At 41.8% G+C, this 72,089-nt stretch overlaps 3 protein-coding genes across 4 annotated transcripts in view; 2 read left to right on the top strand and 1 right to left on the bottom strand.

The window, feature by feature from the left end:
- Positions 1 to 5,194, bottom strand: part of itm2bb (integral membrane protein 2Bb) — a 24,430-nt gene extending 19,236 nt beyond the window's left edge. For both annotated transcript variants that reach the window (XM_083997390.1, XM_083997391.1), the window contains exon 1: positions 4,948 to 5,194. In XM_083997390.1, coding sequence (XP_083853516.1) covers positions 4,948 to 5,031 — 84 coding nt within the window. In that variant the 5' untranslated portion in view covers positions 5,032 to 5,194. The remainder of the gene's footprint in view (positions 1 to 4,947) is intronic.
- A 10,516-nt stretch (positions 5,195 to 15,710) lies between these two features.
- On the top strand, positions 15,711 to 21,001 carry med4 (mediator complex subunit 4; the record flags this gene model as incomplete). Its single annotated transcript, XM_083996504.1, has 6 exons — positions 15,711 to 15,798; positions 16,972 to 17,209; positions 19,049 to 19,106; positions 19,271 to 19,357; positions 19,512 to 19,643; positions 20,829 to 21,001. Exons 2-6 carry the CDS (start codon positions 16,985 to 16,987, stop codon positions 20,999 to 21,001), a joined length of 675 nt encoding a protein of 224 aa, XP_083852630.1. The 5' UTR covers positions 15,711 to 15,798; positions 16,972 to 16,984.
- A 2,917-nt stretch (positions 21,002 to 23,918) lies between these two features.
- Positions 23,919 to 39,045, top strand: sucla2 (succinate-CoA ligase ADP-forming subunit beta). Its single transcript, XM_083997225.1, has 11 exons — positions 23,919 to 24,025; positions 28,266 to 28,458; positions 30,514 to 30,613; positions 31,525 to 31,687; positions 32,829 to 32,957; positions 34,311 to 34,449; positions 34,684 to 34,845; positions 35,527 to 35,669; positions 35,768 to 35,888; positions 37,708 to 37,796; positions 38,763 to 39,045. The coding sequence occupies exons 1-11, from the start codon at positions 23,942 to 23,944 to the stop codon at positions 38,835 to 38,837; spliced, it is 1,398 nt and encodes a 465-aa protein (XP_083853351.1). The 5' UTR covers positions 23,919 to 23,941; the 3' UTR covers positions 38,838 to 39,045.
- The last annotated feature ends 33,044 nt before the right edge of the window (positions 39,046 to 72,089 follow it).

The following is a 72,089-nucleotide window of genomic DNA, read 5'->3' as shown; positions in this document are numbered from 1 at the left end:
CTATGTAGTTAGTTAAATTAGTGAAGATTCAGACCTGAAGAACACAACAACTTGTTCTGTTTCAATGCAAACAAAAGAGCCTCATCGTCGTCTGTACAAAAGCAACAACAACTATTCTCTGTTCCCCTGAACACAACGCAGGTTTATAATCATCGGCATCATCAACCAGAGGAAGTTAGAGACTCTTATCGGGAGAATAAAGTCAGTTTAATGAACTCTGCAGCCCTGAGATCCTCCTGTAATGAGCAATAAACCACAGAGCGACCGACTGCAGCCGCTGGAGAGTTAAAAGACTAAAAACTAAAAGAGTTGTGTTGTTGTTGTTGCTTCAGGGCCGGAGTAGAGGAGGAGGAGGAGGAAGAAGCTCTGACTTCACTCCCTCCATGTGTCTGGATGAAAAACAAACCAATATCTGCTTCCTATTATCAGCACATCCATCATCTAAAAAGCTTAATAATAACTGATCAGCAGCTGCTCCACACACAGGCTACAGGGCTCCATGAATCACACAATAATAAAACACACTGACACGCATCAAAACACAACGTTTCACATCCACATCCATATTAATGTGCAAAAAAAAAAAAGATGTTTGGCTCCTGTTCATGATTCAACAAGTCATAAATCCTCGCGACTAAAACCAGGAAGCATCAAATGCAGCAACAAGTGTGTGTGTGTACATATGTGTGTGTGTGTAAAAGCAGCTCTTGATCCGGATGTGTGTATAAATAAGGTGACAGAGCGACGCCCTCACACAGCGGGGTCGGTCGGAGCCGCAGCGACTTAATAAAGCATCTCTAGCATCTCGGCCCAGCGCCCCTGAACGCATCGCAGCTCCTAAAAAACTCACATCTACATTTATAGTTCAACAACAGACACACACACACACTTTTACAGTTACACAGTACACACAAACACACTGGGTGTAACAGTATTACAACACAGTGTGAGCAAAGGTGAAGCTGCTGTGAGGCGTTCAGGTGCTCAGGTGTTCCTACGTCCTCACCTGACTCTCTGTTTATTTGACGTGTGTTTTCTTTTTATATCCCGTCTTTAAACCGCTGTGTGTCTCCTAGGCAACAACAGATATCAACCATCAATCTGTTAATAATCAGCAAAAAAAATCAACCATGAAACTCAAAACTTCCTGTTTCTGCTGCTGCTGCGACGCAGTGAGTCTGGACTCTAGGTTGGTTTAGCCGACAGACACATAATGAAACCATTAGACTCCCGTACATGTCAGAGATAAGGTTTAACATGACTCACAGGTTACATAATAAGTCAGTGAACACATCACAAAACAGCTGACGGGTCAGTGAAGGCGACATGAGGAGTTGAGATCAGCTGAGTCGAGCTCGTTAAAGTCTGGATCTGTAGGAAACTGTTCATCTGGTCGGAGCAATAAACTGTGTTTAATAAAGATAAAATGCTGATTAACTCTATTAATATTATCAGTCTGCACAGACCGACCACCTGACCGACCGACCTCGCCTTACAGCTGGAAAAACGTGCAACAACTTAAAAAGTCTCAAGTTTTGGGAAACAGCCAGGAAGGAAAAAGTAATATAATACCCCAAGTTTTATCAATTTGCAGCTTATTTTTTTGTAATAATTCAAATATTTCCTGGTTCCAGTTTCTTAAAATGTGAGGATTTGATGATTTTGTGACAATAAAGAGAATAAATTTGGACTGAAAACTTGTCTGCAACATTTGAAGACATCGCCTGGAGCCATTTGACTATTTCTGCAGCTGCAAAGTTTATAAATAAAAATCATATTTGAATTGTTTTGGCAGTTTTTGCTTCAATTTCACAGACTTTTAAACCATAATTGTGTACTATGCTGTGTTTTGTACTAATCAATAATGTTAGACCAGTCACAGTGCATCTATGTACTTGTTTGCAGCCTCTATATTTGGACACCATTACCTTTGGTCAAGTTGTGACTTTTACAGATACATGTCCATTAATGAAGACTGTGCAGTTCTTATTATTCTAAGTTTATAAGAGATTGATGTAGAAACTACAGCAGCTTAATCAGATTAGTTTCCTGTGCAGCAGCAGCGGGAGGAGGAAACCTACGTGGTTAAACTCTGATACGACTCACTGGGATCAGCTAAATTGAGCATGTAGACTTCTTAGCCTAAATATTTAGCTCGTCTATTTTCTGTCTTAGGAACGGACACACGGGCTTATTTATTTAGCTGATTGGTTTCTTCTCTGTTTAACCTGTTAGAGACACAAACCTCCTGCAGAGAGTTTAAAAAAAAACACACCAAAAACAGGGAAGTTCATTAACGTCAAGCTGTGCATGAGGAGAAAAAAACATTTTAACGGCCTGATTGTTTAGTCGGTTGTTTCACACACAATGGCTTTAATGAAGCTGTTGTTTGGCCTTTTGTGGTTTGAGCTGCAACTGGACGAGGGGATTTCTCTACAAAATAAAACCAGACTGAACCGAAAGAGAAACTAAATATGATCACTGTGTGGTTTTTGTTATCTACTTAGTGCAGACGTACAGGCGACAATGATCTCAGATAAGTTGTTTTCGCTTCAGAGATGTCTGGAGGAAAGATTTTATTGTATTTTTTTCTCATTTAACTGTTGCCTCGTGTGACCTGCACGCTTTTATTTTGAATTTTGAAGTTTATTTTTTTATTAAAAGCAGCTCAGACTTGTTCTTTTTGCTCCAGAAACGCATCACACGCTTCTGCTTCTTTGCAACGGTGTCGACACAAACTGAACATTTCTACATCCTTCGTTGAAAGAGGAGTAGCTTCATCCAGCTGTTCCTAATAATCTGCCGGGGGAGTGTACACACACACACAGTAACACATACACACACACACAGAGTGACCTTGCTCTGGGTTCAGGGCTGCAGATGAAAAGCAGGAAAAAAATGAAACAAAAAAAATTAAATAATAATAAAAAATCCCCATCCTCTCTCCCCCAAAACAACACGAATAAGCGGAGAATCTGCTGCGTTTGAGCCGACTCCAATCCCTCCGAAGAAAAACATTAAGCTGCGATTATCAAGATAAGAGTCGGCTCAGAAGAGGAGGAGGAGGAGGAGGGAGGAGGGAAACCAGCCCAGATTACCTCTGCACAGCCACAATAACCACACAGGAAGACTGGGTTGAGCCTACACAGCAACAGCAGCAATGATATTGCTCATATCACAGATTGAGAGGAAAGATTAAAACAAAACAAAAAAGAAAACGCTGAGATGAGAAATTCCCACGAGGTTTAAGATAAAAAACAAAACAAAAAACCTGTTGACCCAGAATGTGACGTTCTGGTTTTTCTTTCTCACTCAGCCACAGAACAGAAAAGGAGTTAAGTGGAGTTGAGTCCTCTCTCTCTCTCTCTGCCGCCTGCGTAGCCTAAAAAACCTCCAGCTCAGCTCAAAAACCCGTCAGACAATCTGCAGACAGAGCTGAAACTTCCTCTGTGGGAAACGGCAGCGCAGCTTTCACAACAACAGGGTGGAGGCTCGACGAGCAGCAGCAGCAGGAGGAGGAGGAGGAGGAGGAGAGACTCGGGCTGCACCACGTTAACACCCCCGAGCTGCTGCTGCTGCTGGAAAACACTTATAATCGTTATAATAAAACTTTAAATGGAAAACTGCACCAATGCGTAGAAAATTACAGAAGAAAAGTGGCACCAAGATGCTTTACAACACGGCCGCAGCAGCAAAGCAGAGAAACGCTTCAGTCAGTGGGATTAAATAGAAGTGAAACCTATAATTACTGCTGGTGTCTAGTTTGTTTCAACCTAAACAAACTGAGAAACCTTCTCTGTCTGCTTTACAAAACCTCCACAGTGTCGGGTTAGAAGAAGTTTCAGGTCACAGCTAAAATGTGTATGGATTTTACATGTGGGTGATGATTATCTCCCCTACTCCTCCTACAGGTCTGCTTTCTCTTTCAGGGAGATCGAAATGAACAGTTTGTCCATTTTCTTATCAGATTAAATTAACAGTGCTGCATTTAATGACACTATAAACAAACTAAGGGCGAGGATTCAGAGCGAGACTCTTGTTTCCCAGCTAATTAACAGAGGTAATAAGATGTAAACTGATACCTGGTCATCAAATATGTAAGGATTTAAGTAAAACAGCATCAGATAATTAACTTACATCTTCACAAGTAGGTTTTATTTAAGCAAAAATTATATTTTTTTCTTCTTATATATTTTTTTACAGGTGTTTAAAGGAGATAATTTGATGACCAAGTCAAGAGCAAACTAATGCCTCTCACTTTTCCACTTCCTGGTCTTCAAATATGTAAATATTTAAGTAAAACAGCATCGGGTTTTTAACTGCCAACCTCACAAGTGGGTTTTATTCACGCAAAAATTATAATTTTAGCTTTTCCCCCCAAGGTACTACAGAAATAATAAGACGAACCAAGAGCAAACTGATAACTAGTCGTCAAATATGTAAATATTTAAGTAAAACAGCGTCAGAGGATTAACTTCCATCGACACAAGTTGGTTTAATTCACGCAAATATGAGCATTTTAGCTTCTTTTTTCCCCCTTAAACCCAATTAAAACCAGTTCAAGCAGGTTCGTATATGTTACTGCTGTTATTAACTCTGACTTTAAAAAAGCAGAAGTGACATAAAGACAAATATTTAACATGTTTCTGCTGTACAAACGCAGTAAATGTTGTGTTTATGAAACGACACCGCGGACCATGAACGCAACACGCGGAAGCAGCTAGACAAACTCACATATCGAGTAACCGTAACAACAACAACACAATACACAATAAAACCCGAACAAACGTCGAGTAATTACACATTTAAAGTGTGTTAAAGTGGCAGAAACGATAAAAAAACAGAAGAAAGTCCAAGTTAAAGCGGAATTGAACAAGAGTAATGTGTGTTTTTACTGCGTGTTTTTGCTTCCTGCACCAGTTTAATAGCGAGCCATTTTCTACTCACTTTGTCCTCCTCGGGAATGAGAGTTTCGGCGTCTTTCTTCACATCTTTCTGGGCCAAAGCCGAGTTAAAAGAGACTTTAACCATCCTGGATCAAGTCGGACGATGACAAACTCCAAACTTGGGGGGTAAAAAGCGACAAAAAACAGCGAAAAAAGGCAAGAGGAGAGGGGGGAAAAAAGCCACAGACAATTTGCTCCGAAGTGAAGTAGTCGCACTTCGCTCCGGCCAAGTCTGATCTGTTGTGATGATCAACGGCCGAGAAGAACCAGCGAAGCGGAAGTCAGACGGCGGCCACTTCCGGTGGTGGTTTCAAAATAAGAGCATAACCCTCAAACCTGGCAACGTTAATACATTAACATAAACCTATGACATAAACATTATATTAACACAAAGACACAACATTACATTAAAAAAAATGTTTTGGCAAGAATAAAAAATTCAAGAAAAAATAAAAGTGAAATGTTATTAATATTTATTAAATTTAAAGGTTATAGCTACAACTTTTTCATCAAAAGGATTCATTTAAAAAAAAATAATAATAATGCATCCACAGAATGTTAAGAGGGGTGCAGAATAAAAGTATTAATTTTATTGAATTTAAAAAAAAATAGTATATAAATAATTGTTTAATAAATTTTGGCGGGTCCGAAATATATGAATATTTACATCTGGTTACATTGGCAACTTCGGCATGGAATGATCTCTGTGGCAACAGCATTAAAACTTTAGCTACTGCTGTAACTGGCAACCAGTAAAACAGAAGGTTGGCGCGAGAGCAGGCAGTGTGAGTTCTACACCTACTGGCCAGGAGGAATTAAACTTGTAGCTATCACCTTTAATTACATTGAAAAAAAAGAAAGTTTGGCAAAAATAAAAATTTAATTCAAGAAAAATGAAAGTGAAATGTATTATTAAACTTAAAATTTGCCATTGTGGTGTTTTACCATTTATAGCAGAAATGTTTAAAGTACTGTTATGTTTCACTGTCTCGTGTATTTATCGTCTTGTGGCTGTTTTCCAAATCAAATTTCTCCCAAGGGAGACAAATAAAGAACCTTGACTTGACTTGATTTAGATAGCTTGGATGTTTTTATACTGAGATCTGCATTTCAAACTTGGATGTTTTTATACTGAAATGCCTACTTGCTACACTAATGAAATTATTTTCTAACCTTGTCTATATTTTAAGTTTATATTTACTTAATTTCTTTTAACATGTTTTTATTCGAGGGACAGCACAGTCTGGGGGGTGTAGTCAGGATTTCATTTCACTGCTTGTTGTAAATGTACACTTTAACTATGCATGTGACAAATAAAGAATCTTGAATCTTGTAGCTATACATTATTATCATGCAATTGACGGACATTGTTGATATTGGCATTGGTATCAGTTAACAAGGTCTGTTTATAAATAGCAGTGGCATTGCCAGCCTACTCACTGTAATTTGCACATGTTTAAAACAAAAACATGAATATATGAACCTGTGAATTACTTGCTTAGTATTGAATGCACAATAACAAGGTATATTTTTTACATGGCACTATAGGTCCAGTTTAATATAATACACAATATATATTAGTAGGGGGTCCCTGCTCCATCTCGCCATCACTTTGGGAGTCCTTGGCCTGAAAAACGTCACCTGATGTAGAGTAATGAGACTGGATGTATAGGAGAAACCAATCACTTAAACTGCCCTTTTAAAATAATTATTTGGAGACTTACATTATCATTTTAGAAGCCCCAAAAAAAGTTTGTTATTTTTTTCCCCCAAATCGTCTGCTTCTCCTTGGCAACTCTGGATGAAACAGGAAATCAGGCACAAGTGCCAGAAAAAACTTCCATTGTATTTGATTGGCTCATATTTCTATTATGGCTGTAAAACAATTGCCATCTAATTTTAGATTTTATTTGCTGGGTTCAGCAGAAGTGGGCCACTTTTTTTTTGGCAAATGCCCTAGTTGCATGTTATATCGTTTTTCTGAAACAATACAACATGCTGGTATTTTTTAACCATAAGATAACCGTCTTATTTACAATGATGATCTACATGACATCAACAAAAGCATATTTTATTCTGTTGACCCCAATATTTTTTCATCTGGTAAGAATGTACCCAAATTATTATCAGAAATGTACACAGATGACACCTGGTTCAAGGCAAACAAATTGTCACTTATTATAATATAAAGAAAAGCCCATACATATTATTTACTCAAGCAACAAACTCTCTTCCTAATGTCTATATTGAGGATAACATCTTGAAAGTGGCAGTTAAATCCAACATGCGCAATTACTTTATTAACCCCCAATGGGAAATTTATTTGTCTGGCAGCTCATCAACCGTTTGCAGAAGAATAAAAAAGTACATAAACAATAAAATGGTCTCATAAAAGACAAAATGTGGAAAAAGATAAGGCTTCGCTTCAATGTCCTTCTGCAATACAAACCCTACTCTTATTTTGAAGTTCAACACGCTCCACTTCCGGAACACCCGCAGATACCTGAATCCACCTTGATTGTGCCCGGCCGTCCTGCACGAGAACGACCGACAAACTGCGAGTGGTTGCCAGATCCACACTGTTATTATCCCCCACTCACTGTCCTTCACACTAAACATAATTAATAAGTCAGTGACAATAAAGATTAATTCAAAAATGTTTTTATTTAATCTATCCAGTGTAATTTATCTACTTTGATAATCTATTGTACAATGAGGTAAAAGATGTGATGACCATTGTTTATAATATCACAGTAAAAGGCATAAATGTGACATGAAAAGGCACAACTTCAGTCAGTGACAACAGCAATTATACAACTCAAATACTATGGAGATGATGTTAACAAATTCTCTTTGGGCTCCCAGGTGTTTTTCCACCGTTCTCCACTGAAACAGACAAAGACACAACAACATTAGTATCATACAGGGACATCTCCTTTTCAACACAGACTCTGCAGACTCATCCTTATGAATGAAAACAGTGACATCTGCTGTTTTCTCAGCATCAAATTCACATTTACATTTATATCTAATATGATTTTTCATGCTACAGAAACCTGCATTAGGTAGGTATCAATAATATCAGCAGTTATGAGGTGAATTATAGATACAATATTCAGCAGCACACTCACCATCCAGAGCAGGGATACCACTGCACCAGCACCTCAGCTTGGCCCTGAGTCCACACACAAACACACACATATGCTTTAGATATAATAATGCACACGTTTTGTTTTTAATCAATTTCTAAAATGAGCTGACAAAAGCTGAAGCTGAAGCCTGCAGCTTTTAGATCAATTTTTGGTATATTTGTTTTGGATTTCTATACTTGAGGGGGGAAAATGAATATGTTTTTTGTCTGTTTATCTTTAAATCATATGAACATATGAAGAGTTCATTTGCAAAAGCAGATAACTCCGTTTTTTTTAATTATTAATTACACCAGTTGATATCAGTCAAACCAAAGTTGAGTGGCTTTGACCAAGGAGATGAGATGTACAAAAACAGATGTAACTCAAAAAAATAAAGCTTTATTGAAAACAACACTATGTAAAGAATAATTCAAAAGCATCAGCTCATTTTTTTAAAAATGGCACTTATCTGCTTTTGCAAATGAACTCTTCATATATTGTTGTTTATCAAAGTGTGTATTTGATTCTACAAGTTGAAAAAGACTAAACTAAACTAAACTAAACTAAACTAAGATCTACAGCTTTACATCAGAGTGGAAACAAACAGTAACAGTGAAGTAGGACAAACTGAGTTAACACACAAAGTGTTGCAGGTGACAAATGTTAATAAAGTTTTGATATTATTATTATAAACCGATAAATTCTGTGTTTTTCTCTCCGGATCACAAACCTCTGTGATTCGCTCTCCCAGTATTGTTCTGTAGGGGAAGCTGGTGGAGCGCTGGTGAACGGGACACTCTGAACAACACAAACAGAAGCAACGTTAATGATTATTAGTGAAGTTAATTAGTTAATAATCAGCTGACGTGGTGTCTGAACCAACATGGAGCCTGAAGGTCAAAGGTCAAAGCAGCATCACAGACATGAACACAACAGGAACCTGCTCCTCTGATGTTACAGCAGTAGGTTTGTTACCTTTAATTGTCGGTGCAAGCTATTTTTAGAACGGCGGAGCAGAGCCGCGAGCTGCTCAGAGCTACGCTACGGAGGCTCATGGGATTAATCTTGGTTTCCCTCATCAAACTCATCAAATACACAATCCAACAACTCCACAACGCTCTGCTGGACAAGTTGTGACCTGCACATTCACCACACTATGAGATAATAACAGAACGTTACCAGACAGAGTTGTTTTAGAGGGAAATTCATGCAAAACCGCTGATGCGCGTTCCCGTCGGGGGCAGTTTTTCATCAAGCAGTCTCTGTATTTCCCTCTAAAACAACTCTGTCTGGTAACGTTCTGTTATTATCTCATAGCGTGGTGAATGTGCAGGTCACAACTTGTCCACCAGAGCGTTGTGGAGTTGTTGGATTGTGTATTTGATGAGTTTGATGAGGGAAACCAAGAAATCCCATGAGCCTCCGTAGCGTAGCTCTGAGCAGCTCACAGCTCTGCTCCTCCGTTCTAAAAATAGCTTGCACCGACAATTAAAGGTAACGAACCTACTGCTATGACTATAGGGATTATGACAATGGGCCAATTTGCCAAAATGTTGAACTATCCCTTTAAACAGCCAAACCTCAGTCTGGTCCTATTGATGCTGCAAGATGAGTCGATGTAAACACACAAACGTACCGGTGGGGTCTCGTCTCCGTGTGGGAGAGTCCGACGAGTCCGAGGGAGCGGGCGAAGGAGCCGGAGAGGAGAGGGTGGTGGGTGACGGGGGAGAAACCAGGGGGGAGGGAACTGGAGGGGTGAGACGGGAGGACGAGGAGGAGACAGGACGGGTTAATGGAGAGGAGGAGGAGTAGGAGGAGGAGGAGGAGGAGGAGGAGGAGGGAAGAGGAGGGATGTCAGAAGAGGAGGAGGAGGAGGAGGCTGGAGAGATGATGGAGGCAAAGTCAGAGCTGAGCTGTGGACGGATCAGAGGGGGGGCCATGGACCCAGATCCTGGGTCAGCGGTGATGGCAGCAGCAGCAGGAGGAGCAGCAGGAGCAGGAAGCGGAGGAGGAGGAGGAAGAGGAGCAGCAGGAGGAAGAGCAGCAGCAGCAGGAGGAGCAGCAGGAGGAGGAGGAGGAGCAGCAGCAGCAGGAGGAGCAGGAGGAGCAGGAGGCTCAACAGTGTCGGGTGGAGGTCTCTTTCTCTGTCCCGACTTCCCTACGGCTCCAGATGTCAGAGCCACTGGGAGAAGAGACAAAGAAACAGTTTAATCCATCAATCAAACTTTATTTGTAGGGCGCTTTTCAAACAGGAAGCAGCTTTACATGATCAAAAATAAGAAACATTTACACACACAGACACACACCAAAAAATTAAAACAGTTAGGAATTAAAAAACACTGAGGAAACGCTCTCTTACACTCAACAACCTGCAGTGGGGAAAACACCAGAGAGCGGATAAAAAACTAAGATAAAATAGGTGAATGGAATAGAATAAAGTAAATAATAAATAAATGAATAAAATAAAATAAATATATGTATAATTCAGGGGAATAAAAAAATACTGCATAAAAAATGGAAATAGGTGCATAAGTTACAGGCTGCTAATTGTGTCATAATGTCTAGAAATAGGCTGGAAATAACGGTCCATTGCAGAGGACTTGGTGGAGAAACATTCTGGCCTTTCCCAAAAAATGTAAAGAAAAGCATGTGTAATCTTTTGCCTTTATGAAAAACATGATATTACTGTGAAATTGACTGTTATTTCTAGACATTATGATGCAGTTACTTGTTATTTATTGGCTATTTCTTGACATTATCACGTAATTAGTGGCCTGTAAATTAAAGGGTTACCATAAAATTCATTATTAACAGACATCAGAGTGTCCATGATGCTGCGTCACGTCACGTTACCGTTGAGCAGACTCTCATAAATCCTCTGGATGGTGCTGATGGCTTCCTCTCTGCCCTCGCAGCTTATCTGCCACGGACAGAAACACTCGGCCGAGAAGCCCTTGGAGGTTCTCCGGGCCAGAAGCAGCATCGGGTGTCGCTCCAGGAGATCCCACTTGTGGATCTGGAAACGACATCGAGGAGAGAAAACGGATATTAGTGATACTAAATCAGACAGACAATGAAGTCTTTTTTATAAATAATTTATAAAATAAAATAAAATTGGAATTAAAAATGTAAAATATATGTGACGTCATCTTCTTATTCCTTATCGTTCAGTATTTTTATAACTGACACGTGACATAAACAAGGATGAAACATCAACAAACAGCAGCAGCAGCAGCAGCAACAACAGCAGCTCCCTCTAGCGGCTCAATGACGTCATGTCCTTCTTTTCAGAGAAATGTATCATTTATTATTTATCCTTCATATAATTTTATTTATATTGTTTTACTATATTAAAACAATATAACTGCGACTTTGAGGCCGACATGTAGGTGCACTGTGCATGTAACTTACAAATTGATTGATTTAAGAGGAATAAAACAGCAGAAAGTGCATTCAGAATGGCATGTATAACTGAATGTAACTGCGTGGGAGATGTGTTATGAGCTTTTATTTGTTAACATTATGTGAAATTATTCTTATTCAGGGTTCCTACAGCTTAAGCCAAGTTCAATTTAAGACTTTTTTAGACTTTTTTAAAGCCACTTGAAATTAAATTTAAGACCGACTTCATAATAAACACAAATGCAGAAAAAAGAAAAAAAAACACCACATCAATTACATAGGGTTAGGGACAATTTTACCCACTTTCCTATGTGATCCAAGGTAAAGTGACTGCTACATGAACATTGGATTGTGTCTCTTTCCAGCTGTTCTTTCAAAATAAATGCATAAAAAGTCTGAAAAAAACAAACACTGACTCGGGAGCGGGAGGCGGCCGCCACTAAAACTTTTCTATGTCAGATTGTTACCAATTATTTTGAGATTTGAGACTAATTACAACCATAAAATACCACTTACCATGTGTTAACATTTTTAAGACCTTTGAAAATTTGATTTAAGACATTTTAATGCCAATTAAGGCCTTGTTTTTAGATTAATGAATTCAATGCCTTTTAAGACTTTTTAAGGATCTGTAAGAACCCTGTTATTTAAAAGGGGATATGAACTAAACTTTTATTAAATCATCATCATCGCCCTGTTTGCTTTAAAAAACAAAAAACAAATGTCACATCATATTATTATCACCAGCAGCAGCAGACAGCGACCCACCAGTAGATCTGTGGCGTCGTACACTTTGCTGACGCTGCTGTACTTCTTCTGCCGCTCCTTCCAGCCGTGGGACAGTTTCCTCTTGGTGTCCTCCAGCCTCTGTTTGTACGGCTGCTTGGCGCCGCAGAGAGCGCACGTCTTACTGGCCACGCCGATTTTCCTCTTGCACACGAGGCATTCCTTCTGAGTCGACATCTACAGCAGCAGGAGGAGGAGGAGGAGGAGGAGGAGATGTGTTGTTATCACAGGAGGAAGGAGCTGGTTTTCTCAGCTGTGGAGGACGTCAGAGGTCAAACACTGTGGGAATCGGTGAATAATAATAATAAAACCTGCTGATAAAAACACGTGTTAGGTGTCGTATCAGTATCAGAACTGCCTGATTCACAATATGTGACCTCATGGGAAAACCACACAGGCTCTGTGTTTTGTATATTTAGCGTTCATCCTCCATCCTGAAGCTCAAAATGTTCAAGATTCAAGGTTACTTAGGTTACTTAGGTAAACTTTTCTTCATCTGCTTTACTTACTTGGTTCAGTGACATAAAACATGTTAAACAATTAAAAACAAGCAACACAATTACCACAACTAAATAAAAACAAAGAAAAAATAGAAATTAAAAGAGCTCCTTTGCTAAAATTAAAGCAGAAGTGAGTGATCCGGTCGTTTTCGCTAATGCTGCGTTCCAGGCAGGCTTTTGAAATCGTAAATTACAGCTTCAAGTCACAATTTACGACTTTGTAGCGTTCCAGGCAACCCACTCGTGTTTTTCCGACCTGTTTTACCGGTGAAAGTCACTATAACGGCCACTCGTAACTTCTGACCGGTGAACTCGTACCAGATCGAACTGGTACGAGTTCACGGTCGGAAATATACGAGTTTCCTTGAACGCACCATAACAGTCCTCGTCGCTACGTCACCACATTCACGGCGTTCCTTGGCTGCACACACAGCCCTGCATGCCGTTCTCTCTCCTCATTGGATAAAAACTGTAGGATACGATAAATGTTTTCTCTTCGGCTCAGAGCAGAGCAGAGGGACTGAGAGACCCGTGTTTCAGTCCAAACACTCTATGTAAGTGATTGCTGTCGGAAGATATAACTATTTAAGACTTAGCCTATATTAACACAAATATATCACTCACTTCTGCTTTAACACCCAATAAACACCAATAAGGAATAATTAAAAACAAAACAAAACAAAACAAAGGACAATCAATACATAAATGAGCCACAAATAATAAATACGTACTGAAAAGTTGTGCAGTGTTTGGTTTAAAATAGTTTGTGTTTCAGGAAGTGTTGATTCATCTGCATTATTTATAGGACTTTGTTTGCATTTGTATGGGTGTTATTTTTATGTTTGAGGCACCTGTTGTTTTTACACAATGACAATAAAGAGTCTATCTATCTATCTATCTATCTATCTATCTATCTATCTATCTATCTATCTATCTATCTATCTATCTATCTATCTATCTATCTATCTATCTATCTATCAACAAATACGTGGAAACCAAAGGTGTTTTAATTAAGTTGTAATCTGCTTACTTGCTCTTTGCAGAATTGATGAACTACTCCTGAAAAAAGCCTTTTAACAAAGATCCTCTGTTTCAGTATTATCATAATTGGTTGTAATAAAGTGAATAATAATGATGAAACAACATGTAACAGACACCATTGATAAAACCATCCTGTGTGTTTTTTCTATGACGGTGTTGATGTGTAACTTTAACTAATGCTAACTGTTAGCTCTGTTAGCTCCTCACTCCCTAAACAAGCCTCCTGAATGAAGACCAACGGGGAAATGCGTTAATGTTTAAGACTAACACAAGCCGACTGTAGATTATATTATTCCTCGAAGCGTTTCATCACTGTCTCATTATAATTTACCTTTTATATTGTCCAACTCTGTCAATAAATCCTCTTGTTTCTATGGTTTCCCCCTCCTCTTTTTTTAACCGCTTCTTCTTCTTTTTGGTTTACGTCACCTAACGTCCATTCACTCGCATTACTGCCTCCCCGTGGCTGCAGTTCATATTTGAGATTTTTATATTTCTAATATATACCGTATGTCAAATAAAATATTTATTTTATTTAAAAATATATATACTATGTTAACCTATGAACTGTGTATATTGACGGTATATTTTTCATTTTCTTTACATTTTGAAAATAAGGGGTTGTATTATTGTTATTATTCTATTTTATTTGTATAAATGAAAATGTGAAATAAACACTGTTATATAAAAAAAAATCCAGCAGGGTTCGGATTCTAAAAAGGAGGTTATTATATTATGTTTAGAAATAACAATACATGACAATGATAAAAAAAACTACTACAACTACTACTACTACTATAAAGCAAGTGAATAAAATAGAAAGAGATTTTTTCTTTTTCTTTTTTTTCTTTTACAAAAAATGAATAGTAATAATTTCATACAAATTATTTAAAAGAATTACTTTGTTAGCATGATAAAACCTTTTTATTACACATTACTTGAATAAAGAAAACCAACAGGTTGAGTCCATGATTTAGGAATTTAGCAAAAATTACATTTATTTATGTATTTAAAGGGATAGTTCACCCAAAATTCAAATTGTACTCATTATCTACTCACCCTCATGTCGACTAAGGCCTGACTCTTGGAGAAGTTTCAGAGTCCTCCGTGGCTTCTCTGAGTTACAGCGGGGCTCCGTGCAGCACTGCATGTCCATATGACGGTTGTGAACGGAGCTCACTTTTCTTTGTCAAAAAAGACACACCAAAAAACATCCAAATAGGCTACCTCCATAGTGCTCATCTGTAATGTCCCTCTTGTAGCCTATTGAAGCCCCAACATGAGAAATTGTTCCGAAAAAAAGTTGCCTATATGTTTTAAGCTTGTTTGTAGCGGAAGATCCCAGTGTTGCTCTGCCTGAATCTCGCGCGATTTTCGGAGCCGTGAACTGGGTGTCAATGCAAATCGTGTGAGATTTGGACGGACCAGGAAGAGCAACACTGGGAGCTTCCGCTACAAACAAGCTTAAAACATAACACTTATTTAATTTTTTTCGGAACAATTTCTCATGTCGGGGCTTCAATACAAGAGGGACATTACAGACGAGCACTATGGAGGTATTTGGATGTTTTTTGGTGTGTCTTTTCGTTACGAAGACAGTTGGTATCCATTTGCAACCGTTATATGGACATGCACTGCTACGCCGAGACCCCCTGTAACTCAGAGAAGACACGGAGGACTCTGAAACTTCTCCCAGCCCTTAGTCGACACGACATGAGGGTGAGTATAAATAATGAGTGAAATTTGAATTTTGGGTGAACTATCCCTTTAACTTATTAATCTACCTGCCGCTCCGATACAACAGGTGGCGCTGTGCCTTTTTTTTCCGTTAGTGACGCACAAGTCGTCACTTCCGGTCCTGCGCAGACGCGACACGACGCAGACAAACATGGCGACGGCGGCGGCAACAACGGCACCGACGACACCGACGGCGGAGAAATCAACGAAAGAGCGGCTGCTGTCGGCGCTGGACGACCTGGAGGTGTTATCCCGGTAAGGTCGCACTTCACTGCGGCTTCTCGTTGAGCTCTGAGCCGGTGAACCGCCTCTTCCTCCTCCGCCTCTCGGACCGGTCAGAGCCGCTGCCGGAGAACGGCTCTGTTTCCCGGCTGCTCGCTGACTGAACTCCCGCTGATTGTTGCTTCAGTGATGGAGAAACCGAAACTTTCTGAATCTGAACCACTGAATCAATATGAAGCAATTAAGTTATGTTGAAATGATTAAGTGTTTCGAAACATTTGATAAAATTAAACACGGCCAACCTTAAACACAGCATTTGCATGAAACAATAAATCACTCAGTAGGTTTAAGGTTTTTCTTGTGCATCTTCACTGTTTTTTGTGTTACACTCGCGTTATAATGTGATTGTGCCATCATAACATGCTGCATGTGATAAAGATGTGCTTTTGCAACATTGATAAAAGTACGAAAATTACATTTACAAAATACAAAAATGTGGAAGAAAATTGGGAAATGCTTGTTCAACTAGGAATGAATGAAACTATCGCAATAACGCCCATAAAAACCCCTCTCCTGTCAGAAACAAAATACTGAGTGCTTATGAGATGGACTAGTGTTTTGTTCTGGTTCTGTTCTTTTATTTTGTGGACTGTATTTCGATTATTTTGTTCTTGTGCTGCTGACCAAATGAGTTGAGTTCTTCATATTGACTGACATAGATAACATGGACTGATGGCTGTAAATTGAACTCTTATAACACTTTGTCATAGTGTGTAGCTACTTATTATGAAGTGTTACCAACTTTTATTTTCTATATGAGTACATATTCTTCTTACCCCTTTTGAACACGACAGGTATCTATAATGATTATTAACATGTGTTGATTATATGCTACAGAGGATGTTACTTTATTGTTTCTTTCTTTATATATTTCTTTTTATTTTAGCATCGCTTATATGCTTTTATTTATTTAATTTTTGAGTTTATGAACTGAACAAAGAATTGTGCCCACATAGCAAGAGTTTGAAAACTCAAATCCACTGCAATGCGCGTGTGACAATGTGATGCTTCATTTGGGGAGTCACCTGATTTTGGCGTGATGAAACATCTTACCGCGATACTTCTGCTTTGACAGATCAATACCGTGTCGAACCGTCTGCTTCGAGCACTAACGTCTCTACTGTTGTTGCTGTTGTTTGTTTCCAGGGAGCTGATCGAGATGCTGGCGCTGTCCCGGGGCCAGAAGCTGCCGGCTGCGGGCGAGGACGCTCAGATCCTGGAGCTGCTGGTGCAGAGGGACCGGGACTTTCAGGAGCTGATGGAGGTGGCGCAGCAGCAGGGGAAGGTCCACGAGGAGATGCAGCTGCTGGAGAAGGAGGTGGAGAAGAGAGACAGCGACATCCAGCAGCTCCAGAAGCAGCTGAAGGAGGCCGAGCACCTGCTGGTGGGTGACGCTGCTGCTGTTACAGTAGTCTGGAGGTCCTGGTGTTACGGCACAAAATTCAAATTTCACTCATTATCTACTCACCCTCATGTCAACTAAGAGCTGTGAGAAGTTTGAGAGTCCTCTGTGCCTTCTCGGAGTTACGGGGGGGGTCTCGGCGTAGCAGTGCATGTCCATATGACGGTTGTGAATGGATACCAACTTTCTTCGTCCAAAAAGACACACCAAAAAACATCCAAATACCTCCATGCTGCTCGTCTGTAATGTCCCTCTTGTATTGAAGCCCCAACATGAGAAATGGTTCTGAAAAAAATTAAATAAGTCTATATTTTAAGCTTGTTTGTAGCGGAAGCTCCCAGTGTCTCAGTTCACTGCTCTTCCTGTGTCAGTGCAAATCTTGCGTGATTTGCACTGACCGGCGGAACAATTTATCATTTTGGGGCTCCAATACAAGACGGACATTACAGACGAGCAGTATGGAGGTATTTGGATGTTTTTTGGTGTGTCTTTTTGGACGAAGAAAGTTGGTAATAATGAGTGAAATTTGAATTTTGGGTGAACTATCCCTTTAACTTGTTACCTCACCAAACATCTGCAGATTCGTCACAAATTCACAACATGATTATGCATGATTACCAACAATCTACTGCAGTGAATCTGCTCATTTACATATAGTTTAGTGTATTTTGAGAGTGTTTTTTCCGAGTTAGATCGTCACTTTTTCAACATGACAGTCTTTGTGATAATGTGCGCAGTGTTGTGCAGAGTGAAGCAGTGTAGCGTTGACTAATATATTCATAGACTGGAGGAAAAAGAACAGTAAACATTGATACATATGTTCGGGTAGTTTCAAGGCAAAGCGATGGTAACCAGTTGTCTCAGGTCAGTCCGTATTGAAACGTTACCTGGATACTGAGGTAGTTTCAGATTTCAGATTTATTTATTTAAAAAAAAATGGGAACAGTACATATTAACGGACATTGACATGTAAATATGTGGGATTGTAGCCAAGTGGCTAATTTCCATCCCCAGTCCCATTAGCAGGTTGATGTTAGACATAAAAAAACAATGACTATTAAAAAGTACAAGAGGCAGGACTAGGACAATAAAACACCTTGACATCTTACACGAAACATACCGTATATGAACGACATACATAAACCACCAGGTAACCGACCAAAGACGGTTAAAAGAGTGGGTAAGGGGACCAAAAGTGCTACAGTTCATTGATACACAAGGAAATCATCAGCATCATCTGTGAGTCTCAGTGGCTCACAGAGGTAGATGTGAACTATGACTTGAAAATCTCTGGTAATATGTTGTGTATGTTTGACCTTGAATTTGTGATGAATGTGCTGCTGTTCGGTGAGGTAACCAGTTAAATCAGAAACCAAATGGAGGTAAAGAAAGTGAGGCAAGAGAAGACCATGTTGCTCTCACTGATACCCGCCTCCTAGATGAACAGCAGAGAGAACATCCTGGGTCTACAGGGGGAAACCCGGGATAACTGCATCTGCTCACAAAGCAAAAAAATCCAGCTTTTAAAATGACAAAACCTTTTTCTATGCATTGGTTGATTGACAATGTATTGATAAAGACCTGGTCCCATTCTTCTGTCATTAATCACTGGTAATTAGGTGAAAAACCCAGAAACGACAGAAAACAACTTATATATTTATCTGTAACTTCACATGTTGCATTGTTTGTCTCCTCATAATATTTAGAAATGGTTTAAGTCAGTATCAGTGTTTTAAAGCAAAGCATTTTGGCATAAAGTTCATTAACATGTTCAATATATTGATGAGTCTTCATTAATAGTGTTAAAATTGTTTTTTCAAGGCCACTGCTGTTTATCAGGCCAAAGAGAAACTCAAGTCCATTGAGAAAGCCAGGAAAGGTGAGTTAACACACACACACACACACACACACACACACACACACACACACACACACACACACACACACACACACACACACACACACACACACACACACACACCTACACCTACCTGTGTCTGGTTGTTTCTTTACTGACTCCAGTCGTTGACTCTCTCTGTGCAGGAAGCATCTCGTCAGAGGAAATCATCAAATATGCTCACAGGATCAGTGCCAGTAACGCCGTGTGCGCTCCTCTCAACTGGCTACCAGGTACGACACCACACCGCCGCTGTTGTCCCTGCTGGACGCCGTCGTGCTGCTGCTGCTGCTGCTGCTGCTGCTGCTGCTGCTGCTGCTGCTGCTGCTGCTGCTGCTGCTGATGCTGATGCTCTTCACTAACTGTCGACCTTCCTGTGTGTCTCAGGTGACCCGCGCCGGCCCTACCCCACCGACCTGGAGATGCGCAGCGGGATGCTGGGCCACATGGCCAACCTGCCGACCAACGGCGTGAACGGACATCTGCCCGGAGACGCTCTGGCTGCTGGACGGTTGCCAGGTAACAGCTCCTCCTCCTCTTGGTTTTTATGTTCACAGTCCGCTCCACTTCTCTCTGTCCAAATGGAAACACCTGAAAACACACAACACAACACCATAGATAAAACCTGTTCAGCAGCGTTTCTGAAAGTCTCTTAGGGTCTAAAAACTAGTGATGTGATTCACCGATACGTAGTAAGTAAAACCAAAGGTGTTAATGTCGATGCCGATACATTTTACAAAAGCTTCATGTGTGAAGAGGGGGGAAACAAAAAAATTAGACTGTTTCAATTATAGTTAAGGCCCCCACACACGGCCCTGACGCGAGCCGAGGGGCGACTGCTTTTATCCGACAGCTCCGTCGCCTCTCATTGGACATAGTCAGCAGAAAGGAAGCAGTGAAACACCCCGCCCCGACTACACAGCAGCGTGTACGTTCTGCGCTAGCGCGAGATGCAACAAGTCTCATCGACATCGGGTGGTGCCAGTCTCGTCCTAGTAATCCAAAACATGAAAACAGGAGATGATAGAATGGAGAAACCATGGAGATTAAAAACGAAGCACACACAACATTAGCTTGTTGTTCATTTTGAGAAGACTTTTTGGAAAACAAACAAAACAAAAAAAGCCAATTAATAATATTAAAAAGTGATGCAAAGATGAAATGTAGTTTGTCTCTGCACCATCTCCGTTTATATGAGTGGTTTGTTTACTATCGTCACTTCCGCCCCCACAACACACCGCGCTGATTTGCTAGAGCACCGCCAATCAGAATGTTCATAGCAGCCAATCAGAATGTTCATAGCAGCCAATCAGAATGTTCATAGCAGCCAATCAGAATGTTCATAGCAGCCAATCAGAGTACCCGGCGGCTCCCCAGCAGCCGGAGGGAACAGGTCCTGTTAATAGCGAAATAAGTGTCTAATATGATGAAAATAGTTGTTAACCCCAAATTAGTGCCGACTGGTGATAGTATTTTTGATACTTTATTATGAGTATCGATTCTAACACAGACATATCTGGTATCGGGGGAATCGATACATGAGTATTTTCACCACTACTTGAAACTAGAGTACCGTGGACGACAGAAAGAAACACGATGAGAGATATTAAAACTATTTTTCTTTAGCATTAGTTAGTCTAATAATTAATGTTAATACAGCAGCTGATTGATGACTGTCCTCCTGCTCCTCCTCCTCTTCCTCAGACATCCTGACGCCTCACTACCCCTGGCAGTCCTCCGACGTCTCCGTGGGGATGCTGCCTCCTCACCACGGCAACGACTTCGGCCTGGAGCCTCCGGGCCACAACAAGGAGAACGAGGACGACGTGGAGGCCATGTCGACGGACTCGTCCAGCAGCAGCAGCGACTCGGACTGAAAGAACAGGGACGGTGTGTGTTTATGAGTGTGTGTGTGTATGTGTTTATGAGTGTGTGTGTGTGTGTGTGCGTGTGTTAATGTGTGTGTGTGTGTGTGTGTGTGTGTGTGTGTGTGTGTGTTTATTCCTTTGAAGTTGAGTGTAGCGGCTCCACTCTGTCATCATGTTCCTCTCCATCCTTCATCACCCAGAAGCGTCGTTTCTTTTAAACTGTGTTGACTCGGTTTTCCTCCTCGACTCGTCCTCATGGAAAAAGGTCAAAGGTCAGTTTCACCTGCTCTCTGATTGTTGCTTCATCACCATGGAAACGCTCAGTGAGTTCATTGTAGTTTCTTACATTTTGATTTTTTTGTTTTTTGCACAGATTAAACAAACGAGTCGTAATGTTAACGATCGAAACTTTAGGCCCGACAGAACCAGGCTAGCAGTTTCCCTTTGTTTCCAGTCTTTATGCTAAGCTAAGCTAATCAGCTGCTGGTTTCACTCATGTTTCCCAAAATGTTGAGACCTTTTTTTTTTTTTGAGGAATTCCTCCTGTGTTTGTTTCGAACCAACAAACTCGACAGATAACAGTTCAAACAAAAGAGGAAAAACTAACAAAGGTGAAGTCGTATTGTTGACGTCACCATGGAAACACAATGAGCCAATTAGTCTGATATCATTGAGAAACCGAACCCAACAAAACTCCTGTTCTGTGTGTGTGTGTGTGTGTGTGTGTCAGTGTGTCAGTTGGAGCCTGTATGTTGGTGCAGTGTAATGACATTATGGACAGATGCTGTTAATTTACCTCTGTGTAAATAAGCTTGTACATACTCACCCGTGTAAATAAAGACTTTTTTGAATACAAAGTGTGTGTGTGTGTGTGTGTGTGTGTGTGTGTGTGTGTGTGTGTGTGTGTGTGTGTGTGTGTGTGTGTGTGTGTGTGTGTGTGTGTGTGTGTTTGCTTTTGGCCTAAAACTACCAGGAACATTTTCAAGACATGAATATGCAGGTAAGTGTTGTTATAGCAACAGCAGGAAGGAGGAACATGAACAATAAAGTAATTCAACACCGACTTGAATCAGAGTGAGACAGGTGGGTGGAAAAGTTTTAAAAAACCTTGTGGGTGTATTCGAATATTATATTTCAACTGCTTTCGTTACTCTCATACTTTAAATAACACAAATGTATTTTAAAGTACATACAGGTGTTTATTATGCATAATCTTGCTTTGCTGTGTTGGTACTTTGACTCCAGGGAAGGAGCTGTGTGGCTCCTCCAACCTCTGACCATTGTGTTGATGTAGGTTAAAGGGCAGAGGGCGGCTATATTTACTGTGTCAAGGCACCCACAGTGCTGCGTTCAGGGTACGTTTGAAAACTCCCAATGTCAGTGACTGACATAGATGTATCATGTATTAAAAGAAAATATGACGTAATTCTAGCATTATGGTTTTGGTGTATGTTTTAATTTTAAATAATGTGACAGATTTGATAAAGACTCAGTCGTGTCGCATGTAGCACAGGTTTTAGATGATTAATGACCAATAATGGTCATGTTATTCTATAGCAAAAATCTGGGTATTTGGTCCCCATCATTGATAAATAACATTATATGTTCTCAATAGGTTATTATCAATATAAAACATCAAAGACTCGACAGCATTTCCCAGTTTTTAACTGCTTTATGTGGAGTTAAACAGTTTAGCCCAGTGGGTCCAAAACAATGAGTTTTACAGAGAAGATCTGAGTGGTCATGAAAGAATAAAAGAAAAAACAAGGAAAACAAACTTGGCATTTTTTCCCCTCCAATTGTGATTTACCAATATTAAATACTTTGGCATATTTACTCAGTTTCTATACTCTAGGATCATTCACCCCCAAGTGGGCACTGACCATAGACTGTATATAAAAAGGTACTGACTTTTGGAAGGTGCTTGTGTTTCATTCTAAAAGATTATCATGTTTCTTAAATTATTATTATTACTTTAAAAGTTACATTATTATTATTTTTTCTTTTAATAAAAGTAACTTGTAGCTAAATACATGTAGGCCTACTACTGTAATTAAAGCAGAAGTGAGTGATCCGGTCGTTTTCGCTAATGCTGCGTTCCAGGCAGGCTTTTGAAATCGTAAATTACAGCTTCAAGTCACAACTTACGACTTTGTAGCGTTCCAGGCAACCCACTCGTGTTTTTCCGACCTGTCACCTGAAGTCACTATAACGGCCACTCGTAACTTCCGACCGGTGAACTCGTACCAGATCGAACTGGTACCACTTCACGGTCGGAAAAATACGAGTTTCCTTGAACGCACCATAACAGTCCTCGTCCCTACGTCACCACATTCACGGCGTCCCTTGGCTGCACACACAGCCCTGCATGCCGTTCTCTCTCCTCATTGGATAAAAACTGTAGGATACGATAAATGTTTTCTCTTCGGCTCAGAGCAGAGCAGAGGGACTGAGAGAACCGTGTTTCAGTCCAAACACTCTATGTAAGTGATTGCTGTCGGAAGATATAACTATTTAAGACTTATATTAACACAAATATATCACTCACTTCTGCTTTAAATACTTTGGCATAGGATAATTCACCCCCAAGTGGGCACTGACTTTTGGAAGGTGCTTGTGTTTCATTCAAAAAGACTATCATGTTTCTTAAATTATTATTATTATTTTAAAAGTTACAATATTATAATTTTTTTTTCTTTTAATAAAAGTAACTTTTAGCTAAAAAAAAAAGAAAAAAAAAAGAGTTACAATATATATATATATATATAAGTAGAAGAAAATAGAAATACTCATGTAAAATAAAAAATATCTAAAAAAATTAAGATGAACTGGTCTGATTTTCACCGATTATCTAATGTCCTACGGCGCCTGAACGCAGCGCGGGAGTGGGGGACCTTTGCGGTTCACGGCGCATGCGCAATCAGTTGCTCCGCTGTATCGAGAGGAGACATGGCGTCGTCCCTGATCTGCGGCCGTCTGTCGGCCAGCCTGAGGACCTCAGGGGCCAGAAACACGATCAGCTCCGCCACCAAGGTGAGTGAGGGTCCGGGGGGCTGAGGCCGGGGTCTCCCCTCCCCTCCCGCTGCCGGGGCTGGGGTGTGTGTCCGCCCTACGCCCTCCCTGTCGGCCACGGCGGCGGAGAAAGCGACGGGGGTCACAACTTGACATTCATTGAGTTTCCGATTGTTTATGCTAACATGCTAACAGCTAGCGGGGAGTTAGCCGTTAGCGCGGCCGGCTGTCAGTGCTGCTGAGCCGGCGTGACGCAGCTCGAACAGCCGCTGGTTGGTCGGTTGGTTGTTTCCACACAGCGGCCCCAGGCTCAGTGTCTCTCCCCGGCCACACCGCTGTGTTGGGCGGGTAAAGGGTGTGTGTGTGAGGGCCCCGGGTGTGAGCGGCGGACTCGGGTACAGGTGACCTCCAACCATGAGCCCCCGGTGGCGCTACCGCATCTGTCCCACAATCGGGGCAAACCTCAGCAGCTCCCACAGGCCGTGAACGCAGCATGGGCACAGGGAGATGTTTCTGCAACCATGTCGTCCTGCTATGAGGGAAAACATGTTAATCACCACAAACACATGTATGAGCAAGTCACAGCAGGTGCAAAACTATGAGTCTGCTGCTGCTGCTAGATACACAAGCTAAAAAAACAAAAAGATAGATGGATATATAGTCTATGATGCACTGCTGCTGCTGCATTAGTGTAAATTCAGTGAACAAATATAATGGTTATTGTCTGTTGAGGGGCCACATGAGGGGTTAAATGTAAAGCTCCGCATCTTGGCATTTGATTAATACTAATTAATTCACTGCAATAAATACTTTTAAATAAGTAACGTAACTGTAGCTAAAATGTTGAGATTTTTTACTTGTATCATTTAAAATTTTATATTTTCTTCCTCTCAATCATTTCCCTCATGTAATCTGTGATGTCTGGCTTTATTTTTCCAAACCAATCAATTAGCCAATAGAGAAGATGATCAAGAGATTAATCCGTTATGAAAATTATCATAATTTGCAGTCTTATAATATATAATAAGTATTTAATAAGTCACTCATAAACCAACTTCATGCATTCATCAGTAATAACAACCATCCCAGGAGGCTTTTACTTTGAAGAGGTTTTCTTTAAACACATTTATTCTGACGCTTGTAGGACTTTTATTTTGTAATGCAGTATTTTTCCCACTGAGCAGCAGCAGCAGGTGATGCAGCAAATGTGGTCTGGGTTGTTTTCCTGCCCTGGGCTTCGCCTCTCAGGCAGCTGACAGACTTTACTCTGGGTTTAACGTAATAAAACACTATAATCTCTCTATTTTTAGTGACATTTAATGGCATTTAATATCCAGTTAGAGAAAATGATAATAATGAAACAGGTTTAAGTGATATGATGTGAATCCTGCACTGCAGCCCATAGATAATACACACAATCACTGGGATTTCATGTGCAAAATTATTGTTAATGTTATCTTTTTTATATCTTAATTGGATTTCAAAGCCAAATCAAAAACTCCTGTGATGTTTTCTCCTTCTTCCTTATGGGTTTTTCCTGCTCTGTCTTTCCAGCAGCCATGAAACATCGTGCCCGTTGTTTTGTCTTGTACCTTCACTCTCTCTGTGTGTGTGTGTGTGTGTGTGTAGTGTAGCTGCGTCACTCTGTGCTGTTCATTCATATCTGTTTGTTTTTCATTCAGCAAATAACTGATAAAACCTCAGATGTATTGATTATCTCAGATCAGATATTACCTGCTGCTGCACAGCTGTTGGACCAGATGTGGACACAATCTGAAATCTTATCTAAACTGTCTGAATACACACACACACACACACACACACAGACACACAATGTTTATCAACAACTAATCCTTAATTCGACTTAATCTGCTCGTAAAACCAGTTTGATCCTGACGAGGGCGCTGCAGCCACAGGGATTATTATTGTGAATATTGATCGATAAATTCAGTTTATTGTAATAGAACAACTTTCCGTCAGTAGCTCTTCTGATCATTGATCGATTCAAATAATCAAATAATTTCTGAAGTCATGTGTTTCACAGTTCTAACCCTAACCCTTTTGTTGTTGTTTATAATCCAGTGGTGAGTTGGTGTATATACAGCTCTGGAAAAAATGAAGAGACCACTCCCAAAATGATCAGTGTCTCTAGTTTTACTATTTATAGGTATGTGTTTGAGTAAAATTAAATTTTTTTTTTTTGTTTTATTCTATCAACTATCAACAACATTTCTCCCAAAATTGAAAATTGTCATTTAGAGCTTTTATTGGCTGAAAATGACTAAACTAGTCTAAATAACAAAAAATATCAAGTCTTGAATAATAATAATGCAAAGAAAACATGTTCATATCTATTCCTAAATAACACAGCAAGAATATTTTAACTCAGGAAGAGTTTATAAATCAGTTTTTGTGGGATAATGTTTAATGTTTAATCCCAGCAGTGGTTTTTATTTATAATCTTCCTATAAAACCAGATGTGGTTCAGGTGATCGATGACCTCATCAGTGTCTCATTAAGTAGAATGAGTCGTGTTTGTGTTGGTGTTTAAACAAGAAAAGAAAAGAATGACTGTCATACATGTAGAGATGCTTTTAAGAAACATTTGTGAAAGTGGTCTCTTAATTTTTTCCAGAGCTGTATATATAACGTAATATATAAATAATAAAACAAACAGAAAGTGACTAATAATAATAACTGATAGAAATGATCAGCAGAGTATTGATCAGTCAGATAAACAGCTGTCTGAAGGAGAAACCTGCAGCAGCCGTCTGTTGTATAAACAGCACACACACACACACACACACACACACACACACACACACACACACACACACACACACACACACACACACACACACACACACACACACACACACACACACCAGCATCACTGTAGTTTCTCCAGCTGAGTGTTGAGAAACTCTGGAGCTGCTTCGTCCTGGTTTCACATCCTGAGTCCAGTTTCCACCGCTGAGGGTGTGTGTGTTTATGTAGTATGTGTGTGTGTGTCATCATAACTGCTGATTATACAGATAACCATAATATTTAATAAATATGAGTTTAGTTTCACTGAGCTGCAGAGTTCAGGATCTTCTTCATCAGTATTAAACTCCAGTTTGTAGAAATCTGAGCTTTATATACTGTATTATTTGACATTAATGAGACTCATTCACACAAACTCACGTGGTAATCCAGTAGGGCTGGGACGATATGCTTTTCTCCCGATTCGATTCTTCTACGATTTTTTGGATGGCGATTCGATTTAAATTGCGATTCTATGATATTGCCGATTCTCTCGATTTTGAGACGCATTTTTAACATTTATCTGCACACAAATACTGTAGGAGCCTATAAATTAACATACTCCATTATAAAGTGAACTTAAACCCTTTTCAAAACCTGTACTCTCTGTATGTAAAAGAGGCTAACAAATACACATTGCACAATATTTAAAAAATTTCAACAAAAAAAAAAAAAATTCAAAAAAATATTTTTTTTTCAAAAAAAAAATCGATTTAAAAATCGTCAAAAAAGATATCGCGATATGTATGTGAATCAATTTTTTCTCCCACCCCTATAATCTTGTATTGATACACAGCTGCCAAGTATTGATCTTTTATTATTGCAAATATGAATTAGAAGTTTTTAACACTAGAAGACTAGAGGGCAGGAATAAAAACCAGTAGAAACTTTATCTTATTTCATCAAACAGAACAGACGAAGTTGAAGAAGTTTTATATTTCACACTGTGCCGTCGCCATGTTCACAACATGTCAGTGTGAAATGTTTAATAATATCATATCGTGGGGCCACAGCGATTCTCTGCAGGTGGAGTGAAGTTTTAACCCGATGTTGGTGATTTTACCTCTGAAATCATCTGATAGTTTATTAAAACACCAAGAGAAGAATAAAATTGGACTTAAAAATGTAAAATCACCCACCCTCAACAAAGCAATCAAACACCAATAATAAAACAAAATTAAAAGAAGGCCGATGGATTCAGTAAATTAAATATGCTGCTACTGCTGCTTAATTTGTAAATTAAATATGTCTAATTTTCTGTTCTTTTATCTCATTTTATATCTCTTAAGAACCTTCAACATTGTTTGTATATCATAATTGTGTTGATATTTTTATATTTATGTAAGCACTTGTAAAAGCGTGTTATAAATAAAATGTGTTATTATTAATATAAAAGTGAGTCTTTAGAAGAGATTTAACCCTCTGTCCTCTGTCCTCTGTGTCCTCTGTGTTCCAGGTGCTGGGTGGGTCTTCGGGCCTGTTCGGGGGCCATGCGGCAGCGTCGCAGCAGCAGCAGCTGCAGCAGCAGAGGAACTTGTCGCTGCACGAGTACATGAGCATCGGGCTGCTGAAGGAAGCCGGCATCTCGGTGCCGGCCGGCATGGTGGCCAGCTCCTCGGACGAGGCCTACGCCATCGCCAAGCAGATCGGTGAGCTGAGCTGCAGCCGTCGCCATGGTGACACCTTCACAGGACGGTGTTGTCCACGATTTAACACGTCAGAACTTTATTTTAAAATTTATTAATTGTAATTGTAAGATTAAATGCCTCATTTGATTTTGCAGCTTCTCAGATTTGCACTTTTGTTTCGTTGCGATACAACAAATAATCAAAAGTTGCTGCATGAGTCAGTTAGAGATGAGATGACAGAGTTAAACACAAAACTTCTGTAGTGAACAAAGTAAATCACATTTCAACTTCTAATCCTCCTGAAAGCGGAAGTGTATGAAGGAAGTGACTGTTAGTTTATTCATTTTTTTAATCATTAGTCGACAAATGCCTGACAGCAAATGATTAAAGGAAAAACTAAAAGTGATTATAAGTTTATTATTAGTCAGTGAAGAATTAAATCCAGGAAATAAAACCAGTGTTAATAACTCAGGTTCTGGTCAGAGCTGGAGGTTAAATCTTCAGGTTGTTTGAGCAGCGACAGAAACATTAAAGGAACTCGTTATCACAGAGAAATCCTTCACTGATTAAACTGAAGTTACACATTAAAATCCAAATGTTTTTCCATCATTGAATGTTACATATTTCATTTACAAGGTGGAAAATATGAAAATATTTCTCTAAAAGTTGTTTATAACAAAAACTTCATCTGAATAAAAGTTTTGATTTGAGTCAAAGACGACAAACCCAGTGTTCCTGACACAGTTCAGTTGTGTTCAAGGACGTGTGTGTTTGTGTGTTTTAAATAGCAGAAGTCAAGGAGGTCCAGTATGTACACACACACACACACACACACACACACACACACACACACACACAGAGTCTAAACATAGACTCCTCTGTCTCCGTGGTGTCCGGTGACTCTTCACTGACTTCGCACCAGGAGACGAAGGAGTCCTGTGACAGTTGACACCGCTGTGACCCTGAACGCATCTTCATCATCATCATCACACACTAGGGCTTTGACATTTGCCCAAAAAAATCATATTTGAATATATTTGAATATTCATTGATTATATATTGATCATTAAATGCCTCACTAAGACCTACTGTATATTGGTATCAAAAGAAAGTTGTTATGATTTTCTGTTGTTCTCTGTTCTGTCCACCAGAGGGCAGTGTGTCATATCAATAGACAGAAAAACAGTCAACACGTTTTTTTTTTTATTGAGTCAGACCCTTACACATCGGCTTAGACAGGTTGTATCCACTGTTCTTATCAAAAATAAATAAATAAGAAGTAAGCCAGTCAGGCTGAGTACTTATCCCTCCGTGGTTGTCGCACTCGCAGCCTTTTGCTCCGCCATTGTTTTCCAGCGAACAGGCGTCATGTTTTCAGGCAAACACATTTACCAAAAATAATGCTTATTACAGGTTTGAATATTTAGAGCTGCCCCATATTCGTTCAAATATCTTTTTTTTATTTTTTTTTTTATATTTCAATTATATTAGAAAAAACGAAGTTCAATGTCAAAGGCCCTATTGCACAGTAAAGAGCAGATACTCAACTGTTTGATCAGCACATCTGTTCACATCTGTCAGCTGAGCCTCAGAGCGATGTCGTAGTCTCTTTGTGTTCAGTCAGTTTCAAAGTTAAAGGGATAGTTCAACATTTTGGCAAATTGGCCCATTGCCATCATCCCTATCCAATAATCCAACAACCCCAAAATGCATGAATTTCCCTCTAAAACAACTCTGTCTGGTAACATTGTGTTATTATCTCATAGTGTGGTGAATGTGCAGGTCACAACTTGTCCACGAGAGCGTTGTGGAGTTGTTGGATTGTGTATTTGATGAGTTTGATGAGGGAAACCAAGAAATCCCTTGAGCCTCCGTAGCGTAGCTCTTAGCAGCTCACGGCTCTGCTCCGCCGTTCTAAAAATAGCTTGCACCGACAATTAAAGGTAACAAACCTACTGCTATGACTATAGGGATTATGGCAATGGGCCAATTTGCCAAAAATGTTGAACTATCCCTTTAATAGACTGTGTTTTACTGATGTGTGTGTGTGTCTCTCTCTGTGTGTGTGTGTGTCAGGCTCCAAGGACCTGGTGGTGAAAGCTCAGGTTCTGGCCGGCGGCCGAGGGAAGGGGACGTTCGAGGGCGGACTGAAGGGTGGAGTGAGGATCGTCTACTCGTGAGTCGTTTATTATGGACCAATAATCTGTAATATTCACTGGTTAATGAGTTTCCTGTGAATCTGAACCAACGAGCTACAGAAGCTCAGAAGGGACAATTTAAAAACGACCGTTAGATATAATTCATCATTTGTAACGTGTTGATCATCCTGATGATCAACGACGGTTCAGCAAAGTGCAGCTGAGACAAGTGGACTGAACTGGTGTTTACAAGTCTCTTCTCCCTCCTCTTCTTCTTTCTCCTCCTCCTTTTCTTCCTCCACTTATTTCTCTTCTTCCTCCTCTTCTTTCTCCTCCTCTTTTCCCTCTTCTTCCTCTTCTTTCTCATCTTCTTATTTTTCCTCCTCCTCCTTTTCTTCCTCTTCCTCCTCCTCTTCTTTCTCTTCCTCCTCTTCCTCCTCCTCCTTCTTCCTCGTCTCCCTCCTTTTCTTTCTCCTCCTCATCCTTTTCTTCCTCCTCCTTTCTCTTTTTATTCTTCTTTCTCCTCCTCCTTTTCTTACTCCTCCTTCTTCCTCCTCATCTTCTTTCTCCTCCTCCTCCTCTTCTCCCTCCTCCCCCTCCTCCTCCTCCTCTTTCTCCCGCCTCCTCCCCCTCCTCTTCTCCCTCCTCCTCCTCCTCCTCTTTCTCCCTCCTCTTTCTCCCTCCTCCTCCTCCTCCTCCTCCTCCTCTTCCTCCTCCTCTTTCTCCCTCCTCCTCCTCCTCCTCCTCTTCCTCCTCCTCTCCTCCTCTTCCCCCTCCTCTTCCTCCTCCTCCTCCTCCCCCTCCTCCTCCTCTCCTCCTCTTCCCCCTCCTCTTCCTCCTCCTCCTCCTCTTCCTCCTCCTCCTCCTCCTCCTCCTCCTCCTCCTCCTGCTCCTCCTCCTCCTCCTCCTCTTCCTCTCCCTCCTCCTCCTCCTCCTCCTCCTGCTCCAGACCAGAGGAGGCCCGTGACATCTCGTCCCAGATGATCGGTAGGAAGCTCTACACGAAGCAGACCGGGGAGGCCGGACGCATCTGCAACCAGGTGTTCATCTGCGAGCGCCGGTATCCACGCAGAGAGTATTACTTCGCCATCACCATGGAGAGGGCCTTCCAGGTGAGAACACACACACACACACACACACACACACACACACACACACACACACACACACACACACACACACACACACACACACACACACACACACACTGATTGAAGACAAAACTGTGAGGCGGATTAATAATTAGAAAATCAAACACTGTTGGAAATAATCAATAGTTTTCAGATTGTATTTGTGGTAACGCTGAACTCTACCACCAGGTGGCAGCACAGTATCAACAACAGATTCAACATCTAGGAAAGTTTGAGTCACTGGGGATTAAATTCAACTATATGTTCATGATTCAGCTCATAATTAGTGGTGTTATTTTTATATAATATTATATATTACATTGTGTTCAGTCTCCTCGTGTTTTTTAAATGTGGGAGAAACGCTGCTGCTCTTGAGTTGGATCAGATCCTGCTTCCTCCCACATAACAGTTTTGTTAAATATAAGTGAGATTTAAACTTAATGCGTTGATTTGTTCAGATTTAAATGAGGAGACTGATTATTACAGAGTGTTTCTTTAACTGTAAGACATTTTATTCCTACGTTTCATCCCTTTTTAATTATTTTTTTCAATAGAAAATCAAACAAAACCATTAGATCAAACATACAGACTTTACCTTGTGAGCAGATTAAATAATTTATTGAATGATTTTGGAAACGTGCTAATTTTTTTCTGATTTCAACGTAGAATATTTCTTAAACAGTCGAAGCTTTTAGGTAAAATCTGGTTTAATTTAACCAATAACCAAGGTTTTTCCTGACTAGTCTGAACTTTTCTCTTTCCTCTCATCAGTGATCTTGTGTCAGTCAGAGGTTTGATCCCACAGATCCAGAGAGTCCTGCTGACAAGTCTTTAATCATCTGAGGACAGAATAAAAAACATCCGATGTGACAGGAAGAACTTTAAACTGCATCTAACTTCTTTAAATCTGCATCTGACGTTCAAACAGCATTTCAGAGAAGGAAATTTCGAACTCTCTCAAACGTCTTTTTCTTTTTTAAAGTCAAAATCTGTCTGAACAAAATTCACTCACCACAGATAAAAATGACAGAACCAAAATCTGAGAGTCTGAAAAAACCTGAAGCTCAAACCAGCAGATCAAAGATTTTCAAGCGAAAACCGAGTGACTGTTTTCTTCCCTCAGGGCCCCGTCCTGATCGGCAGCTCACAGGGCGGCGTGAACATCGAAGACGTCGCCGCGGAAAATCCAGACGCCATCGTGAAGGAGCCCATCGACATCGTGGAGGGCATCAAGATGGAGCAGGCTGTCAAGGTACGATCAATAACACTGATCGGTAGAATAGATATGTAGAAGGAGGCTGCAGATGATCCAGATGTGTGGTTCTGATGTCAACAGAGGGAAATTCATCTTTCATTCATGTTTTTAATAAGTTTAAGATCAAAACCTCAGACTTTGTTTCAGATGTTAGATTTTCAGTTACAAACGTATTTGCTCTGATTGCTCAGTGAAACTAAAGACTTCCTGAGGTCCAGCTGGGTGTTTCTGGAAAATAAGAGATTGTTAAGACGGTCTGAAGGTCTGAGGGTTTGAAAGTCTGAGGGTTTGAAAGTCTGAAGGTTTGAGGGTCTGAAGGTCTGAGGGTTTGAAAGTCTGAAGGTTTGAGGGTCTGAAGGTCTCTAAAGGACTGAAAGTCTAAAGGATTGAAGGTCTGAAGGATTGAAGGTCTGAATGACTCTAGGTCTGAGGCCTGAGGGTCTGAAGGTTTGAGGGTCTTAAGGTCTGAGGGTCTGAAAGTCTGAATATTTGAGGGTCTGAAGGTCTCTAAAGGACTGAAGGTCTAAGGGACTGAAAGTCTGAAGGTCCGAGGCCTGAGGGTCTGAAGGTTTGAGGGTCTGAAGGTCTAAAGGACTGAAGGTCTTAAGGTTTGAGGGTCTGAAGGTCTAAATGTCTGAAGGTTTGAGGGTCTGAAGGTTTGAGGGTCTGAAGGTCTAAAGGACTGAAGGTCTTAAGGTTTGAGGGTCTGAAGGTCTAAATGTCTGAAGGTTTGAGGGTCTGAAGGTTTGAGGGTCTGAAGGTCTAAAGGACTGAAAGTCTTAAGGTTTGAGAGTCTGAAGGTCTAAAGGACTGAAGGACTGAAGGTTTGAGGGTCTGAAGGTTTGAGGGTCTGAAGGTCTAAAGGACTGAAGGTCTGAAGGTCTAAAGGACTGAAGGTTTGAGGGTCTGAAGGTTTGAGGGTCTGAAGGTCTAAAGGACTGAAGGTCTGAAGGTCTAAAGGACTGAAGGTTTGAGGGTCTGAAGGTCTAAAGGACTGAAGGACTGAAGGTTTGAGGGTCTGAAGGTTTGAGGGTCTGAAGGTCTAAAGGACTGAAGGTCTGAAGGTCTAAAGGACTGAAGGTTTGAGGGTCTGAAGGTCTAAAGGACTGAAGGTCTTAAGGTTTGAGAGTCTGAAGGTCTAAAGGACTGAAGGTCTGAGGATCTGGAAGTCTTGAGGTCTGAAGGTCTAAATGTCTGAAGGTTTGAGAGTCTGAAGGGTCAAAACGACTGAAGGTCTGAAGGGTCGAAAGGTCTAAAGGACTTCACTGAACAGTTTGATGACATGATATTTTGAATAAATCGTTGTTGTGTGTTGTTTACCTGTTGTTGTTGTTGTTGTTGTTGTGCTAGGTGGCTAAGAAGATGGGCTTCCCTGCTGCTCTGATCAACGAGGCGGCCGAGAGCATGATCAAACTGTACAACGTCTTCATCAAGTACGACGCCTCCATGTTGGAGATCAACCCCATGGTGGAGGACGCGTCTGGCATCGGTACACACACACACACACACACACACACACACACACACACACACACACACACACACACACACACACACACACACACACACACACACACACACACACCACACACACACACACACAGAAAGTTAAAACTTAAAATTATTTAAAATTAAACCTTAAACTGTTGTAAATGAGATCGAAACTCAATGATCTCGTTCATGTTTCTGACGATGAACCTCTCCTCTGTCTCCATGGCAACAGTGATGTGCATGGACGCCAAGATCAACTTTGACTCCAACGCTGAGTATCGTCAGAAGAAGGTGTTCGAGCTGCAGGACTGGACCCAGGAGGATCCCAGAGACCGGCAGGCGGCTAAGGCCGACCTCAACTACATCGGCCTGGACGGGACCATCGGCTGCCTGGGTGAGCGCACGCTCGGACTACGTGCACGCTGGTCTACGACGTGCACGCTCGCTGTCCGTGCACGCTCGCAGCATCGGCGCGGCATTGTTTTTAAGTTTCTGCCAGATCTGTTGAAACGTCCTCCTGACTTCTGACCAATGACGTCTTCTCTTCTCTTCTCTTCTCTTCTCTTCTCTTCTCTTCTCTTCTCTTCTCTTCTCTTCTCTTCTCTTCTCTCTTCATCTCTCTTCTCTCCTCTCTTTGTCTCTTCTCTTCTCTCCTCTCTTCATCTTATCTTATCTCCTCTCATCTTATCTCCTCTCCCCTCCCCTCCTCTCCTCTCCTCTCCTCTCCTCCCCTCCCCTCTCCCCTCCCCTCCCCTCCTCCTCCCCTCCCATCCCCTCCTCCTCTCCTCTCCTCTCCTCTCCTCTCCTCTCCTCTCCTCTCCTCTCCTCTCCTCTCCTCCCCTCCCCTCCCCTCCCCTCCTCCTCTCCTCTCCTCTCCTCCCCTCCCCTCCCCTCCCCTCCCCTCCCCTCCCCTCCCCTCCCCTCCTCCTCTCCTCCCCTCCTCTCCTCTCCTCTCCTCTCCTCTCTTCTCCTCCTCTCCTCTCCTCTCCTCTCCTCTCCTCTCCTCTCCTCTCCTCTCCTCTCCTCTCCTCTCCTCTCCTCTCCTCCCCTCCTCTCCTCTTCCTCTGCTCTCCAGTCAACGGCGCCGGTCTCGCCATGGCGACCATGGACATCATCAAGCTGCACGGCGGCACTCCGGCCAACTTCCTGGATGTGGGCGGCGGAGCCACGGCTCACCAGGTGACGGAGGCGTTCAAGCTCATCACCTCGGACAGGAAGGTAAGAAGAACTCTGCATCTCCGTGGAGACGAAGGTTTTGTTTGGTTCGGTGTCATGACGACGCCTGATGTCTGGTGTGGTGTCGTGTCGTCCCTCAGGTTCAGGCCATCCTGGTCAACATCTTCGGAGGCATCATGAGGTGTGATGTCATCGCCCAGGGCATCATCATGGCCGTCCTCGACCTGGACCTGAAGATCCCCATCGTAGTGAGGTTACAAGGTAAAGAACCGATGGACTGATGTTTGATTAGTGTCAGAGGCCATGAACACTCACATGCTCTTGTGGAGGAAAGAGGAGGAGGAAGAGGAGGAGAGGATGACAGAGAGAAAGGAGATTTTTTTTTTGATTTTTACAACCACACTTTATTTACCAATCACAGGACATTATCAGCTGTTCCTTCTACCCAACTACAGACTTATCTATTTATTTAAAACCCACACCATAAACACACATACATAAATACATACATAAACACAAACAACCCCAAATCAATCAATCAATCAATCAATAAATAAATAGATACTCCAGTCTAATCCTACAGCGGACGTTAGAGCGCCACACTGCGGACGCCTCTACACCTGCCTGGTCTTCCATTTTATTTCTCCTGGAGATGTAGATCGCCATTTTCGCCTCCCCCACAATAAAATTCAACAGCTGCCACATTGCCCTATTCTCTTTTCTATATCCCGCCCCATAAATAAACACTGCAGTTGTAAAAGTCTGACTAAAAAGACTAAAAGGAAGAAAGGAGAAGAGAAGCAGGTGAAGAAGAATGGAGAAGGAGGAGAAAAAGGAAGGAAGAAGGATGATGAAGATGAAAAAGAAGGAAGAGAGGATGAAGATGGAGAGGGACAAGACAAGAGATAGAAAAAACAGAGAAAAGGATGGTGAGGAAGAGGAGGAGAGGATGACAGAAGGAGAAGCAGAAGGAGGAGGAGGAGGACAAGGAGAAGAGAAGAAGGTGAAGAAGAATAAGGAGGAGAAAAAGGAAGGAAGAAGGATGATGAAGATGAAAAAGAAGGAAGAGAGGATGAAGATGGAGAGGGACAAGAGATAGAAAAAACAGAGAAAAGGATGACAGAGAGAAAGAAGGAGGAGGAGGACAAGGAGAAGAGAAGCAGGTGAAGAAGAATGAGGAGGAGAAAAGGGAAGGAAGAAGGATGATGAAGATGAAAAAGAAGGAAGAGAGAATGAAGATGGAGAGGGACAAGACAAGAGATAGAAAAAACAGAGAAAAGGATGGTGCAGAAGAGGAGGAGAGGATGACAGAGAGAAGAAGGACAAGGAGAAGAGAAGCAGGTGAAAAAGAATGAGGAGGAGAAAAAGGAAGGAAGAAGGATGATGAAGATGAAAAAGAAGGAAGAGAGGATGAAGATGGAGAGGGGCAAGAGATAGAAGAGACAGAGAAAAGGATGGCAAGAAGAAAGGATGAGAAAAAGATAAAAGAAGAAAAGGAGAAGACAGGAAAAGGAGGAGAAGAATAAGTAGGATATGGAGGATGACATGAAGATGAAAGAAGGATGAGAATAAAATGAAAAAGAAAAAGAAGACGAAGACAAAGACGATGAAGAGAAAAATCTCATGGATCCCTGTTTCCTGTTTCTACCTGTTGTTATGACGATCACCTGCTTCTGTTTCCTGCTTCCTGTTGATCTGAAGTCTTTGTAGAAATTCCTCCGTCTGTTTTTTTCCCTCATCTTTTATTCATTAATCCGTCGCTCTGGGAGACGACTCATGAGTGTAAACAGAGCTGACACTTCTCCGTCTCCTCGGGACTCAGAGTTAAACACGTTAAACATTTCTACTTTTTATTCCAAGATGTTCTTTACACATTTAATTATCATTTAAAATGCAGATTCTATTATAATTTTACTACAGACACTATGATGTAGTTGTTAAAACAGTTTGTTATAAAGTTTTTCTCTGCATAAAGAGTTGTGGATTTGATATGATGAGACAGAGGTGGATGATCAGCTGAGATCAATAATCAATCAATAATGTTGATGATGAGGCTGAAACTTTATTGTTTTGTCTCCAGGGACGAGAGTGGACGACGCTAAAGCTCTGATCGCTGCCAGTCCACTGAAGATCCTGGCCTGTGACGACCTGGACGAAGCTGCCAAAATGGTAAAAAACACACACTGAACACGTACACACACACACACTGAACACACACACACACACACACACACACACACACACACACACACACACACACACACTGAACAAACATGATGAAGTGTTGAACTAAAATAACACGAAGAATCAAACAAGTGGAGGAAGTTCAGTCATTAAAAGAATTACTGAGTAACGGTCTGGAGCTGTTAGGACCAGAATAAATGATGATCAGACTCTACTTTACCATACTCTAATGTACTCTACTCTCATCTACTCTACTCGACTCTACCCTGTTCTACTTTACTTTACTATACTCTAGTCTACCGTACTCTATTCTACTTTACCATACTCTACTACACTCTACCATACTCTACTGTACTCTACTCTACCCTGCTCCACTCTACCATACTCTATTTTACTCTACCATACTCTACTGTACTGTACTCTACCCTGCTCCACTCTACCATACTCTTCTGTACTGTACTCTATCATACTCTACTCTCATCTATTCTACTCCACCATACTCTGCTTTATTCTACTTTACCATACTGTACCTTGCTCGACTCTACTCTACCCTCCATCAATCCATCAATCAATCAATCAATCAATGTCTTTATTTGTCGTTAAGGGGGCGATTCATTTTGCAACAACCATACTCTACTCTCATCTATTTTACTCTACTGTACTCTACTCTATTTTACTCTACCATACTCTACTCTACTCTACCATACTCTACTGTACTCTACCCTGCCCTACTCTACCATACTCTACTCCCTCATCCTACTACTCTACTCCACTCTAAGGAATCTAATAATTAATATCATCAGAAAATAAAACAAATTCACAAAATGAATACAAAATAATAGAAAACAGAGAAATCTACAAACAAACCAGTAAAAGTCAAAGGTCAAAACATTAACAGGTTAAGTTAACTCTGTCTCTGTGTCTCTGTCTCTCTGTGTCTCTCGCCCTCAGGTTGTAAAGCTTTCTGAAATCGTGTCTCTGGCTAAAGAAGCTCAGGTGGACATCACCTTCCAGCTGCCCATCTAAGAAACTGGACAGAAAGAAACCTTCCACCTCCATGACCTCCTCACACCTACACCTCCTCCCCCTCTCCCTCTCCCCCTCTAAAGCACTTCCTCCCCCTTCCCCTCCCCCACCAGACACACACCCACACACAGCGGCCCCCCCCCACCACTCCTCCCTCCTCCTCCTCCTCCTCCTCCTCCTCCTCCTCCTCCTCAGAGCTGACAGCGAGATGAACCTCATGTAGTTTTTTGTGTCGATGGCTCTGTGGCGTGACGGCGTCTGTTCAGGTTCTTCTGTTCCTCTAACTCATGTTGCACTTCAGTCGATACGCACAAACCTCCTCCTCTTCCTCCTCCTCTTCCTCTTCCTCCTCCTCTTCCTCCTCCTCCTCTTCCTCCTCCTCCTCTTCTTCCACTCACTGCTCTGTTTACTCGGTACTCTTTGGGATGATCTCCACTGTGTTGCTGTTACATGAGGACGAGGCTGCTGCGGAGCCGACAGGTGTGTGTGTGTGTGTGTTATTGTAGCTGTTCGAGTGCGTTGGTCCTGCTCCTGTGGCTGATCCGGGGTCTGCTGACTCTAGATCAGTTATTTACAGGTGAGATGGTGCAGATTCGCTTCGGTTCTGTTTGTCCAGGGTGTTTTTTGCGGTTAAGTGAATTTTACTTTGACTCAACTGTAATAATCAGTCCTCGCTGGAACTACTTTCTGCTCCCTCAGGGGAAACTGTGGTAGTTCTGCAGTGGAGGTGGGAGACTCAGCCTCAACTGAGACCCAAAGATCTGAGCTGTTAATTTACATTTAACCTTCAAACTGTACGAAACCAAGAAATATTTCAGATCTGAGAAGCAGCAGGAGGAGGAGGAGGAAGAGATGTTTGAAAAATAAAATATCAAACAATAACTTGAAAATAGTTGCAGAATAGTTGAATTTCTTGTTGCTGCTTTAGTTTGTGGATGTTTTTGCATCTTCAGCTTTACTTCCTCCCCACTGTCCAGCACTGACTCATGGGAACTCTGACTTGACTTGACGGTGTAGCTGAATCGACGGCATCGAACCTGCGCTGGTTTTGAGTGTGTGTGTGTGTGTGTGTGTGTGTCTGAGGTTCAGCTTCAGCTTCGCTCCTGCAGACCTTTGTGCGATGCCTGTGGACTCTGTGGCGTATTGATTGATCGATCGATCGATCCTGGACTTCCTGTTCTGTGGTGAAGCTCCTGTTTGAGTTTGATTCATCTCAGCTAATTTATTTTACTTTATTTTATTTTAAATTCCGGTCCTGACGTGAATAATTCAGCGTTTGTGCTGAAGAACATGAACTCTTCCAGGGAGCAGCCCTGAGGGAGGAACAGGGTTGACTGGACGTTAAATCGGTCGACTCCTTCATCCTCCTCCTCCTCCTCCTCCTCCTCCTCCTCCTTCCTGCTGATCGCTAGTGAACCACAGCAGCGTGCGACGGTGCAGATGTGCACCACTGTCCTGCTGAAGTGGAGCGTGTTTGATTGGGTTTAGCCGAAGGCGGCGGACCGAGTGTCTGGAGCCACAGATAGAGCTCAGATTGTCTCGAGGCGGCCATGACGGTTCCTCCTCGTCCTCCTCCTCCTTCTTCCTCTTCTTCTTGAAAAGTTACAAGAAATGGAGTGAAACACTGGAGACGAGTGTTTCTATGAATATTTATTTTAGCGGGAATAAGCGCCTCGTTCAGCCTCGTCCGTCACGCCACAGAGCGGTCGCCACGTTCCCTCGGCTGTTTGTTTCTGAGCGACATCGCAGTGGAGGCGGGCCGCGTCCTCTCAGCAGAACGGTAAAATGACTGTAGTTGTTTCTTTTCCCCTCCCTCCCTCGTTCCTCCTGCTCCTCGTCCTCTTCCTCCTCTTCCTCTTCTTCCTTCAGCGCTCCGAACACAAGCCGACATTGTGAGTTGTATGTCATTTATTATATCTTGTAAATAACCAAACTGATGTTCTCGCTCTGTAAAATATTTATGCTCCTCCGGGAGCACGAGAAAAGACGAAAAAAATAAATAGAGAGAACACCAACCGTTCTGTGGTCTGTCGTTATTGTCCTCAGTGACATCATCCATCCATCCATCCATCCATACATACATCCATCCATGCCGAGTTCAGACTTATTGTCCCTGTCACCTTTTCAAAATGTAAATAATGAAAGCATCTCCGCAGTTCTCATGCTAAGCTAAGTTAAAAGTTGTTATTCTATGCTAAGTTATTTTTTTAAAATGCTAAAATACACAGAAAGTTTTACTTTAAGTTCAGCTCAGCTAAAAGTGTTTAAAGGTCCAGTGTGTAATAATTGTCAAGGTTTATTGTTAAAATCTGAATCTACTACCCATGAATATATTTGTATAAGTGTATAATCGCGGACGAAGGAAGGACGAAGGGAAAGAAGGATAAAGAGATAGAAGGAGGGAAGGACGAAGGGAAAGAAGGAAGGAAGGACAAAGGGAAGGAAAGAAGGATGAAGGTAAAGAAGGAAGGAAGGGTAAAGGGAAAGAAGGAAGGAAGAAAGGAAGGATAAAGGGATAGAAGGAAGGAAGGACAAAGGGATAGATGAATGGAAGGAAGGAAGGACAAAGGGAAAGAAGTAAGGATAAAGGGATAGAAGGAAGGAAGGACGAAGGGAAGGAAGGATGAAGGGAAAGATGGAAGGACAAAGGGAACGATGGGAGGAAAAAGGAAGGGAAGATAGATGGAAGGAGGGAACAGATTGAGTCAAAAAAAGGAAGAAGTAAGGACGAAGGGAAGGAAGGAAGGGAGGCAAAAAGGATTGTGGAAAGAAGGAAGGGAAAGGGAAGGAAAGAAAGATGGAGGGAGGGAACAGACCTAGGTCAACTGGATCAAAAGAGGAAGGAAGAAGAAGTAAGGACGAAGGGAAGGAAGGAAGGAAAGAAGCAAGGGAAAAGGGATTGAGGAAGGAAGGGGAAAAGGAAGGAAAGAAGGAAGTATGGAGGAAGTGAACAGATTGGGTCGACAACAGGAGGGTTAAACCAAGAGAAGCTAAAAGTCATTACCTAATTGAAAGGTAATTCATTATGCTAAGTGAATCTAAGAGTTTTTATACTATGATAAGATAAAAGTCATTATGCTAAGCTAAGCTAACTGTGTCGGGTGCAGGAGGCCAGAGGAACCAGACGACAGGTGAGCTCCTACCTGTTGCTGTGAAACTGCTGAGATCACCTGACGACCTCAACTGGATTAGGATCTGTGCTGTAATGTCACTACAACACACACACACACACTGAGCTTTGAAGTCCTGTCTTCAGCCTCTTGTTCTGCAGCTTTGATCGTGTGTGTGAAAACTGGATAATTGTTAAATTGTACTAGAGACATTTCAACACACACACACACACACACACTCGTCCACAGATGAAAAGGCCACAGAGACAGAAAACGCTGTCGTGGTAAATGAACCTCTGGTGTTTGAGCAAAGGTCTCGGCTGAAGCGGCGGCTGCAGGACGACTTTATTATTCTGTTACATTTCAATGAAAATATGACACTTGATGACGCATTTTTCACTGATTAAGTTGTTTTTGTTGTTGTTGTGGCCGATGGAGCAGAGAGTCTCAGCTGGAACTAAAATGAATCGGTAACCACGTTTCGATCCGCACATTTTTATTCATAATATCAAATTAAAAGAATGAAAACAATAAAATTAAATTAAATGTCAAGAATATCGATAAAAGGTTAACAAGGTCGATCTTATCGGATTTTCTCTTGATCGATAAAAAGCTGATGCGACAAATGCTGTTGGAAACAGTTCTTTACCGGATAAATGTGAAATTCGATTACATTTACGTTGCACGTAGCGATGTAAATGGCCGTACGTCTCCGCTACTGTTACTGTTTTTGCTCTGCAACCAACCTGTTGGTCCTGGACGCACTGCTCTTGTCAACATTTATTTTAAGAATATAACTACAACGACTCTCGAAGACATGACGGGAGAGTGGCACAAGTGAACAGACGCGGAGATGAGGTGTTTTCTGAATTTAATATTATGAGAAAAACATAACTGCAATTTTAGACAGTAAAAACCAGCAACGCCTTGATTTATAAGGAACTCAAGAAGGAAATGGCGAAGGAGGGATATTGCATGCCGTGGGACATCCTGAGGAGCAAATTGAAAGAACTTAAATAGCGTTATATGGCACAGAAGAGGGAATTCTCCACCAGTGGTTCAGAATCAGTGGCGGCTGGTGGTCAAATTAGTTGGGTGGGCTAATAAATAAATTATACCCATTAAATGGTTAACACAGCTAAAAGTTAGGGTTATCCCATCTCACAAAAGTATTGAGAGTGAGGAGTTGTCGTCACAGCTCAGAGCCCTAATACATCCATGTCAGAGCCCCGCCCCCCCTTCTCCGCCATGATGGAAGGATTCCGGTGGCAAAAGCCATACTAGTCTATGGGCAAAACAAAATCGTCTACTCCGTAATTTACTGTTTTACAATGCCGGAAATCACTGCTGTGTTAAAAACTGCTCCAGTGATTTACTTTCTCCTTATTCTTTCTAGTAATTTGTTGATCTGTTGGCGCAAAAAAGAGCTAGAATTTAGTCCGTCTCTGTGATGTTCTGATGTGTTGCCCCTGGCAACCGATAGCGTCTCCTTCCATCATGGCCGACCATAGGCACGTGACTCCTCACTCTCAATAGCAACTAACTAGGCCTACACACTGCATTAAGTAAGGGTCTAGTCCAAAAAAAAACTTCACCTGGTTATCTCACACATAATACACACACAGTCTCTCTCTCTCTCTCACGCACGCACACACACACACACACACACACACACACACACACACACACACGTACGCACGCACACAAACACTTACACACACACGCACGCACGCACGCACGCACGCACACACACACACACACACTCGACGATATTGCTCAATTAAAAAAAAAAAAAAAAGACGATATATGCAGCTCATATCGACGGCCTTTCTGGTCTGTTATCATGTTAACATGTCATTAAGTCTGGTGCTCCCAGTGAGTTTAGAAACTAGATTCTCCACTTCGTTCATGTTAGCAAAGACAGTTTAGAGCAGTAAAGTAATGCTACCTGTGATGCTAGCGCCTAGCGCCGCTGTTTCTGTCTTCTCCCTCCCACATAGGGTTGCCACCTTTGAGTTTTGAAAATAAGGGACACTCGACCAAATGTCAACCGGGGGGGGGGGGGGGGGGGTGACACGGGTCAAAATGCCACACTTTTCATGTAGGCCTATGTATTTTGTACACGTTCAATTTCTTATATTAACACATATTTTAAACTGGAATGGGGGCAGGTACAGTTGACATTGAGGTTATCACTTCACGTAGCTAAGGCCAGGGCGGGCTAGCCTACTTGTTTGATCCAAAACATAAAGTTGCAATATCCCACTTAAATATAATAGTCATACATATTAATGCCTATTTTTTGACTAATCTAACGATTAATTTTTGGTTGACGATTAGTCATTTACAAAAAAAACACCTCTGAACACTTCTCTTATTTAAATTCTTCAGATACTCTTTCTGGTGTGCATTCCTCTAAATCAGTGGTTCCCAACCTTTTTTCCTCAAAGCCCCCCCCCTTGCTTTTGTCAAAGACAAGCCTTTTTATTCTATTTTGTGCCATCCTTATTTTGTCTTTATGTCAATTTTCCTTTGTTGTGTCATAATTGTTATCACGTCCCTACAAGCAGGTAGGTTGTATGTAGGTTTTTGTTCCTATTGATTTTGATGATTTTGATTATCCAATTCACTTTATGCACAGCTACACTACTTCCTGAAATAAGACAGCTCGTAGCTGTGCATAAAGTGAATTGGATGTGTTATTGGAATTTTAAAATATCAATATGCACAAATCTAATTTTGATAACCTCACAACCTCAGAACAAACAAAGCTCTGTTTTTTTAAGCCGGGGGTGCAGGACATCACCCTCACTTACGATCTGCTGCTGTGCTGCGTCCGGGTGCAGAGAGCAGCAGCGGATTAAAAAAAAACAACAAAAGACAACCCGAGGACGTGTTTACATCTATGGATACATAAAGCAAGGAGACTGTGGCGGGTGGTCCGATTGTCCGACGAGGGAGGGGGGCGCGGGGGTCCGCGTTCGGACCGTATGAGTTCGCTTTTACCGCGCACTGATGTCATGCATGCGCCCTTCGCTCTGTGTGTGTGTGTGTGTGTGTGTGTGAGAGAGAGAGCGTCAATAACGGTGAAAAAGCGATGGATAGAAAGTGTCCTACAGAGAGATCTCTGCTTTGTTGTAGTTCTGACAAATGCTGGATCTTTACAGAACACGTGCGAAGTGATGCTGCATTCATGACAACTCGGAAATACGGGACAAAGCCCGTCCCGTATTGATTCAAAACGGGACGCACTATTTTATTTCAAAATACGGAACGATTCCGTATTTTAAGGGACGGGTGGCAACCCTACTCCCACAACAACACAACTTTTCCTCCGGTTCCTGTCATTGGTCTGAAAACAGCGGTGTTGGGCTAAATGAAATTAGCCCCAATGACAAGTGAACCAAGGGGGCGGGACATGACGCCTGTCAATCATTGACCCTGCGTCATCCCGCTGCTGATTGGTCAGAACCGATCGGCCTGTGGGCTGAATGAAATTAGCCCAAACAGTCGGTCAATGGCGAGGGCGGGACATGGCACCTGTCAATCATCCACAGTCGGAAAATGAATGAGAGCAGACTCGGTGAGCTGGGGCTGATTAAAATTAGCCCATTTAGAGATATCCTGTGTTTTTCTTGAAACTATTCAATATTGTTGCCAGTTCCGATTTTACTAAGACTTAGAACAATCTTTTGTATGTTATTTAGAGAATATAATATAGGCTATATATAATATTTTTTCCTCATCTTTTGTTGTGTAATGCAGGGAGGGCTTAGCCCCACTAGCCCATTGATACCAGCCGTCACTGTTCAGAATACAAAATACAAGTCAAGTTTCCCTTCTTTGATGAAATGAATCAAATATTCGGCTAAAGACCCATTGTGGCTTCTCTGGCCTCCTCAATCAACAGCTCAGGTATGATATCGCATTACATTTCTATCTATTTAATTATTTTTTGGCAATTCATTCAGTTAACTGCGGTTAACCGGTTGTACGGTCCTAATGTTCATATCTTGTCTGTTGTAGCAGAGCCAGCCAAAACTTTGTTTTCACGCTGCCGTCTGCTGATGATTTATTGGTATGCGTGTGCCAATTGACACAAAAGCACTTGTATTGTAATTGCTATATTTAGTAGCCTATTGTTGAAAGAGGCCTATGCGATCTATGTTTGTTTCTTTTATTCGCATAAATATTTTATCGATCTTTAGGTAATTTGATCACCAAGTGGATGGATACATATGGCAGCAGGTTTGTTAACGCAAACAAACCGCCGTTGAATACGAGAAGGATAATCAACAAGTAGGTGTGTGTTTTTAAAGAGGGACTAAGCAAGATTTCTCCTGTGGCTATGCTATTTTTTTTACCTTAATTAAAAATCCATCCGCTGCCCCACCAGGCTCCTTGGTGGACACGCCTTTATCCGCAATGTAAGATCCCTTACATTGGGCGCATGACGTCTGTCCGACTACCCATTTCTCCGACCATTTCTTTATTTTTGCGTCCATTAGTCCGACCTCCCACTTTTCCAACTTAAGTAGCCCTAACCCTTAACCTTACCCTAAACCTAACCTTAACACTGTAGAATGGGTAGTCGGAGAAATGAGCCGTCGGACTATTGGCCAGTCGGACTGATGTATGCTCCCCCCTTACATTAGGGTTTTACAACATCCCCCTCTATGAGTCTGACAGGCGGTACACAGCCTTTACAACACCTTCTGGCCTTTATGAATACAACTGGCTTCCCCAGGGCCTGTGTAACATCCTAGCAACATCCTTTGTTATCTGGATAAACTACTGGTCTTTGCTCCTTCTGAGGAGGAGGCCTTGAAGCATCTTTTCGTCTTTTCACGTCTAAGGGATGAGTAACCTGAAGCTAGCACAGAAGAAGTGTCACTTTCTCCAAAGCTCTGTAAGGTTTCTTGGTCATGTGGTTGACAGCAGTGGTGTCTATCAGTGTCGATCAGGAGAAAGTGACCTCTGCTTTTAGGAAGGAAGACCTCATGAATGACGATGGATGCACTGCATCTCAGCGGAAAGTTTTTTCTCAGCAGGGGGCTTTATTACCAGCACTTCATTCCTGGCTGCTCTTCCATCGCTAAGCCGCTCTACACTCTTACTGCAGGACAGAAGGGGAAAAGCTAAAGGCTCCTTTGGCTGAGGGAGTGCTGGCACCTTCCGTGAACTTACCTCCCAGGATGGGACTCCTGCTTGTGAGGAAGCTTTTGAAAGTCTAGGCGCAAAGTGAATCTCTGAGTCTCTTATCCTTTTGATGGTAAGCTTATATTGCTGACTGTATATCTGGGTCAGCTTTTGGACATGTGTTTGTTATGCTGCCCAGAATTTTGTGTAATTCTAGGGGGAGTGAGTGTAACAGTGCTGACGGTGATAGTCTCCCAACCTTGAGGGGAATTTTTGGTTGCCTGTGTGCTCCTGCGTTCCTTTTGAGGAACCCCTTGTCTACATATAAAATGGCCCAATCCAACCTAAACTCTTCCTCTTTCTTCTTACTCTGTGGGAGAGGTGAGCGGTCTTTTGTCCTAGGTTCTTTTACATTTTATTTGGAATTCATTTAATGTTTTGAATTATGTAAATGCGTCCATCTGATGTTTATCCTTGTATGAGCTCAGGTGGTGTCCAGGAGGATATATTGTTTTATTATTTTATGTCATCTCGGCCAGAATGAAGACGCATTGAAACAGCAGCATGGTGGTTTCCTTCATCAAAAAAAAAACTTAGCGAAAATAAGTAACTCTGTATCTGAAAATTACTTGTGACAACAAAAAAATCTGACCACTCAGGTTGCATGCATGTAATGTTATTGAGACATTTCAAAAGTGTGATCCATCAGACATTTCATTTGTCAAATAACTCAAGTACTGAATACTAAGGAAGAGTCTGAGGTTGGCTTAAACTCTTCTCTCACTGGTCACGAACACAAGGCCTTTCTCCAGTGTGGATGCGCTGATGCTCAATGAGACTGCATCTCGCAGTAAATCTCTTCTCACACTGGTCACAAACATAGGGCTTTTCCCCAGTGTGGATGCGTTGATGGACTTTAAAATGTGATGATGTTGCGAAACTCTTCCCACACTGCTCACAAACAAACGGCCTTTGTCCAGTGTGAATGCGCTGATGTCTGATGAGACCACTTCTAGCAGTGAAACTCTTCCCACACTGTTCACAAACAAACGGCCTTTCTCCAGTGTGGATGTGCTGATGCTCAATGAGACGGCTTCTAGCAATGAAACTCTTCCCACACTGGTCACAAACAAACGGCCTTTCTCCAGTGTGGATGCGCTGATGCTCAATGAGAGCGCTTCTCCCAGTGAAACTCTTCCCACACTGGTCACAAACAAACGGCCTTTCTCCAGTGTGGATGCGCTGATGCTCAATGAGACCGCTTCTCGCAGTGAAACTCTTCCCACACTGGTCACAAACGTACGGCCTTTCTCCAGTGTGGATGCGCTGATGTGTGATTAAAGCACTTCTAGCAATAAAACTCTTCCCACACTGGTCACAAAGGTACTTTTCTCCAGTGTGGATGCGCTGATGCTCAATGAGACTGCTTCTCCCAGTGAAACTCTTCCCACACTGGTCACAAACATACGGCCTTTCTCCAGTGTGGATGCGCTGATGTGTGATGAAAGCGCTTCTAGCAATAAAACTCTTCCCACACTGGTCACAAAGGTACTTTTCTCCAGTGTGGATGCGCTGATGCTCAATGAGACTGCTTCTCGCAGTAAATCTCTTCTCACACTGGTCACAAACAAACGGCCTTTCTCCAGTGTGGATGTGCTGATGGCTGGTAAGAGCGCTTCTAGCAGTGAAACTCTTCCCACACTGGTCACAAACAAACAGCCTTTTTCCAGTGTGAATGCGCTGATGATTGGTAAGAGCGCTTCTAGCAGTGAAACTCTTCTCACACTGGTCACAAACATACGGCCTTTCTCCAGTGTGGATGCGCTGATGGACCTTCAAATTTGATGATGTTGTGAAACTCTTCTCACACTGGTCACAAACATACAGCCTTTTTCCAGTGTGAATGCGCTCATGGACCTTCAAATTTGATGATGTTGTGAAACTCTTCCCACACTGGTCACAAACATACGGCCTCTCTCCAGTGTGAATGCGCTGATGATTGGTAAGAGCGCTTCTAGCAGTGAATCTCTTTCCACACTGGTCACAAACACAAAGCCTTTCTCCAGTGTGGATCTGCTGATGTCTGGTGAGATTGCTTCTAGCAGTGAAGCTCTTCTTACACTGGTCACAAACATGTGGCTTCTTCACCATGTGGACAAACTCTGGCTGATGTGGCCTATGTCCTCCAGTTAAACACCCTTTATCCTCATCATAAGGTCCGGCTTGGTTTCGATCCACATGTCTCTAATAAACGAAAATGTACAAGTGATATTGAATGGGCAGGTTCATGAAAGCGTATTATTGTAATGATATTTGGAAAATGTTCATAACAACAGGTTCATCTTTTGGTTTTACATTACAAGAGATGTGATGAAAAATCCAGTGTATTCTACTTGTAACTGCTGATCCACCCAAAATCGATAATTCACCAATTTTCTACTCACCGTCATGCCAAGGAAGGGTTTGGAGATGTTGGTTCGTCGTTGTAAACCATTGGATGTATGATGTAAACACCGAAAAACATCTTGCAGCAAATCTTGCGCATGCGTACAAACATCAACAGAGCCACTGGGAGCTACTGCTACAACAAGGCTAAAGAGATCAATTTTTTTTTTTTTCCGAACAACTTTTTCACCTCGTGGCTTCAGGACACTTGGGTCAGTACGGACGAGCAGTATGGAGGTATCTGGATGTTTCATAATGTGTGTTTTGGACGATTCAAAAGTGAGCTCTATCCCCCGCCATTATATGAAAATCCGTTGCCAGCCGGACCCCCCCTGGAACTCCAAAAGCGTTTTGATGACTCTGAAAGTTCTCCAAACCCTTCCTTGGCGTGACGGTGAGTAGAGAATTGGTGAATTATCGATTTTGGGTGAAATATCCCTTTAAGGTGTATTTTAAGTCATTCCAGGTAAGTCCGGAGTCTGTTGGCTGACTTCAAGTGTTAAATTTACAGTCATATTTCAGTCTTACCTCTGTAGGGGAGCTCATGTTTCTGCTGCAGTTTCTCTTCTTCTACACCAGATTCTCCCACATCAGTCAGTCAGCTCTGACAAAGATAATAACAACACTCAGAAACTGAAAGTCCACGGAAAAAGAGCAATAATGAAGACAATGACTGCAAAAATACAGCAGCAAGGTCCTCCTATCTTTCATCAACAGAACCAAGAGAATACATTTGCAAATCGTTAAAAAGATTATGATGATTTTGTTATATATGGTATGAAATGATATTTGTTGAATTTATATGTGAAAGCTCATTAAAAGAAGCCCCTGGAACTCATTGTATGTAATAATACAGGCTTTAGCATGGATATACAGTGTATTTGTGACACATTATAGTCTCTGGTCTGTCCAAAATGAATTTCTCCCAAGGGAGACAATAAAGACTCATCTTATCTTAACATCACATTTATCAGTATATGAAAATATTCCTTAGGATTTGTTTTATACAATTTTACATCAATGCTTTTATTTTATAGGTAACGTTGCATGCCATATCTATCTATCTATCTATCACATTTGCATATGGGTTATATTAATAACATGTACATTTAGTCTAACACCAGAAGACACACTCAATAGCTCACTAGACCACTAGTGTAAAAACATCTAAGAAAGCTTGTTTCATCTCACCGTTTAAATGTCACTGAAGTTAAATCCCTGCAGGTGAAGGCAATCTTCATGCAGCTCAGAGTTGCAGGTCTCTCTGTACTTTTGAATGTTAACAGATGGTTTCCATGGTGACTGAAGTAGAATCCACCCAAAACGTTAACAGCGTGGTATTCAAAAAGTTTTTTAAAAGTAAACACTCCAAACACCGAGGTATTCTATGAGATGCATCCTGTATAAAACTGAGCAAAGCTGAGTTAAGAGCTAATTTTATGTAAGGATAAGAACATAATGGGAATGTATTGTTAATGCAACCCTGTCATGCTGTGAATTGATAACTGTTTTGTTGAATGATGCCACAAACATGGTTTGTTTCAAGATTTATTTCAGGGAAAGTGTGGAGACGTCTCAGAACTTCAGTGTGTTAAGCTGCGTTCAAAACGTGGGGTGACCCCCATTCCGAAGGACCACCATTCCGACGGGCGCATGACGTCTGTCCGAATACCCATTTCTCCGACCATACATTTCTTTATTTTTGCGTCCATTAGTCCGACCACTCATTTCTCCGACTTAAGTAGCCCTAACCCTTAACCTTACCCTAAACCTGACCTTAACACTGTAGAATGGGTAGTCGGAGAAATGAGCCGTCGGACTTTTGGGCAGTCGGACTGATGTATGCTCCCCCATTCCGACAGTCCGTCATTCTGAAAATCCCCGAAAGGCCATCATTCCGAATGTGTTTTATTTTGAAAATTGACCGGATTCTCTCGTGTTTCTGTGTTAGACTTCCTGCCCGGCACGATCACCCGCGGCACATAGACCACCCCCCCCCCCCCCCCCTTCGAAATTTCACCCAGACGCGAGCCTGATGCAGGCGCGAGCCTGATGCAATGTCCTTGCTATGTGCTTTGGTTGGGTTTAGGCAATGTGGAAAGGAGTTGGTTAAGTTTAGTGAAAAGATCAGGTAGAGGCCAAGAAAGTCTCTACTAAAATGCACCTCCTCCAGGAGTCAAACCCTGATCTCCCGCGCTGGAGGGCCTGCCAGGTGCCTTAATCCTTTCGATGGTGGACATTTTTTCAGGTTCGGAATGGCACTCCTTTTCAAAAATAGTCAAGGGCCGGCATTCTGAAATTAAGCGTAGCGTTAGTTCTGGCAGGCCATGACGTCAAGCTCTTAATCAGCACAGCGTAACTGTCTTCACCTGTGCAGATCAGCTGATGGCTCAGCTGACTCTCCGTGGCTGCTTCCTATTGGGGAATTGCATTCAGAGCGCGCATTTAAACTGCTCTAGTCCGACGTCACCTCCCTTGCTGCTGCTGCTTCCTCTACTGGCTTTTTTGCAACCCACCTCCACCCCAGCTCCTCCTGTCATTGTACATGTTGGTTGCTCTGCTCTGTCTGGGTTTTCTTTGCTGCTGCGCTCCCTACTTATGCCGTTCATGATGGCTCGTGAAGGGCAGGGAGGTGCTCTTCCTGCCTCAGGCTTTCCACGCAAGCGCGTGGAAGAGCAGGGGGTCCCAGAACAGTACCATACCGCCAAATTAAACTTGTGCAAGTAAATAAATATTATTTTGACATAGTGGTCCTGACAGAAACATGAAAGTAAACGTTCGGAATGGCGGCCCTTCGGAATGGCACCCTGGACCCGTTCAAAACAACACGGAAGTCGGAAAAAAATGAGCTTCGAGTTGTGAAAAATGAATTGGATGGTGTCGAACTTTGAAATTACAAGTCGGAAACTCCGGTATCATTTCAGAGCTCCGACTTTCCGTCATGACATCAAAACATGGCGGCCCTCGTCTTAAACGGTTAGAATTTAAAAAAATTAAGTTATTTGTTAAGGTTTTCATGCATATTTTTTGTGTATTATTGCTATTAAGCTGTGATTGTTGTATTGTGTGAAATTGTGGTCCTCGTATGTAACGGAAATAATGTTTAACGGTTATTGCCTCCAAAACAAACAGAATTTACTGCTGCATATTTTTCGTATTCAGTGATGAGCCACAATATGCCAAACTTCCTTCGGGTATGCATGTTTTTTCTCTTCTGAGTTTCTGCAGCGTGAACGCAATGATGTCGGAAGTTGGAAATTTCCAAGTTGGGATTTTCGACCTCCGAGTTTTTTTGAACGCAGTATTAGCTCCTCTGTGCTAACGCCGTCACACAACAAATTGAGTTATGTAACGTTCCGGTGTTCACCACAACATCTGATATCGGCTAAAAATACAAGCTTAATTGTTAGCATCTTCCAGGCTTGAATAACGTGAAATCTATCTAAGGTGTGTGTTGACTATCCACAGTTTTACTGCTTTTCTATCTTACCATTACATTAGCAAGGGTGTCATATCAACATTCACGTTACTGTTGGCAATTGAAGCTAACGCCGGCTTACATATTTTAAAAAATATTTTTCCACAAGTACTGACCATAAGTAAAGATACTTAAAGAAAATAAGTAACTCTGTATCTGAAAATGACTTGTGACGACAAAAAAATCTGACCACTCAGGTTGCATGCATATAAATGTTATTGAAACATTTCAAGTGTGATCCATCAGACATTTCATTTGTCAAATAGTTCAAGTGCTGAATACTAAGGAAGAGTCTGAGGTTGGCTTAAACTCTTCTCTCACTGGTCACGAACACAAGGCCTTTCTCCAGTGTGGATGCGCTGATGCTCAATGAGACTGTATCTCGCAGTAAATCTCTTCTCACACTGGTCACAAACATAGGGCTTTTCCCCAGTGTGGATGCGCTGATGGACTTTAAAATGTGATGATGTTGCGAAACTCTTCCCACACTGCTCACAAACAAACGGCCTTTGTCCAGTGTGAATGCGCTGATGTCTGATGAGACCACTTCTAGCAGTGAAACTCTTCCCACACTGTTCACAAACAAACGGCCTTTCTCCAGTGTGGATGTGCTGATGCTCAATGAGACGGCTTCTAGCAATGAAACTCTTCCCACACTGGTCACAAACAAACGGCCTTTCTCCAGTGTGGATGCGCTGATGCTCAATGAGAGCGCTTCTTCCAGTGAAACTCTTCCCACACTGGTCACAAACAAACGGCCTTTCTCCAGTGTGGATGCGCTGATGCTCAATGAGACCGCTTCTCGCAGTGAAACTCTTCCCACACTGGTCACAAACGTACGGCCTTTCTCCAGTGTGGATGCGCTGATGTGTGATTAAAGCGCTTCTAGCAATAAAACTCTTCCCACACTGGTCACAAAGGTACTTTTCTCCAGTGTGGATGCGCTGATGCTCAATGAGACTGCTTCTCCCAGTGAAACTCTTCCCACACTGGTCACAAACATACGGCCTTTCTCCAGTGTGGATGCGCTGATGTGTGATGAAAGCGCTTCTAGCAATAAAACTCTTCCCACACTGGTCACAAAGGTACTTTTCTCCAGTGTGGATGCGCTGATGCTCAATGAGACTGCTTCTCGCAGTAAATCTCTTCTCACACTGGTCACAAACAAACAGCCTTTCTCCAGTGTGGATGTGCTGATGGCTGGTAAGAGCGCTTCTAGCAGTGAAACTCTTCCCACACTGGTCACAAACAAACAGCCTTTTTCCAGTGTGAATGCGCTGATGATTGGTAAGAGCGCTTCTAGCAGTGAAACTCTTCACACACTGGTCACAAACATACGGCCTTTCTCCAGTGTGGATGCGCTGATGGACCTTCAAATTTGATGATGTTGTGAAACTCTTCTCACACTGGTCACAAACATACAGCCTTTTTCCAGTGTGAATGCGCTCATGGACCTTCAAATTTGATGATGTTGTGAAACTCTTCCCACACTGGTCACAAACATACGGCCTCTCTCCAGTGTGAATGCGCTGATGATTGGTAAGAGCGCTTCTAGCAGTGAATCTCTTTCCACACTGGTCACAAACACAAAGCCTTTCTCCAGTGTGGATCTGCTGATGTCTGGTGAGATTGCTTCTAGCAGTGAAGCTCTTCTTACACTGGTCACAAACATGTGGCTTCTTCACCATGTGGACAAACTCTGGCTGATGTGGCCTATGTCCTCCAGTTAAACACCCTTTATCCTCATCATAAGGTCCAGCTTGGTTTCGATCCACATGTCTCTAATAAACGAAAATGTACAAGTGATATTGAATGGGCAGGTTCATGAAAGCGTATTATTGTAATGATATTTGGAAAATGTTCATAACAACAGGTTCATCTTTTGGTTTTACATTACAAGAGATGTGATGAAAAATCCAGTGTATTCTACTTGTAACTGCTGATCCACCCAAAATCGATAATTCACCAATTTTCTACTCACCGTCATGCCAAGGAAGGGTTTGGAGATGTTGGTTCGTCGTTGTAAACCATTGGATGTATGATGTAAACACCGAAAAACATCTTGCAGCAAATCTTGCGCATGCGTACAAACATCAACAGAGCCACTGGGAGCTACTGCTACAACAAGGCTAAAGAGATCAATTTTTTTTTTTCCGAACAACTTTTTCACCTCGTGGCTTCAGGACACTTGGGTCAGTACGGACGAGCAGTATGGAGGTATCTGGATGTTTCATAATGTGTGTTTTGGACGATTCAAAAGTGAGCTCTATCCCCCGCCATTATATGAAAATCCGTTGCCAGCCGGACCCCCCCTGGAACTCCAAAAGCGTTTTGATGACTCTGAAAGTTCTCCAAACCCTTCCTTGGCGTGACGGTGAGTAGAGAATTGGTGAATTATCGATTTTGGGTGAAATATCCCTTTAAGGTGTATTTTAAGTCATTCCAGGTAAGTCCGGAGTCTGTTGGCTGACTTCAAGTGTTAAATTTACAGTCATATTTCAGTCTTACCTCTGTAGGGGAGCTCATGTTTCTGCTGCAGTTTCTCTTCTTCTACACCAGATTCTCCCACATCAGTCAGTCAGCTCTGACAAAGATAATAACAACACTCAGAAACTGAAAGTCCACGGAAAAAGAGCAATAATGAAGACAATGACTGCAAAAATACAGCAGCAAGGTCCTCCTATCTTTCATCAACAGAACCAAGAGAATACATTTGCAAATCGTTAAAAAGATTATGATGATTTTGTTATATATGGTATGAAATGATATTTGTTGAATTTATATGTGAAAGCTCATTAAAAGAAGCCCCTGGAACTCATTGTATGTAATAATACAGGCTTTAGCATGGATATACAGTGTATTTGTGACACATTATAGTCTCTGGTCTGTCCAAAATGAATTTCTCCCAAGGGAGACAATAAAGACTCATCTTATCTTAAAGGGATAGTTCAACATTTTGGCAAATTGGCCCATTGCCATAATTGCTATAGTCATAGCAGTAGGTTTGTTACCTTTAATTGTCGGTGCAAGCTATTTTTAGAACGGTGGAGTGGAGCGGCAGGCTGCTCAGAGCTATGCTATGGAGGCTAAGGGAATTTCTTGGTTTCCCTCATCAAACTCATCAAATACACAATCCAACAACTCAAAAACGCTGTCGTGGACAAGTTGTGAGCTGCACAATCACCACGCTATGAGATAATAACGGAACGTTACGAGACGGAGCTGTTTTAGAGGTAAAATCATGCAAAACCGCTGATGCGCGTTGCGTTCAGGGACAGTTTTTCAGCAAGCAGACTCTGTATTTACCCTGTATTTACCTCGAAAACGGCTCCGTTTCGTAAGGTTCTGTTATCATCTCATAGCGTGGTGATTGTGCAGGTCACAACTTGTCCACAAAAGCGTTTTGGAGTTGTGGGATTTTGTATTTGATGAGTTTGATGAGGGAAACCAAGAAATTCCTTTAGCCTCCATAGCGTAGCTCTGAGCCGCTTGCTGCTTCGCTCCGCCGTTCTAAAAATAGCTTACACCGACAAATAAAGTTAATGAACCTACTGCTATGACTATAGCGATTATGGCAATGGGCCAATTTGCCAAAATGTTGAACTATCCCTTTAACATCACAGTTATCAGTGTATGAAAATATTCCTTAGGATTTGTTTTATACAATTTTACATCAATGCTTTTATTTTATAGGTAACGTTACATGCCATATCTATCTATCTATCTATCTATCACATTTGCATATGGGTTATATTAATAACATGTACATTTAGTCTAACACTAAAAGACACACTCAATAGCTCACTAGACCACTAGTGTAAAAACATCTAAGAAAGCTTGTTTCATCTCACCGTTTAAATGTCACTGAAGTGAAATCCCTGCAGGTGAAGGCAATCTTCATGCAGCTCAGAGTTGCAGGTCTCTCTGTACTTTTGAATGTTAACAGATGGTTTCCATGGTGACTGAAGTAGAATCCACCCAAAACGTTAACAGCGTGGTATTCAAAAAGTTTTTTAAAAGTAAACACTCCAAACACCGAGGTATTCTATGAGATGCATCCTGTATAAAACTGAGCAAAGCTGAGTTAAGAGCTAATTTTATGTAAGGATAAGAACATAATGGGAATGTATTGTTAATGCAACCCTGTCATGCTGTGAATTGATAACTGTTTTCTTGAATGATGCCACAAACATGGTTTGTTTCAAGATTTATTTCAAGGAAAGTGTGGAGACGTCTCAGAACTTCAGTGTGTTAAGCTGCGTTCAAAACGTGGGGTGACCCCCATTCCGAAGGACCACCATTCCGACTGTCGCATGACGTCTGTCCGAATACCCATTTCTCCGACCATACATTTCTTTATTTTTGCGTCCATTAGTCCGACCACTCATTTCTCCGACTTAAAGGATCATAGGGCAGGATTTGTGAGAAAATACCGGAAAATACCCATGCGTTTTACGTTTTTTAAATAATAATGGGTGAGGAAGCGTTCAAAACCAAAAAGAACGAGCCCATCCGCGTATCTCTCGATTGCCCTGAACGGGGTCTGTGCTGCAAAATGCGCTGCAATTCAGGGGGTGAATTTCGCGCGCTGGCCGGCGGACCTGACGTCAGCGCGTCCACGACTGCCTTCGAATGGATCAATGGAATGGAGACATGAAGAGGGCAACCGCGGCAGAGCGACTGATATAGTAACAGAGTGGCGACACTCCCTGTTATATCAATCACTCTGAACCACGATGGATCCAAATTAGGCTACTGTCTGCCAGCAAACGACCCAGCACAAGCCGCCCCCCCCCCCCCCGCCACTCTCTCCCCCTCCCTTCACACACGCACACAGCCATGCACACAGCAGCAGGCAGGTCACTAACTTACACACCCTCTCCCTCATCACTACTGTCTTATTATTAGCCGTTAGCCGCAGCTAGCGGTTAAAAGCCGACGTTATAACTTTAACAACGTTATCAGGCAGGTGGACAAACGTCCTCTTTTGCCCGGACACGTCCACTTTTCACGTCCTGGCCGGCGTGTCCGCGACGCGTCCGTTTTTTTTTTTTTTTTTAATGAAATCATGAATATGTCTGGTGTTTATTGGTTTTCATGGGATCGCGGAGCCTGACAGATGCGCTCCGACACCCGGAACCGGCGCGTTAATTCTCGGTACCGGCCTGTAGGCCTACATGTAGGAGCCCATACAGATCCATGCAGAGGAGCTCAGAGGAACAGACAAGCAGCCCCCTGCTGCAGCACAGTGAAGAGGCAGGTGTGTGTGTGTGTGTGTGTGTGTGTGTGTGTGTGTGTGTGTGTGTGTGTGTCTGTGAGAGAGAGAGAGAGAACCTACAGTAAAATACCCCCCCCCCCAGATAGGAAAGACTGTAAAGAGTAAGTAAACAGTGAAGAGTCTGTGCGCGCTCCCGTGCCGGTGGCTTCGCTGGTTGCTGTAGTTACGCGCAGCGGCCGTCGCGTCACTGGCCGTTCTCATTAATCCTGCCCTATGATCCTTTAAGTAGCCCTAACCCTTAACCTTACCCTAAACCTGACCTTAACACTGTAGAATGGGTAGTCGGAGAAATGAGCCGTCGGACGTTTGGGCAGTCGGACTGATGTATGCTCCCCCATTCCGACAGTCCGTCATTCCGAAAATCCCCGAAGGGCCATCATTCCGAATGTGTTTTATTTTGAAAATTGACCGGATTCTCTCGTGTTTCTGTGTTTGACTTCCTGCCCAGCACTATCGCCCGCGGCACATAGACCAGACCCCCCCCCCCCCCCCCCCTTCGAAATTTCACCCAGGTGCGAGCCTGATGCAGGCGCGAGCCTGATGCAATGTCCTTGCTATGTGCTTTGGTTGGGTTTAGGCAATGTGGAAAGGAGTTGGTTAAGTTTAGTGAAAAGATCAGGTAGAGGCCAAGAAAGTCTCTGCTAAAATGCACCTCCTCCAGGAGTCAAACCCTGATCTCCCGCGCTGGAGGCACCTGGTGTAGCTTTTGCTGCACCAGGTGCCAGGTGCCTTAATCCTTTCGATGGTGGACATTTTTTCAGGTTCGGAATGGCACTCCTTTTCAAAAATAGTCAAGGGCCGGCATTCTGAAACATGAAAGTAAACGTTTGGAATGGCACCCTGGACCCGTTCAAAACAACACGTAAGTCGGAAAAAAACGAGCTTTGAGTTGTAAAAATGAATTGGATGGTGGCAGTGGCTCAGGTGGTAGAGTGGGTCGTCCAATGATCAGAGGGTTGGCGGTTCGAATCCCGCTCTGTCCCGGTTGCTGCCGTAGTGTCCTTGGGCAAGACACCTTACCCACCTTGCTCCTGATGGGTCGTGGTTAGCGCCTTGCATGGCAGCTACCGCCATCAGTGTGTGAATGTGTGTGTGAATGGGTGAATGTGATGTGTACTGTAAAGCGCTTTTGGTATCGTTCAGATGGAAAAGCGCTAAATAAATACAGACCATTTACCATTTACCATGGTGTCGAACTTTGAAATTACAGGTCGGAAACTCCGGTATCATTTCAGAGCTCCGACTTTCCGTCATGACAACATCAAAACATGGCGGCCCTCGTCTTAAACGGTTAGAATTAAAAAAAATGTAAGTTATTTGTTAAAGGTCATAGCTACAACTTTTTCATCAAAAGGATACATTTTTCAAAAATAATGCATCCACAGAATGTCTAGAGGGGTGCAGAATAAAAGTATTAATTTTACTGAATTTAAAAAAAATAGTATATAAATAATTGTTTAATAAATTTTGGCGGGTCCGAAATATGTAAATATTTACATCTGGTTACGTTGGCAACGTCGGCATGGAATGATCTCTGTGGCAACAGCATTAGAACTTTAGCTACTGCTGTAACTAGCAACCAGTAAAACAGAAGGTTGGAGCGAGAGCAGGCAGTGTGAGTTCTACACCTACTGGCCAGGAGGAATTAAACTTGTAGCTATCACCTTTAAGGTTTTCATGCATATTGTTTGTGTATTATTGCTATTAAGCTGTGATTGTTGTATTGTGTGAAATTGTGGTCCTCGTATGTAACGGAAATAATGTTTAACGGTTATTGCCTCCAAAACAAACAGAATTTACTGCTGCATATATTTTTCGTATTCAGTGATGAGCCACAATATGCCAAACTTCCTTCGGGTATGCATGTTTTTTCTCTTCTGAGTTTCTGCAGCGTAAACGCAATGATGTCGGAAGTTGGACATTTCCAAGTTGGGAATTCCGACCTCCGAGTTGTTTTGAACGCAGCATTAGCTCCTCTGTGCTAACGCCGTCACACAACAACCATTGAGTTATGTAACGTTCCAGTGTTCACCACAACATCTGATATCGGCTAAAAATACAAGCTTAATTGTTAGCATCTTCCAGGCTTGAATAACGTGAAATCTATCTAAGGTGTGTGTTGACTATCCACAGTTTTACTGCTTTTCTATCTTACCATTACATTAGCAAGGGTGTCATATCAACATTCACGTTACCGTTAGCAATTGAAGCTAACGCCGGCTTACATATTTTAAAAAATATTTTTCCACAAGTACTGACCATGAGTAAAGATACTTAAAGAAAATAAGTAACTCTGTATCTGAAAATGACTTGTGACGACAAAAAAATCTGACCACTCAGGTTGCATGCATATAAATGTTATTGAAACATTTCAAAAGTGTGATCCATCAGACCTTTCATTTGTCAAATTGTTCAAGTGCTGAATACTAAGGAAGAGTCTGAGGTTGGCTTAAACTCTTCTCTCATTGGTCACAAACACAAGGCCTTTCTCCAGTGTGGATGCGCTGATGCTCAATGAGACTGCATCTCGCAGTAAATCTCTTCTCACACTGGTCACAAACATAGGGCTTTTCTCCAGTGTGGATGCGCTGATGTCTGATGAGAGCGCTTCTAGCAGTGAAGCTCTTCTCACACTGGTGACAAACACACAGCTTTTCTCCAGTGTGGATGCGCTGATGTCCGATGAGAGCGCTTCTAGCAGTATAACTCTTCTCACACTGGTCACAAAGATATTTTTCTCCAGTGTGGATGCTCTGATGATCAATGAGACTGCTTCTCGTAGTAAATCTCTTCTCACACTGGTCACAAACATAGGGCTTTTCTCCAGTGTGGATGCGCTGATGTCTGATGAGAGCGCTTCTAGCAGTGAAGCTCTTCTCACACTGGTGACAAACACACAGCTTTTCTCCAGTGTGGATGCGCTGATGTCCGATGAGAGCGCTTCTAGCAGTATAACTCTTCCCACACTGGTCACAAAGATATTTTTCTCCAGTGTGGATGCTCTGATGATCAATGAGACTGCTTCTCGTAGTAAATCTCTTCTCGCACTGGTCACAAACATATGGCCTTTCTCCAGTGTGGATGCGCTGATGTGTTATGAGAACGTTTCTAGCAGTGAAACTCTTCTCGCACTGGTCACAAACAAAAGGCCTTTCTCCTGTGTGGATGCGCTGATGTGTTATGAGAACGTTTCTAGCAGTGAAACTCTTCTCGCACTGGTCACAAACAAAAGGCCTTTCTCCAGTGTGGATGCGCTGATGTCTGATGAGAGCGGTTCTAGCAGTATAACTCTTCTCACACTGGTCACAAAGATATTTTTCTCCAGTGTGGATGCTCTGATGATCAATGAGACTGCTTCTCGTAGTAAATCTCTTCTCGCACTGGTCACAAACATACGGCCTTTCTCCAGTGTGGATGCGCTGATGTGTGATGAGACCGCTTCTAGCAGTGAAACTCTTCTTGCACTGCTCACAAACAAACGGCCTTTCTCCAGTGTGGATGCGCTGATGCTCAATGAGACCGCTTCTAGCAGTGAAACTCTTCCCACACTGCTCACAAACAAACAGCTTTTCGCCAGTGTGGATGCGCTGATGATCAGTAAGACTGCTTTTAGCTGTAAATCTCTTCTCACACTGGTCACAAACAAACGGCCTTTCTCCAGTGTGGATGCGTTGATGGACCTTCAAATTTGATGATGTTGTGAAACTCTTCCCACACCGGTCACAAAGATATGGCCTTTCTCCAGTGTGGATCTGCTGATGTATGATGAGACTGCTTCTAGCAGTGAAGCTCTTCTCACACTGGTCACAAACATACGGCCTCTCTCCAGTGTGAATGCGCTGATGATTGGTAAGAGCGCTTCTAGCAGTGAATCTCTTTCCACACTGGTCACAAACACAAAGCCTTTCTCCAGTGTGGATCTGCTGATGTCTGGTGAGATTGCTTTTAGCAGTGAAGCTCTTCTCACACTGGTCACAAACATGTGGCTTCTTCACCATGTGGACAAACTCTGGCTGATGTGGCCTATGTCCTCCAGTTAAACACCCTTTATCCTCATCATAAGGTCCAGCTTGGTTTCGATCCACATGTTTCTAATAAACGAAAATGTACAAGTGATATTGAATGGGCAGGTTCATGAAAGCGTATTATTGTAATGATATTTGGAAAATGTTCATAACAACAGGTTCATCTTTTGGTTTTACATTACAAGAGATGTGATGAAAAATCCAGTGTATTCTACTTGTAACTGCTGATCCACCCAAAATCGATAATTCACCAATTTTCTACTCACCGTCATGCCAAGGAAGGCTTTGGAGATGTTGGTCCGTCGTTGTAAACCATTGGATGTATGATGTAAACACAGAAAAACATCTTGCAGCAAATCTTGCGCATGCGTACAAACATCAACAGAGCCACTGGGAGCTACTGCTACAACAAGGCTAAAAACAGAGATCAAATTATTTTTTCCGAATAACTTTTTTATGTCGCGGCTTTAGGACACTTGGGTCAGTATGGACGAGCAGTATGGAGGTATCTGGATGTTTCATAATGTGTGCTTTGGACTATTCAAAAGTGAACTCTATCCGCCGCCATTATATGAAAATCCGTTGCCAGCCGGACCCCCCCTGGAACTCCAAAAGCGTTTTGATGACTCTGAAAGTTCTCCAAACCCTTCCTTGGCGTGACGGTGAGTAGAGAATTGGTGAATTATCGATTTTGGGTAAAGTATCTCTTTAAAGGTATATTTGAAGTCATTCCAGGTAAGTCCGGAGTCTGTTGGCTGACTTCAAGTGTTAAATTTAGAGTCATATTTCAGTCTTACCTCTGTAGGGGAGCTCATGTTTCTGCTGCAGTTTCTCTTCTTCTACACCAGATTCTCCCACATCAGTCAGTCAGCTCTGACAAAGATAATAACAACACTCAGAAACTGAAAGTCCACGGAAAAAAGAGCAATAACGAAGACAATAACTGCAAAAATACAGAAGCAAGGTCCTCCTATCTTTCATCAACAGAACCAAGAGAATACATTTGCAAATGGTTAAAAAGATTTCTTTAAAAATATCTATATGATTTTGTTATGGTATAAAATGACATTTAAAGCTCATTAAAAGAAGCCCATGGATCTCATTGTAATAATACAGGCTTTAGCATGGACATAGAGTGTATTTATGGCACATACTGTAATAGAACTCTACATCAACATCACATTTATCAACATGAAAATATTCCTTCAGATTTGTTTATACAATTTTACATCAATGCTTTTATTTTATGCCATATCTATCTATCACATTGCATATGGGCTAGAAATGTACTGATATCAGTGGCGGCTGGTGACTGAAAAAATTAGGGAGGACAGGAGGAACACCAGTCCACGGCCTCATTTTATTTTATAGCACTACTTCTCCCTACTTTATTATATTCAATGAAAATTAAACAGTAAAACAATGTCTTACAAGATTTCTTAAAAACAACATAATTTTATTAAATCTTACTGTTTTCAGATTAACACAGGCCTAATGAAAAAGACAGAGCCATGATCTTGGATGTGGGATGTAAAAAAAAAAAAAAGCAGGCCAGTGTTCAACACCTGTAAATGCCACAGTGGGGATTTACACCCTCTGATTTAAAAAGGAAAAACAAAAACCATGAAAATCTGTAATTATTAATAACAAAACAAAGTGTTCCACTCAAATTACATACATATTTGGCTTTTACCTCTTAGATATAGCTATGCTTTTACCTGAGCTGATCGCGGAGAAAAAAAAAAAAAGTCTGGTCGTGTCTTTGTTTACCCTCCAGCTGCCCAGGTCACGTAACTGAAAACTATTAACAATCTCTCTGACTGCTTCTCTCTGATATCTCCTAACAGTTTATCCAGAAATCTGCTGATATTTCCTTTCAAATCGATGCCAATATCTCTGAAAACTCCGTATTTCTTGTGCTAGGAGCAGCATAAGCAGCACGGCCGGGAGTGAAAGTTTGGCGCACATAGCAACAGTAACCAAGGGGGGTTGGAGAACTGTCATTGGACCAACCTGCTGTCAATCTTGTGTTCTGATTGCTGATTGGTACAGAAGAGCCTCCTCCGTCATGACGTCATTTTACGTGTCTTAGCCAATCACAGGTCAGGATGAAGACATCTTAAATGCATTGAGTCAATGGAAGAAGATCCCGCCCCGAGGCCAGTTAGGGAAGTAAAAATCTTGCCACCTCCGTAGAGCCCCCACCTTCCTGCTCCCTGCTCCTCACACAGCCTGCTCTGTCTCCTGAGCCTGCTGGCGGCGCAGTTGAGCCGTTTTAAGTGGATTTTCTTCCAAAAAACAAACTTTTTTTATGATAAAATACATATATAATATTTTATAAATTATACTGAGATTTGGTAATGATTTATTTCAACCAGTTACTCTTTCTTGAATAAAAAATAAAATTTCCTTTTGCCTCTCAAAAATAGAGGAGGACCAACCTCCTCTGCCTCAATGGACCAGCCTCCTCTGACTGATATAGAATGAGTGTCTTTTAGTGTTAGACTCTAACACTAAAAACTCACTCGACCACTAGTGTAAAAACATCTAAGAAAGCTTGTTTCATCTCACCGTTTAAATGTCACTGTGTAGTTAAATCCCTGCGGGTGAAGACAATCTTCATGCAGCTCAGAGTTGCAGGCCTCTCTGTACTTTTGAATGTAAACCAATGGTTTCCATGGTGACCGAGGTATAATCCAACCAAAACGTTAACATACAGCTTGGTTTTCAAAAAGTTTTTTAAAAGTAAACACTCCAAACACCGAGGTATTCTACGAGATGCGTCCTGTGTCACTACCCGATTTGCGATGCTACCCGATCTGTGACAAAACTGGTCTGCGCATGCGCAGACCGGCCGCCATCTTGGACAGCTGCCTACGGCAACTCCACTTGGACAAACTTAATTTGGGCACTGCCCGATTTGCGTACATGCTTAAAGTTCTGTGAATTTAAAATACGGTACTGTGAAAATGATTAAAAAATAAAATAAAATAAAATAAAAACCGCGGAGGTCCGTCATAAGACAACCGCGGCAGACTCGTTTATTCAGTGAGTGTTGTGGTAGTTGTGATTGTTTGTGGTTGTCATGGTGATGAGGCCGGCGAGAAAAGAGGACACAGAGCGATAGAGTAAACATTAAAAGTCCGCCTGTGTTCCTGTTTTCTGAGCATCAAGATCCATACCACCACAACGAACCCTCAATTTACATTACTAATAAAGTATTTTAAAAAATAAATAAAAAGATAAACCGTCTCTGGCGACGCACATAGGGCAGTGTTCCTAAGTCAATTCAACTAAGTTTGTCCAAGTGGAATTGCCGTACGTGGCTGTCACAGATCGGGTAGCGTCGCAAATCGGGTAGCGACATCCTGTACCTGAGCAAAGCTGTTTGATTTACCAAAAGAGCTAATAGAGCTAATTTTGGAATGTATTGTTAATGCAACCCTATCATGCTGTGAATTGATGACTGTTTTGTTCAATGATGCCACAGTGAAACATGGTTTGTTTCAAGATTTATTTCAGTGAAAGCGTGAAGACGTCTCAGAACTTTAGCTCCTCTGTGCTAACGCCGTCACTTAACAACCGTTGTGCTATGTAGGCTAACGTTCACCACAACATCTAATATCGGCTAAAAATACAAGCTTGTTAGCATCTTCCAGGCTTGAATAATGTGAATGTATAGGTGTGCGTTGATCCACAGTTTTACTGCTTTTATCTTACATTACATTAGGGTGTCATTATCAACATTCACGTTACCGTTAGCAATTGAAGCTAACGCCGGCTTACATATTTTAAAAAATATTTTTTCCATAAGTACTGTCCAAAAGTAAAGGTAGGCTACTTATTGAAAATAAGTAACTCTGTATCTGAAAATGACTTTTGACAACAACAAAAAAGAAGCTAACGCCGGCTAAACTCTTTATGAAGACGCTAACGTAATTGTTTACTTACCCCGAGTGGTGACGTAAGGAAAGATGGCGACGCTAATATGGTCAATGATATAATCCATCCAGCCCGGACTAAGATGGTGGTGGTGAAGGTGACAAACAGGTCCCAGTTGTTTAGCTAGCTAGCTGTTAGTTAGCCTAGTCGTTTGTGAATTCAAAGCAACTTCCTCTGCTCGTGTTTTATTAAAACACATTCTTCAGAAAACGGAGCAGCGCTCAGTGTGAAGAAGTGAGATCAGAACAAAATTAAAAACAGAAAAGAAAAAGAAAAAAATAGACAAATTATAGCTACCTGGTCCACCACCTCTCAGTGTCCCCTGGAGTTCAGCCAGAGAATCAGGAGCTTCTTCTGAAAGTGATGGGTGATATTATTATTATTAGTCCCTAAGACACCTGTTTTACAGCCCCTTCCTCCTCTTCTTCCTCTTCCTCCTCCTGTTTTCTCTCTCTCTCTGATAAGGTTCAGAGTTTAGAGAAGTTTCTGCTGCAGCTGGTGGTTTAGGCTATTTAAAGCTCTGATAAGGACGGTAGACCTCACTGAGCTGGGGGAAGAAGGGTGGGAAGTGTGTATCTGTGGGTATGGGTAGGGGTTGTGTGTGTGTGTGTGGGGGGGGTGTTGGTCAATTTCTGAGTTGGAAATTAGAAAATCGACTATTTGTCATAGTGAACTGAGTAAGAAGTTGCAGAGGAGCTGATAATAAAAATTCCTCACTGTCACATGTGGAACCTGAAAGCATCACGACTGGGACATAATAACATTGTTATAGTCACAGTAGCCTAAACAGTGTTTTAACCCTGCTGTGCGTAATTACACTGTATCGTCTTGAAAAATGGTCTTGATCCATTGATCAGTCCTCTCTCGTGCAGATTTAAGAAGAAACTCATCTTCTTGCAGGTCTCACATCTGTTTGTTCTTCACTTCACACAGATGTTTCCTGACTGAAACATCTGACTGAACATTCAGGATTTTACTGCAACATCCTACTGCAACATTAACATTCAGGATTTTACTAAATAATATAAAAATGTCTGTTAAAACTAAACCTTGAATTTACAGAGAATATATATTTTGTTAAATTAGTGATGAACACTGATATAAATACTTTTTAAAAACTAGTGTTTTAATTTCTTCACACAAAAGAAGTCGACAAGGTGATGAATTCAAACATGAATCATATGTTTTGTCAGGATCAGAGTTCAGAGTTACACAGTGTTTCTGTGAAGCTGAATTCACTGCATCTGGATCAAAGTGATTCAGCAACAAACAAACAAACAAACAAACAGGTCGTTAAGAATGAGATTAAATCCTCATTAAATCAACAGCGAGGTCAGTGACACTGTTTGTAGTGAAAAAGGAGGTTTTATTATTATAATTCAGCAGCAGCCGGTTGTTTTCAATGAGAGATAGAGACCCCCCCTCTCTCTGCAGGTGGAGGAGTGTGTGATGACTCATGCTGCTCTCTGGTGTAAAGGAGAAGAAGAAAGGATCGGCTGGACCCTTCCCTCATAAATATAGATAAACGAGGCTGCCTGCTGCTGATGGAGCTGACACACACACACACACACACACACACACACACACACACACACACACACACACACACACACACACACACACACACACACACACACACACACACACACACACACACACACACACACACACACACAGCGGTTTCACTGCCTGCATTGAAATGTTGTGCAGACAGATAACAATCCTCTGACTGCCTCCTGTAGCGCCACCGTCAGGTTCATTTGTGATAATTAATATAATTAATATCATTTAATAATTAATAATAATAATTAGTCAATTCAGCAATGATGAATTTGTATTCATCATTGCTGAATTAATATAATATTCAATATATTATATTGAATATTATTTCTTACATTTCTGCCAATAGATCTAATAAAATCCTACAGAGAGGATCTAAAGGTGTTCAGAAATGGCCGTTTGTCCTGTTTGCCATGCCTCATACGAGTTTCCATGACTTGCCGTACAAGTTTACCCGAGTAAGGAAAATGAATTTGATTGGTCGTTATTGAGCGGGCGGGATATTCAATGTTTGGGGCGAGACCGAGCTCGGTGTGTGTGTATGTGTGTCTCAGACGTTTGATTGACGGATGACGGATCCAATATCAGTGGCTGATGAATCGTGAGCAACATGACACATAATTTGTATGCCTGCATTATCCAAAGCAAAAAAAACTACCCCACTTTCATCCCGGATTTACTCGAAAATAGAATTTTGGAATTCATTTTTCTTTTCTGTGCACCTTTAAAACTTTTTTTGAAGGTTTTGTTATGAGGTTAATACACGCGCGCACACACACTCTTTGATCTCAGCAGCAGACAGTCAGGAGACAGGTGGGAAAGGAAAAGCAGGATGACACCTGGAGACAGCTGGACACACAGATGTTCTCACCTGTGTGCAGCATGTGAACAACCACACACTCACACACACACACACACGACATGACGTCAGAGGGAAAAACTAACCCTGATGCTGCGTCCACACCTACGGAGGCCCCCGAGGGTCAGAAGTGTTTCTGAGGGACACAATTAAGAGACGTACCAGGCTAAAGGCTAATGCTAAGCTAACAGTACATATGATCAATAAAATGTGAATCATGTGATATTGATGTTCTAATAAACAACAACAAACGACTTATTGTCAAACTTTCACAACCTCTTATGTCAAGAAGAAAAAGAACTAAAGCGCCTCAGACTGGTCCGTCACTTTATTGTGTAGGCTTTTTGCAGCTCATCATGTGATGTTAAAGTGATGAAGTTATTTTCTGAATTTGTAGCCTGTTTGCGTCTTAGTGTGTGTTTTCTTACATTATTGACCTCTCGGGGCCACCGTAGCAAACAGGTCAGCTGAAGGGAACGACCTTTGACCTTTGCTTTGGGCAAGATAAATGATAAATTACAAAGAAGAAACTCGACAGGTTCAGAAAGACATTTGGAAAAACCTCAGAAACCTCCTGAATCGTAACGGTATCGTCATTGAAAGACGTCTGATCAGTTCTTTTTAATCACTGACTGTTTTATTATATTATTAAGATGTATTTACAGTTTATATATACTTTTTTTCTTCTGTGAAATGTTTCAAAAACAAGTAGCTGGACCACACAGGAACAGACTAAAAGGCAGAATAATAAATAATGATAATAAAGTGGATTCGATTCATTGTTCATGTGGTTTATTTCCCCATCAGCACAGAGCTGCAGATGTTTTCTACGGAGAGCGTTTTTTTTTATTTGAACCACAGTGGAAAACTTCTCTTTTAATTTTCTGCTTCATTAAGTGTCTGATGTGGAGACGTATAGAGACTGAGGTGCAAGTACATCTCCTCGTTTAGTCCCACAGGTGATTTTTAGGAGCGAGGAGACAGAGACTGGTTGTGACTCATCCTCCAGGAATAGCTGCTTCTATATCGGTCTCCATCACATGAACTGTGTGATGCTGAGGTTCCTCCACACAGATGTTCAATTCTCAACGTTTTTGAACAGAGAGTTAAAATTAGCTCCGTGGCGCCGGGGGGTGGAGGAGGAGGAGGAGGAGGAGGAGGAGGGGAGGGGGTCGACTCTTCATTCAGAAGTTTATTAGAGCCTGAAGCAGCTCGGCCTCTGAAATGTTCGTCACTGTGTGTGTGTGTGTGTGTGTGTGTGTGTGTGTGTGTGTGTGTGTGTGTGTGTGGGTGTGTGTGTGTGTGTGTGTGTGTACAGTATTCACTTCCTGTTCCATGGTGCCCTGGGTGTCACATGTGATTGTGTTTCAGGTTTGTTGTTGGTGGGACTTTGTTGGTTGAACGTGTGACGTATAATATTACGATATGTTATGATGTGTTACAATATGTTATGTCTTATGTTATGATACCGCCCGGTATGTTATAATATGTTATGTTATGTTATGTCATGTTATGTTACGATATGTTATGTTATATATTATGTTATGCAGTATGTTACGATATGTAATGTTATGTTGTGTTATGCCATATGATATGTTACTATATGTTACATGTTATATATGTTATGATATGTTATGTTATGATATATTATGTCATGTTATGTTACACTACGTTATGTTATATGTTATGTTATATGTTACGATATGTAATGTTATGTTGTGTTACGTCATGTTATTATGTTATGTTACTTGTTATATGTTATGATGTTATTTTATATATTATATGTTATGTCATGATATGTTTTATGTTGTGTTAGGTTACTATATGCTACATGTTATGATATATTATGATGCTATGTTATATGCTATGATATGTTATGTTACGATATGTTTTATGTTATGTTATGTTACAATATGTTATATGTTATATTATATTCCGGTCGTAACTCAGTGGAAGCACATCGAGTGGACGAAGTGAATAAACACACTTCATGGACATTATTATTATTCAGCTGTGGTCACCGTAAAAAGCAGAACCAGTCCAGAACACATCACATCACAGTGACCTGAGAGTCCCACATGCACAGATACAGACTGTTTACTGTTTACTGTTTACAGGCTGCACTGGAACAAACAAACACACAAACCAACACTGAGGTGATGAGGTCATGTGATGAGTTCAGGGTCCTTCATCCTGTTTCCTCTCATGTCCCTCGTCTCATCGCTGCTGTCTGAGGTTTTTTCCTGTTGTCTATGATGAGTTCATGGAGAATCAGAAAAAAACAAACCAATCCCAAACACTCGTGGTGTTTGTTGTTGTTGAGTTGTAAATGAAACACATTGGAGCCGCTGGTTCCTCTTGTTTCCAGATGAAACATGAGACGAGTCATTTGAGGGAATCATCTCCTGTTTCCTTCTCCTCCGTGTTGTTTTATTTCCTCTGTGTTTGTTGTTCTCTGCTCTCAATAAGTTTCTGTTGTGAAGGATGTCATCATTATTTCCTACAGACGGCGGCTCTGGCGTCTGAGATAAGACGGAAAAACACATTTTTATTACGTCTGTACATTTAGAAAAACATGACAAAATATACGTTTTTATGTTTTCACAGGCGACAGACAGAGACGAGTTGTTTTTATCTGGACGTGATGTCTCTCTAACACCTGAGGGAACGTCTTCAGATTGAGCACAGAGGTTCAGCCGGACTCAGTGATGAACTGATTACAGTTTAATGGATAAAGGTCAAAACTCAAAGGTCATAGTGACCTCAGAAAACATAGCTGTGAATGAGACATTTTCAAAATTTGGGAAAAACATTCATGAAACATTTAGTACGAACATTCACAAAGATGAACTGATTAGTCTTCAGCGTGAACACAATGATGATGATTTTTTGAGTTACTCCCATCAGATCTGGTACAGATGTTCACTTGGAGTCAAGGATGGATTGACTGGGTTGTGGTGGGCAAAGGTCAAAGGTCAAGGTCATGGTGACCTTACAAAAGCCAGACGCCGATGGAGCATTAGGGCCACATTGAGAAAAACATTTTTTCACAGACTTTGAGAATAAAGAAATAGTTTTACGAGAATAAAGTGAAAATATTATGAGAAAAAAGTTGTAATTGTACCAGTAAGTGGATACGGTAGCTGTTCTGGTTCTTAGATGCATTTTCTTGCATATTCCTGTCAAAGTCCTGATACTGCAATTGTTTGTTTGTCCGCCTTCGTCTAAGTCAAGCCTCGTGAATGCTAAAGGTGTGAAAGTATTTTGTATGGATGTCTCGTATGTATTGTCTTGTGTATGCAGTGGCTCCGAGCCAGAAACAAATTTCCCTTCGGGACAATAAAGTACAATCCGATCCGATCCAATCCGATCCAATCCGATCCGATCCGATCCGATCCGATCCGATCCAATCCAAT

The sequence above is a fragment of the Trachurus trachurus genome (assembly GCF_905171665.1).
Source record: "Trachurus trachurus genome assembly, chromosome: 21".
NCBI classification, from domain to species: Eukaryota; Metazoa; Chordata; class Actinopteri; order Carangiformes; family Carangidae; genus Trachurus; species Trachurus trachurus.
This window is presented reverse-complemented; position numbering and strand designations above follow the sequence as displayed.

Coding starts and splice junctions, on each gene's coding strand:
- sucla2 (XM_083997225.1), top strand. CDS start 23,942: ATGGCGTCGTCCCTGATCTGCGGCCGTCTGTCGGCCAGCCTGAGGACC. Junction 32,958..34,310: donor AGATGGAGCAGGCTGTCAAG/GTACGATCAATA, acceptor TTGTTGTGCTAG/GTGGCTAAGAAGATGGGCTT. Junction 35,889..37,707: donor CATCGTAGTGAGGTTACAAG/GTAAAGAACCGA, acceptor TTTTGTCTCCAG/GGACGAGAGTGGACGACGCT.